Raw genomic sequence first — 67,500 nt, 5'->3', positions numbered from 1 at the left:
GGGGGCTGTGACTGGGTTACATACAGAGAGGGGAGAGGAGGCTGTGACTGGGTTACATACAGAGAGGGGAGAGGAGGCTGTGACTGGGTTACATACAGAGAGGGGAGAGGAGGCTGTGACTGGGTTACATACAGAGAGGGGAGAGGAGGAGGGCTGTGACTGGGTTACATACAGAGAGGGGAGAGGAGGCTGTGACTGGGTTACAAACAGAGAGGGGAGAGGAGGCTGTGACTGGGTTACAAACAGAGAGGGGAGAGGAGGCTGTGACTGGGTTACAAACAGAGAGGGGAGAGGAGGGGGGCTGTGACTGGGATACAAACAGAGAGGGGAGAGGAGGCTGTGACTGGGTTAAATACAGAGAGGGGAGAGGAGAGGAGGCTGTGACTGGGTTACATACAGAGAGGGGAGAGGAGGCTTTGACTGGGTTACAAACAGAGAGGGGAGAGGAGGGGGCTGTGACTGGGTTACATACAGAGAGGGGAGAGGAGGCTGTGACTGGGTTACATACAGAGAGGGGAGAGGAGGGCTGAGACTGGGTTACATACAGAGAGGGGAGAGGAGGAGGGCTGTGACTGGGTTACAAACAGAGAGGGGAGAGGAGGGGGGCTGTGACTGGGTTACATACAGAGAGGGGAGAGGAGGCTGTGACTGGGTTACAAACAGAGAGGGGAGAGGAGGAGGGCTGTGACTGGGTTACATACAGAGAGGGGAGAGGAGGCTGTGACTGGGTTACAAACAGAGAGGGGAGAGGAGGAGGGCTGTGACTGGGTTACAAACAGAGAGGGGAGAGGAGGCTGTGACTGGGTTACAAACAGAGAGGGGAGAGGAGGCTGTGACTGGGTTACATACAGAGAGGGGAGAGGAGGCTGTGACTGGGTTACATACAGAGAGGGGAGAGGAGGCTGTGACTGGGTTACATACAGAGAGGGGAGAGGAGGCTGTGACTGGGTTACAAACAGAGAGGGGAGAGGAGGCTGTGACTGGGTTACATACAGAGAGGGGAGAGGAGGCTGTGACTGGGTTACATACAGAGAGGGGAGAGGAGGCTGTGACTGGGTTACATACAGAGAGGAGAGGAGGAGGGCTGTGACTGGGTTACATACAGAGAGGGGAGAGGAGGAGGGCTGTGACTGGGTTACATACAGAGAGGGGAGAGGAGGAGGGCTGTGACTGGGTTACAAACAGAGAGGGGAGAGGAGGAGGGCTGTGACTGGGTTACATACAGAGAGGGGAGAGGAGGCTGTGACTGAGTTACAAACAGAGAGGGGAGAGGAGGCTGTGACTGGGTTACATACAGAGAGGGGAGAGGAGGCTGTGACTGGGTTACAAACAGAGAGGGGAGAGGAGGCTGTGACTGGGTTACAAACAGAGAGGAGAGAGGAGGCTGTGACTGGGTTACAAACAGAGAGGGGAGAGGAGGCTGTGACTGGGTTACAAACAGAGAGGGGAGAGGAGGGCTGTGACCGGGTTACAAACAGAGAGGGGAGAGGAGGCTGTGACTGGGTTACAAACAGAGAGGGGAGAGGAGGCTTTGACTGGGTTACATACAGAGAGGGGAGAGGAGGAGGGCTGTGACTGGGTTACATACAGAGAGGGGAGAGGGAGGGGGCTGTGACTGGGTTACATACAGAGAGGGGAGAGGAGGGGGCTGTGACTGGGTTACAAACAGAGAGGGAGAGGAGGGCTGTGACTGGGTTAAATACAGAGAGGGGAGGAGGAGGGCTGTGACTGGGTTACATACAGAGAGGGGAGAGGAGGCTGTGACTGGGTTACAAACAGAGAGGGGAGAGGAGGCTGTGACTGGGTTACAAACAGAGAGGGGAGAGGAGGCTGTGACCGGGTTACAAACAGAGAGGGGAGAGGAGGCTGTGACTGGGTTACAAACAGAGAGGGGAGGAGGCTTTGACTGGGTTACATACAGAGAGGGGAGAGGAGGAGGGCTGTGACTGGGTTACATACAGAGAGGGGAGAGGAGGGGGCTGTGACTGGGTTACATACAGAGAGGGGAGAGGAGGCTGTGACTGGGTTACATACAGAGAGGGGAGAGGAGGGCTGTGACTGGGTTACATACAGAGAGGGGAGAGGAGTGGGGCTGTGACTGGGTTACATACAGAGAGGGGAGAGGAGAGGCTGTGACTGGGTTACATACAGAGAGGGGAGAGGAGGCTGTGACTGGGTTACATACAGAGAGGGGAGAGGAGGGCTGTGACTGGGTTACAAACAGAGAGGGGAGAGGAGGCTGTGACTGGGTTACAAACAGAGAGGGAGAGGAGGAGGGCTGTGACTGGGTTACATACAGAGAGGGGAGAGGAGGCTGTGACTGGGTTACAAACAGAGAGGGGAGAGGAGGGGCTGTGACTGGGTTACATACAGAGAGGGGAGAGGAGGAGGCTGTGACTGGGTTACAAACAGAGAGGGGAGAGGAGGCTGTGACTGGGTTACATACAGAGAGGGGAGGAGGAGGGCTGTGACTGGGTTACAAACAGAGAGGGGAGAGGAGGCTGTGACTGGGTTACAAACAGAGAGGGGAGAGGAGGAGGGCTGTGACTGGGTTACAAACAGAGAGGGAGAGGAGGAGGGCTGTGACTGGGTTACAAACAGAGAGGGAGAGGAGGAGGGCTGTGACTGGGTTACAAACAGAGAGGGGAGAGGAGGCTGTGACTGGGTTACAAACAGAGAGGGGAGAGGAGGCTGTGACTGGGTTACATACAGAGAGGGGAGAGGAGGCTGTGACTGGGTTACAAACAGAGAGGGGAGAGGAGGCTGTGACTGGGTTACAAACAGAGAGGGGAGAGGAGGCTGTGACTGGGTTACAAACAGAGAGGGGAGAGGAGGCTGTGACCGGGTTACAAACAGAGAGGGAGAGGGAGGCTGTGACTGGGTTACAAACAGAGAGGGAGAGGAGGGCTGTGACTGGGTTACATACAGAGAGGGGAGAGGAGGAGGCTGTGACTGGGTTACATACAGAGAGGGGAGAGGAGGGGGGCTGTGACTGGGTTACATACAGAGAGGGGAGAGGAGGGGGGCTGTGACTGGGTTACAAACAGAGAGGGGAGAGAAGGGCTGAGACTGGGTTAAATACAGAGAGGGGAGAGGAGGAGGGCTGTGACTGGGTTACATACAGAGAGGGGAGAGGAGGCTGTGACTGGGTTACAAACAGAGAGGGGAGAGGAGGCTGTGACTGGGTTACAAACAGAGAGGGGAGAGGAGGCTGTGACCGGGTTACAAACAGAGAGGGGAGAGGAGGCTGTGACTGGGTTACAAACAGAGAGGGGAGAGGAGGCTTTGACTGGGTTACATACAGAGAGGGGAGAGGAGGAGGCTGTGACTGGGTTACATACAGAGAGGGGAGAGGAGGGGGGCTGTGACTGGGTTACATACAGAGAGGGGAGAGGAGGCTGTGACTGGGTTACATACAGAGAGGGGAGAGGAGGCTGTGACTGGGTTACATACAGAGAGGGGAGAGGAGTGGGGCTGTGACTGGGTTACAAACAGAGAGGGGAGAGGAGGCTGTGACTGGGTTACATACAGAGAGGGGAGAGGAGGCTGTGACTGGGTTACATACAGAGAGGGGAGAGGAGGCTGTGACTGGGTTACAAACAGAGAGGGGAGAGGAGGCTGTGACTGGGTTACAAACAGAGAGGGGAGAGGAGGAGGGCTGTGACTGGGTTACATACAGAGAGGGGAGAGGAGGCTGTGACTGGGTTACATACAGAGAGGGGAGAGGAGGAGGGCTGTGACTGGGTTACATACAGAGAGGGGAGAGGAGGAGGGCTGTGACTGGGTTACAAACAGAGAGGGGAGAGGAGGCTGTGACTGGGTTACATACAGAGAGGGGAGAGGAGGAGGGCTGTGACTGGGTTACAAACAGAGAGGGGAGAGGAGGGCTGTGACTGGGTTACAAACAGAGAGGGGAGAGGAGGAGGGCTGTGACTGGGTTACAAACAGAGAGGGGAGAGGAGGAGGGCTGTGACTGGGTTACAAACAGAGAGGGGAGAGGAGGCTGTGACTGGGTTACAAACAGAGAGGGGAGAGGAGGCTGTGACTGGGTTACAAACAGAGAGGGGAGAGGAGGCTTTGACTGGGTTACATACAGAGAGGGGAGAGGAGGAGGGCTGTGACTGGGTTACATACAGAGAGGGGAGAGGAGGCTGTGACTGGGTTACAAACAGAGAGGGGAAAGGAGGCAGTGACTGGGTTACAAACAGAGAGGGGAGAGGAGGAGGGCTGTGACTGGGTTACATACAGAGAGGGGAGAGGAGGAGGGCTGTGACTGGGTTACATACAGAGAGGGGAGAGGAGGCTGTGACTGGGTTACATACAGAGAGGGGAGAGGAGGCTGTGACTGGGTTACAAACAGAGAGGGGAGAGGAGGCTGTGACTGGGTTACAAACAGAGAGGGGAGAGGAGGCTGTGACTGGGTTACAAACAGAGAGGGGAGAGGAGGCTGTGACTGGGTTACAAACAGAGAGGGGAGAGGAGGGCTGTGACTGGGTTACAAACAGAGAGGGGAGAGGAGGCTGTGACTGGGTTACAAACAGAGAGGGGAGAGGAGAGGAGGCTGTGACTGGGTTACATACAGAGAGGGGAGAGGAGGCTGTGACTGGGTTACATACAGAGAGGGGAGAGGAGGCTGTGACTGGGTTACATACAGAGAGGGGAGAGGAGGGGGGCTGTGACTGGGTTACATACAGAGAGGGGAGAGGAGGAGGGCTGTGACTGGGTTACAAACAGAGAGGGGAGAGGAGGGGGGCTGTGACTGGGTTACAAACAGAGAGGGGAGAGGAGGAGGGCTGTGACTGGGTTACAAACAGAGAGGGGAGAGGAGGGGGCTGTGACTGGGTTACAAACAGAGAGGGGAGAGGAGGAGGGCTGTGACTGGGTTACAAACAGAGAGGGGAGAGGAGGGGCTGTGACTGGGTTACAAACAGAGAGGGGAGAGGAGGAGGGCTGTGACTGGGTTACAAACAGAGAGGGGAGAGGAGGTGGGCTGTGACTGGGTTACATACAGAGAGGGGAGAGGAGGCTGTGACTGGGTTACATACAGAGAGGGGAGAGGAGGCTGTGACTGGTTTACATACAGAGAGGGGAGAGGAGGCTGTGACTGGGTTACAAACAGAGAGGGGAGAGGAGGCTGTGACTGGGTTACAAACAGAGAGGGGAGAGGAGGAGGGCTGTGACTGGGTTACATACAGAGAGGGGAGAGGAGGCTGTGACTGGGTTACATACAGAGAGGGGAGAGGAGGCTGTGACTGGGTTACATACAGAGAGGGGAGAGGAGGGGGGCTGTGACTGGGTTACATACAGAGAGGGGAGAGGAGGAGGGCTGTGACTGGGTTACATACAGAGAGGGGAGAGGAGGGGGCTGTGACTGGGTTACATACAGAGAGGGGAGAGGAGGAGGGCTGTGACTGGGTTACAAACAGAGAGGGGAGAGGAGGCTGTGACTGGGTTACATACAGAGAGGGGAGAGGAGGCTGTGACTGGGTTACAAACAGAGAGGGGAGAGGAGGAGGGCTGTGACTGGGTTACAAACAGAGAGGGGAGAGGAGGGGGGCTGTGACTGGGTTACATACAGAGAGGGGAGAGGAGGGGGCTGTGACTGGGTTACATACAGAGAGGGAGAGAGGAGGGGCTGTGACTGGGTTACATACAGAGAGGGGAGAGGAGGAGGGCTGTGACTGGGTTACATACAGAGAGGGGAGAGGAGGGGGCTGAGACTGGGTTACAAACAGAGAGGGGAGAGGAGGCTGTGACTGGGTTACATACAGAGAGGGAGAGGGAGGCTGTGACTGGGTTACAAACAGAGAGGGGAGAGGAGGCTGTGACTGGGTTACATCAGAGAGGGAGAGGAGGCTGTGACTGGGTTACATACAGAGAGGGGAGAGGAGGCTGTGACTGGGTTACAAACAGAGAGGGGAGAGGAGGCTGTGACTGGGTTACAAACAGAGAGGGGAGAGGAGGAGGGGGGGGGGTGGATAACTGCCAGCGGGGAGGGCAGCTAAAGCTAAACAAGTTAAATCAGGAAAGGAATGGAAAAACACAAGCAAACATGGGATGGATGAAAGGATGCATGGAGGGAGGGATGGAACACAACATTACTCAACAAAGGAGAAGAAGAAATAAATCTGCAGGAAATCTCCATTCACATGATAGGCTCCCCTGCAGGCTGTTCTCCCTTTGTTTCTGCCCCTCTGTGCTCCCTGAGAGGCTAGATGGAGAAATGGGTCAGGTGTTACTGAGAGGAAGGAAGTTGCTACTCTGAGCACGTACAGTACAGCTTTATTTTTAGGACGTGCCTTGGAATTTCTTTCTCCCCCTCTCTTCAGCTGTGAATCTGATTCTAAAACAGCCTGCCGGGAAATTCAATCACTGAGCTGCTGGAGAGAAAGAGAGAAGGAGAGACGCATAGAGAGAGAGAGAGAACAGAGAGGGTCGGAGAGAGGGAGGAGAGAGAAATAGAGAGAGAACAGAGAGGGAAGGAGAGAGGGAGGAGAGAGAAATAGAGAGAGAACAGAGAGGGAAGGAGAGAGGGAGGAGAGAGAAATAGAGAGAGAACAGAGAGGGAAGGAGAGAGGGAGGAGAGAGAAATAGAGAGAGAACAGAGAGGGAAGGAGAGAGGGAGGAGAGAGAAATAGAGAGAGAACAGAGAGGGAAGGAGAGAGGGAGGAGAGAGAAATATAGCAGCCATTCTTAGTGCTGTTACATGTTTCATATTCCCCCAGCCAGCCTGTCTGCCCTCTCCATGACAACACACCACAGTAGTCTCTCTCTCTGCAGAGTAACCTGTCTGTCTCCCCTGGCATCATACCCAGTACTCTCCCCCTCTCTCTCTCCATCCTCCCTCTCTCTGCAGCATAACCCGTCTCCCCTGGCATCGTACCCAGTACACTCTCTCTCTCTCTCTGCAGCATAACCCGTCTCCCCTGGCATCGTACCCAGTACACTCTCTCTCTCTCTCTGCAGCATAACCCGTCTCCCCTGGCATCGTACCCAGTACACTCTCTCTCTCTGTAGCATAACCCGTCTCCCCTGGCATCGTACCCAGTACACTCTCTCTCTCTGCAGCATAACCCGTCTCCCCTGGCATCGTACCCAGTACTCTCTCTCTCTCTCTCTCTCTCTCTCTAGTGTAACCTGTCTCCCCTGGCACCATACCCACTAACTACTACCCACCCGCAGGCTGGCATTACCAACAAAACATAGTAGCTGTGACTCTCAGCATGGCATTAGGAGGAGGGAAGGAAGAAGAACAGGTTCTAATACCCTGGTGGCCTGGAGTTTGTTATCGGGTTGGTTTCTGGCAGCTACAGACAGCAGAACCGCAGGTTGGATCTATCAGCTACAGACAGCAGAACCGCAGGTTGGATCTATACTGACGGGTTGTGTGTTTAGGTGAGTGTGCCTTGCTGCTATTTAAGTCAGCCATCCTTTACTGTGTTATTACCGACCCCTACAGTGAACACACAGGGGTCTTTAATGGATGATGAGGGCTCATCTGTCAGGATTACCCCCCCAACATAATCAGAACTCCTAGGAGACCAAATAAGAACCATGAAAAACACCTCAATCACATTTCACTCCGGCACAATGTTCCTCCACACTGGTTCTCTTCTCAGTAGAACAGTGATGTTTTGAAGTCCGTCCCTTTAGTTCAGTTGCCCTTCATGGGCACTTTTAAGACTAGAGGATATAGAAGTCTACTCACTGGAACAACAGTGCCACAGCGCCCCCTATTGAAAAAGGAGAGGCGTGTCACACAACGCACAGACACCCAGATATAAACAGTCATCTCGTCTGTGTGTGGCGGGCGGCTTTTTGCAGGACTTGTTTGTGTAAATGCAAAACGTGCCAGATTTCATTTCTCAAGAAATATCTATAACAAATTCAAATAAAATCAAATGTTATTGGTCACATGCGCAGACTACGACAGGTGTAGAGTTTATAGTGATATGATGACTGACGAGCCCGAGATAAAAAGGAAGACAAATATTTGCTAAATAAAAAAGGAAATAGTAACGCAATAAAAACAATAAATGAGGCTATATACAGGAAATACCAGTACTGAGTCAATGGGCAGGGGTACTAGGTAATGACATGGCTATATACAGGAAGTACCAGTACTGAGTCAATGTGCAGGGGTACCAGGTAATAACATGGCTATATACAGGAAGTACCAGTACTGAGTCCATGTGCAGGGGTACCAGGTAATAACATGGCTATATACAGGAAGTACCAGTACTGAGTCCATGTGCAGGGGTACCAGGTAATAACATGGCTATATACAGGAAGTACCAGTACTGAGTCCATGTGCAGGGGTACCAGGTAATAACATGGCTATATACAGGAAGTACCAGTACTGAGTCCATGTGCAAGGAATCCTGAGGGGGAAGAGGCATTGTGGTGCCCTCTTCACGACTGTGTTGGTGTGTTTGGACCATGATAGTTTGTTGGTGATGTGGACACCAAGGAACTTGAAACTCTCGACCTGCTCCACTACAGCCCCGTCATTGTGAATGGGGGGCGTGTTCGGCCCTCCATTTCCTGTAGTCCACGATCAGCTCCTTTGTCTTGCTGAAGTTGAGGGAGGAGTTCAGTCCCAGGGTCCATAGTTTAGTGACGAGCTTGGAGGGCAATATGGTGTTGAACGCTGAGCTGTAGTCAATTAATAGCATTCTCACATAGCTGTTCCTTTTGTCCAGGTGGGAAAGGGCAGTGTGGAGTGCAATAGAGATTGCGTCATCTGTGGATCTGTTGGGGCAGTATGCGAAATGGAGTGGGTCCAGGGAGTCTGGGATGACGGTGTTGATGTGAGCCATGACCAGCCTTTCAAAGCACTTCATGGCTACAGATGTGAGTGCTACGGGGCGATAGTCATTTAGCCGTTCTTGGGCATAAGGACTATGGTGGTCTGCTTGAAACAAGTAGGTTTTACAGACTGGGTCAGAGAGAGGTTGAAAATGGCAGTGAAGACATTTGCCAGCTGGTCAGCGCATGCTGTCTGTCCCTTGTGAATGTTAACCTGTTAAAGTGCTACGGGTCGGTAGTCATTTAGGCAGGTTATCTTAGTGTCCTTGGGCACGGGGACTATGGTGGTCTGCTTGAAACATGTTGGTATTACAGACTCAGTCAGTGAAGACACTTGCCAGTTGGTCAGCGCATGCTCGGAGTACACGTCCTGGTAATCTGTCTGGCCCTGCGGCCTTGTGAATGTTGACCTGCTTAAAAGTCTTACTCACATCGGCTATGGAGAGCGTGATCACATAGTCATCCGGAACAGCTGATGCTCTCATGCGTGGTTCAGTGTTGCTTGCCTCGAAGCGAGCATAGAAGGCATTTATACTGAACAAAAATATAAACACAACATGCAACAATTTCAAAGATTTTGTTACAGTTCAAATAAGGAAATCAGTCAATTGAAATAAACTAATTAGGCGCTAATCTATGGATTTCACATGACTGGGCAGGGGCGCAGCAATGGGTGAGCCAGGCCCAGCAAATCAGAATGAGTTTTTCCCACATAAAAGGGCTTTATTACAGACAGAAATACTACTCCCCAGCCTACTTTAGCAGGTAGTTGAAGGTGTTATCCTGCAGTAACCCCAAATAGCAAGCAGTTGAAAGCATTATCCTGCAGTAACCCCATATAGCAGGCAGTTGAAGAATTGATCCTACAGTAACCCCAAATAGCAGGAAGTTGAAGGCATTACCCTGCAGTAACCCCATTTAGCAGGCAGTTGAAGGTGTTATCCTAAAGTAACCCCATTTAGCAGGCAGTTGCAGGCGTTATCCTGCAGTAACCCCAAATAGCAGGAAGTTGAAGGCATTGTTCTGCAGTAACCCCATTTAGCAGGCAGTAGAATGCGTTATCCTGCAGTAACCCCAAATAGCAGGAAGTTGAAGGCATTGTCCTGCAGTAACCCCTATTAGCAGGCAGTAGAATGCGTTATCCTGCAGTAACCCCAAATAGTAGGCAGTAGAAGGAGTTATCCTGCATGCTCGCTTCGTGGCAAGCAACACTGAAGCATGCATGAGAGCATCAGCTGTTCCAGATGACTATGTGATCACGCTCTCCATAGCCGATGTGAGTAAGACTTTTAAGCAGGTCAACATTCACAAGGCCGCAGGGCCAGACGGATTACCAGGATGTGCTGACCAACTGGCAAGTGTCTTCACTGACATTTTCAACATGTCCCTGACTGAGTCTGTAATACCAACATGTTTCAAGCATACCACCATAGTCCCTGTGCCTAAGGACACTAAGATAACCTGCCTAAATGACTACCGATGCGTAGCACTCACATCTGTAGCCATAAAGTGGTTTGAAAGGCTGGTCATGGCTCACATCAACACCATTATCCCAGAAACCCTAGACCCACTCCAATTTGCATACCGCTCCAACAGATCCACAGATTATGCAATCTCTATTGCACTCCACACTGCCCTTTCCCACCTGGACAAGAGGAACACCTACGTGAGAATGCTATTCATTGACTACAGCTCAGCGTTCAACACCATAGTGCCCTCAAAGCTCATCACTAAGCTAAGGATCCTGGGACTAAACACCTCCCTCTGCAACTGGATCCTGGACTTCCTGACGGGCCGCCCCCAGGTGGTAAGGGTAGGTAACAACACATCTGCCACGCTGATCCTCAACACGGGGGCCCCTCAGGGGTGCATGCTCAGTCCCCTCCTGTACTCTCTGTTCACCCATGACTGCATGGCCAGGCACGACTCCAACACCTTCATTAAGTTTGCCTACAACACAACAGTGGTAGGCCTGATCACCGACAACGATGAGACAGCCTATAGGGAGGAGGTCAGAGACCTGGCCGTGTGGTGCCAGGATAACAACCTCTCCCTCAACGTGACCAAGACAAAGGAGATGATTGTGGACTACAGGAAAAAAAAATAGGACAGCAGTCCTGTAGTGGAACAGGTTGAGAGCTTCAAGTTCCTTGGTGTCCACATCACCAACGAACTATCATGGTCCAAACACACCAAGACAGTCGTGAAGAGGGCACGACAAAGCCTATTCCCCCTCAGGAGACTGAAAACATTTGGCATGGGTCCTCAGAAAGTTCTACAGCTGCACCATCGAGAGCATCCTGACTGGTTGCATCACCGCCTTGTATGGCAACTGCTCGGCCTCAGAGGGTAGTGCATACGGCCCAGTACATCAATGGGGCCAAGCTTCCTGCCATCCAGGACCTCTATACCAGGCGGTGTCAGAGGAAGGCCCTCAAAATTGGCAAAGACTCCAGCCACCCTAGTCATAGACTGTTCTCTTTGCTACCGCACGGCAAGCGGTACCGGAGCTCCAAGTCCAAGCCATAAGACTCCTGAACAGCTAATCATGGCTACCCGGACAATTTGCACTGCACCCCCCCTGTATATAGCCTCCCTACTGTTATTACACATTGACTCTGCACCGGTACCCCCCGGTACCCCCCAGCCTCCCTACTGTTATTTTAATTTTATTGCTGCTCTTTAGTTATTTGCTTTTATTTTTTTTGCTTAACTCTTTTTTTTATTTGTTTTACTTTGCATTGTTGGTTAAGGGCTTGTAAGTAAGTATTTCACTGTAATGTCTACACCTGTTGTATTCGGCGCATGTGGCATATACAATATGATTTGATTTGATTTGATAACCCCATTTAGCAGGCAGTTGCAGGTGTTATCCTGCAGTAACCCAGTCTGAGAGAGATGTGTTTGAAGTACAGCAGCTGCTGTGTCACCCTGCCAAATGCAGTGGAGGGGAGGAGGAGGGAGGATGTTTATTTACCAGAGAAACAGGGCAGCTGCACACGGCCTACCGGGGTCTGGCGTGGGATCTGCAGCCCTTTCCAAACTGGGGGGGGGGATCTGGCATGGGGTTCTGACTAGAGCTCTGTCCAAAACACAGCACCAGGCCTGAAGTGGACCAGAGTTCCAGGCAGAGTTCCAGGCTGACCTCAAAACAGAAACACAGTTCTAATCTCCTGTCTTCCAAAGGACACTTACTTATTCTATACAAGAGTACACCCAGAGTACACCCAGAGTACACCCAGAGTACACCCAGAGTACACCCACACTGGTCGTGTCCAAATACCCATACTTGCGTCCTAAACAGTAGGCCGTTTGAGTTTACGAAAAAAACGAGTTTAATATGCGACATTTTGAAAATCTAGTACACTTTAAGTCTAGTATACTTTAAATCTTGTATACTTTAAATCTAGTATACTTTAAGTCTAGCATACTTTAAATGCCCGGATGTCATACTTTTTTCGACATTGACAACAGCTGATCAAGTAGTTATGGTGCTACCAGCATCAACAAATATTGGGAAAACACACAATCGTGCATTACGCATTCTCAGTATGTTAACATAGAATGTGAATTTGGTTTAAAAGATGTTATATTATTTCAGCACTTCATCTAGTAGAATTTGATGCACATTTTCCCACAATGCATTGGAAGAGGTGGGCTGCGAGTGGTACGCCCTAGTTTTCTTCAAGTAGCCAAACAACAAAACTAGGCTACTTACAGTGCATTCAGAAAGTATTCAGACCCCTTGACTTTTTCCACATTTTGTTACATTACAGCCTCATTCTAAAATGGATTAAATTGTTTTTTTTTTAGCAAATGTCTTAAAAATAAAAAACTGAAATATCACATTTACATAAGTATTAAGACGCTTTACTCAGTACTTTGTTGAAGCACCTTTGGCAGCGATTACAGCCTTGAGTCTTCTTGGGTATGATGCTACAAGCTTGGCACACCTGTATTTGGGGAGTTTCTCCAATTATTCTCTGCAGAACCTCTCAAGCTCTGTCAGGTTGGATGGGGAGCATCGCTGCACAGCTATTTTCAGGTCTCTCCAGAGATGTTCGATCGGGTTCAAGTCTGGGCTCTGGCTGGGCCACTCAAGGACATTCAGAGACTTGTCCCGAAGCCACTCCTGCGTTGTCTTGGCTGTGTGCTTAGGGTCGTTGTCCTGTTGGACGGTGAACCTTCGTCCCCAATCTGAGGTCCTGAGCGCTCTGGAGCAGGGTTTCATCAAGGATTTCTCCTTTGCTCCGTTCATCTTTCCCTCGATCCTGACTAGTCTCCCAGTCCCTGCCACTGAAAAACATCCCCACAGCCTGATGCTCCCACCACCATGCTTCACCGTTGGGATGGTGCCAGGTTTCACCCAGACGTGATGCTTGGCATTCAGGCCAAAGAGTTCAATCTTGGCTTCATCAGACCAGAGAACTTGTTTCTCATGGTCTGAGAGTCCTTTAGGTGCCTTTTGGCAAACTCCAAGTGGGCTGTCATGTGCCTTTTACTGAGGAGTGGCTTCCGTCTGGCCACTCTACCATAAAGGCCTGATTGGTGGAGTGCTGCAGAGATGGTTGTCCTTCTGGAAGGTTCTCCCTTCTCCACAAAGGAACTCTGGAGCTCTGTCAGAGTGACCATCGGGTTCTTGGTCACCTCCCTGACCAAGGCCTTCTCCCCCGATTGCTCAGTTTGGCCGGGCGGCCAGCTCTAGGAAGTGTCTTGGTGGTTCCAAACTTCTTCCATTTAAGAATGATGGAGGCCACTGTGTTCTTGGGGACCTTCAATGCTGCAGAAATGTTTTGGTACCCTTCCTCAGATCTGTGCCTCGACGCAATCCTGTCTTGGAGCTCTACGGACAATTCCTTCTACCTCATGGCTTGATTTTTGCTCTGACATGCACTGTCAACTGTGGGACCTTATATAGACAGGTGTGCCTTTCCAAATCATGTCCAATCAATTGAATTTACCACAGGTGGACTCCAATCAAGTTGTAGAAACATCTCAAGGATGATCAATTGAAACAGGATGCACCTGAGCTCAATTTCAAGCCTCATAGCAAAGGGTCTGAATACTTCTGTAAATAAGGTATTTCAGTTTTTTATTTTTAATACATTTGCAAAAATTTCTGAAAACCTGTTTTCGCTTTGTCATTATGGGGTATTGTGTGTAGACGGATGAGAAAAAAATAATTAATCAATTTTAGAATAAGGCTGTAACGTAACAAAATGTGGTAAAAGGGAAGGGGTCTGAATACTTTGCGAATGCGCTGTAATTGGGAAGATGCCGAATACCGAAGCTTCTGTGGTTCAAATGTAGTTTTTGTTCTCCTTAAAATGATCATGAGTATTGCATCGTAGGTTAAAATTGACTAAATATATATTTTTCTCACCCATCTACATACCCATAATGACAAAGTGGAAACATGTTTTTAGATATTTTAGCAAATGTATTGAAAATAAAATACAGAAATATCTCATTTACATTAGTATTCACACCCCTGAGTCAATACATGTTAGAATCACCATTGGCAGCGATTACAGTCTTTCTGGGTAAGTCTCTAAGAGCTTTGCACACCTGGATTGTACAATATTTGCACATTATTCTTTTTTAAATTCTTCAAGTTCTGTCAAGTTGGTTCTTGATCATCGCTAGACAACGATTTTCATGTCTTGCCATAGATTTTCAGGCCGATTTAAGTCAATACTGTAACTAGGCCACTCAGGAACATTCAATGTCGTCTTGGTAAGCAACTCCAGTGTATACACTATTTATACACATGCTTCACCATCTGGCAGTCCAACGGACGAATCGGAGTTTGGCAGATGCCAGGTGAACGCTACATCCCCGAATGCATAGTGCCAACTGTAAAGTTTGGTGGAGGAGGAATAATGGTCTGGGGCTGTTTTTCATGGTTCAGGCTAGGCCCCTTAGTTCCAGTGAAGGGAAATCTTAACGCTACAGCATACAATGACATTCTAGACAATTCTGTGCTTCCAACTTTGTGGCAACAGTTTGGGGAAGGCCCTTCCTGTTTCAGCATGACAATGCCCCTGTGCACAGAGGTCCACACAGAAATGGTTTGTCGAGATCGGTGTGGAAGAACTTGACTGACCTGCACAGAGCCCTGACCTCAACCCCATTGAACACCTTTGGGAGTGAATTGGAACGCAGACTGCGAGCCAGGCTTAATCGTCCAACATCAGTGCCCGACCTCACTAATGCTCGTGGCTGAATGGAAGCAAATCCCCTCAGCAATTTTCCAACATCTAGTGCAGGGTTCTTCAATTCCGGTCCTGGAGGGCCGACACACTTCTGTTTTTTTATTTCTACCTGGTAGTTAATTGCACTCACCTGGTGTCCCGGGTCTGAATTAGCCCCTGCTTAGGAGGAGAGGATGAAAAACAGAGGTGTTTCGGCCCTCCAGGACCGGAATTGAAGAACCCTGATCTAGTGGAAAGCCTTCTCAGTTGAGTTGAGGCTGTTATAGCAGCAAATTGGTCTCCCAGTGTCTCCTGGAAAGCAGACAACCAGGTTTTCCTCTAGGATTTTGCTCTATTCAGTTTTTTCATCCTATAAAACTCCCTAGTGCTTGCCGATGACAAGCATACCCATAACATGATGCAGAAGATATGAAGTGGTACTCAGTGATGTGTTGGATTTCCCCCAAACATAACACTTTGTATTCAGGACAAAGTTTATTTCTTTGCCACATTTTCTGCAGTTTTACTTTAGTGCCTTATTGCAAACAGGATGCATGTTTTGGAATATTTGTATTCTGTACAGGCTTCCTTCTTTTCACTTTGTCAGGGTTAGTATTGTGGAGTAACTACAATGTTGTTGATCAATCATCATTTCTCTTACCACAGCCATTAAACTCTGTTTTAAAGTCACATTGTCCTCATGGTGAAATCCCAGAGCGGTTTCCTTTCTCTACGGCAACTGAGTTAGGAAGAACGCCTGTATCTTTAGTGACTGGGTGTATTGATACACCATCCAAAGTGTAATTAATAACTTCAACATGATCAAAGGGATCATCAATGTATTTTATTTTACCCATCAACCAATAGGTGTCTTTCTTTGCGAGGCATTGAAAAACCTCCCTGGTATTTGTGGCTTGAAATTCATCGCTTGACTGAGAAACCTTACAGATAATTGTATGTTAAACACGATTATTGCACACAGAGTCCATGAAACTTATGTGACTTGTTAAGCACATTTTCACTCCTGAACGTATTTAGGCTTGCCATAACAAAGAGGTTGAATACTTATTGACTCTAGACATTTCAGCTTTTCATTTTTAATTAATTTGTACATTTCTAAAAACATAATTCCAGTTTGACATGATGGGGTATTGCGTGTAGGCCAGTGACACAAAATCAAATCAATTTATTACATTTTGAATTCAGGCTCCAACACAAAATGTTGGAAAAAGGGGTGTGAATACTTTCTGAATGCACTGTACCTTTCATAGGACATTTCTGGGCCAGCGTTTAAATTTCATTCCTCCAACCATCCTACCGTATAAGAACTATTTCCCAGTTCTAGTCTCCTGGCAGACCCAGAGACCTTCTGTGTAATAAAGAAACTAACTGACTGCGATTAAAATTATTTGACTTTAGACCAGAGCCTGGTCAACAGTAGTGCACTATATAGGGAATAGGGTGCCATTCTCTGGTCTAAAGTAGTGCACTATATAGGGAATAGGGTGCCATTCTCTGGTCTAAAGTAGTGCACTATATAGGGAATAGGGTGCCATTCTCTGGTCTAAAGTAGTGCACTACATAGGGAATAGGGTGCCAATCTCTGGTATAAAGTAGTGCACTATATAGGGAATAGGGTGCCATTCTCTGGTCTAAAGTAGCGCACTATATAGGGAATAGGGTGCCATTTGGAATGTAACCTTAGTCTTCCAACATGTATAACCAGAGAGAGAGAGCAGAGCAACTCCCTCCTACATTACTCCTCTACTCCATCCCATTTAAGAAAGTCCTTCTGTTCTGTTCACTAGTATGAACATGAGATTGCCTGTGTGCAGCCTCAACTTACAGGTGAAAAATATTTCTCTAACAAGCCTTCTGAGACTCCCTGGCTGTCAGTCTACTACCCGCTGTGCTGTGCAGGCAGAGGCTCTGTCCCCGATCTGTTAGTGCTGCCTCGCTCCAGAGGCTCTGTCCCCGACCTGTTAGTGCTGCCTCGCTCCAGAGGCTCTGTCCCCGACCTGTTAGTGCTGCCTCGCTCCAGAGGCTCTGTCCCCGACCTGTTAGTGCTGCCTCGCTCCAGAGGCTCTGTCCCCGACCTGTTAGTGCTGCCTCGCTCCAGAGGCTCTGTCCCCGACCTGTTAGTGCTGCCTCGCTCCAGAGGCTCTGTCCCCGACCTGTTAGTGCTGCCTCGCTCCAGAGCCTCTGTCCCCGACCTGTTAGTGCTGCCTCGCTCCAGAGGCTCTGTCCCCGACCTGTTAGTGCTGCCTCGCTCCAGAGGCTCTGTCCCCGATCTGTTAGTGCTGCCTCGCTCCAGAGGCTCTGTCCCCGACCTGTTAGTGCTGCCTCGCTCCAGAGGCTCTGTCCCCGACCTGTTAGTGCTGCCTCGCTCCAGAGGCTCTGTCCCCGACCTGTTAGTGCTGCCTCGCTCCAGTGGCTCTGTCCCCGACCTGTTAGTGCTGCCTCGCTCCAGTGGCTCTGTCCCCGACCTGTTAGTGCTGCCTCGCTCCAGTGGCTCTGTCCCCGACCTGTTAGTGCTGCCCCTCGCTCCAGAGGCTCTGTCCCCGACCTGTTAGTGCTGCCTCGCTCCAGAGGCTCTGTCCCCCGACCTGTTAGTGCTGCCTCGCTCCAGAGGCTCTGTCCCCGACCTGTTAGTGCTGCCTCGCTCCAGAGGCTCTGTCCCCGACCTGTTAGTGCTGCCTCGCTCCAGAGGCTCTGTCCCCGACCTGTTAGTGCTGCCTCGCTCCAGAGGCTCTGTCCCCCGACCTGTTAGTGCTGCCTCGCTCCAGAGGCTCTGTCCCCGACCTGTTAGTGCTGCCTCGCTCCAGAGGCTCTGTCCCCGACCTGTTAGTGCTGCCTCGCTCCAGAGGCTCTGTCCCCGACCTGTTAGTGCTGCCTCGCTCCAGAGGCTCTGTCCCCGACCTGTTAGTGCTGCCTCGCTCCAGAGGCTCTGTCCCCGACCTGTTAGTGCTGCCTCGCTCCAGAGGCTCTGTCCCCCGACCTGTTAGTGCTGCCTCGCTCCAGTGGCTCTGTCCCCGATCTGTTAGTGCTGCCTCGCTCCAGAGGCGCTGTCCCCGACCTGTTAGTGCTGCCTCGCTCCAGTGGCTCTGTCCCCGATCTGTTAGTGCTGCCTCGCTCCAGTGGCTCTGTCCCCGATCTGTTAGTGCTGCCTCGCTCCAGTGGCTCTGTCCCCGACCTGTTAGTGCTGCCTCGCTCCAGTGGCTCTGTCCCCGATCTGTTAGTGCTGCCTCGCTCCAGTGGCTCTGTCCCCGACCTGTTAGTGCTGCCTCGCTCCAGTGGCTCTGTCCCCGACCTGTTAGTGCTGCCTCGCTCCAGTGGCTCTGTCCCCGACCTGTTAGTGCTGCCTCGCTCCAGTGGCTCTGTCCCCGATCTGTTAGTGCTGCCTCGCTCCAGTGGCTCTGTCCCCGACCTGTTAGTGCTGCCTCGCTCCAGTGGCTCTGTCCCCGACCTGTTAGTGCTGCCTCGCTCCAGTGGCTCTGTCCCCGACCTGTTAGTGCTGCCTCGCTCCAGTGGCTCTGTCCCCGATCTGTTAGTGCTGCCTCGCTCCAGTGGCTCTGTCTCCGATCTGTTAGTGCTGCCTCGCTCCAGTGGCTCTGGCCCCGATCTGTTAGTGCTGCCTCGCTCCAGTGGCTCTGTCCCCGATCTGTTAGTGCTGCCTCGCTCCAGTGGCTCTGTCTCCGATCTGTTAGTGCTGCCTCGCTCCAGTGGCTCTGTCCCCGATCTGTTAGTGCTGCCTCGCTCCAGAGGCTCTGTCTCCGATCTGTTAGTGCTGCCTCGCTCCAGTGGCTCTGTCCCCGATCTGTTAGTGCTGCCTCGCTCCAGTGGCTCTGTCCCCGATCTGTTAGTGCTGCCTCGCTCCAGTGGCTCTGTCCCCGATCTGTTAGTGCTGCCTCGCCCCAGTGGCTCTGTCCCCGATCTGTTAGTGCTGCCTCGCTCCAGTGGCTCTGTCCCCGATCTGTTAGTGCTGCCTCGCTCCAGAGGCTCTGTCCCCGATCTGTTAGTGCTGCCTCGCTCCAGAGGCTCTGTCCCCGATCTGTTAGTGCTGCCTCGCTCCAGTGGCTCTGTCCCCGATCTGTTAGTGCTGCCTCGCCCCAGTGGCTCTGTCCCCAATCTGTTAGTGCTGCCTCGCTCCAGTGGTTGTGGGGAAATACTGATTAGTGGTCCGATGGCGTCCTACCCAACTAAACCTGACCACTCTGGCACTCATTTCTTCACGCATTGCTACTGCCATCTAGTGGCCATGCAGGCTACAGAAACAGACAATAAATACACATTCTCACATTTTTATTCCGTGACTTAAGACGAAACAGGATGATTTCAGAAATGTAGGTTTGAAATACAAAAAAAATAAAAAAATAACACATTCCACTGACACCTTAGAAAACAATCCACATAGTAAAAAGTGTCCACTCCACCTCACAGTGAATGTTTATACACGACACCCGGGACAAACTGACAGAGCCAACCTCTTTACATATTAGTGGGTTTCATGCACACCAGCGGCGTTACATCTTTTAAATTACGCGTAATCTACATAATCTAGAGTAGAACTAGAAAATAATCACTTTGTTTAGGCTAAATGGTATATGGGCTTGTCAAGATATTAGAACAGAATCTGAGATATGAGAAGGCTACTGCATAGGGAACCTGATACAGTAGACTTCAGAGGGGACAATGACGGCAAAGGGCTTCTTATATAGCACTGAGGCATGGGGGGGTACAGTCAGCCGATGTCCTGGTTGGTGAGAAAGAGATCCAATGGCAGCCATCTTGACTAGGCCAAAACAGACACAGCCAGTCAATACAGTCATACACAAACAGACACACACAGACACACCTCACCAACTCATTCACTCAATGTCGTCTTCTGCCAAACTCTGAGCGCTCACGATTCTCTGAAAAACAGGGAGAGGAAATTTCACTGAACTCCTCCAGCCACGGTCAGGCCTGAATCCTGACCGTCTAATAAGTGACATGACAATAAAACCCATCTTTAAAGAAACAACTGACAAGATTAATGTCCTAGAGCTGAAATAACCAAGAGCCCCTGGGCGTTGGATCTCTAGTTTCATCTAGCATCCTTCCTTGTTCCAGAAGCAACCAGGGGGTTTATGAGAATGCACAGTTCTAATGTTCCTCTGAAAATAACATTCAACAACAACAAAACATTGGACTGTTTCTCCATGGTACCATTATTAGCATTTTTCGTGAATCACGTTCAAGTCACGTATAAGGGTCTATGTTTGAGCTAAACGATCAATTTTAGATACTTTTGGATGATTTGGAAATCATGAGCAAAAAATGCTTTTGATGGGATTTGTGTCACAAATTCTAAAACGTTAGCATTTGGAAACAAAGGCGGTCAAGGGCAAATGAAGGACGAACGAGTAATCCGTCAGCCATTTTGGAGACGCCTCAAAAATGGCTGACAATCCAGACGCCTCAAAATGGCTGACAATCCAGATGCCTCGTCTCATCCTCATGGCTGAGGGGAAAGTCAGCCATTTTGGAGACACTCCAACCCCACTTGGCCACAGTTCCATACCACTGAAAATGCACGCCCAATACATTGCTTCATTCTAAGTGTTGGAATAGAGACTTTGCGTCTTCCGTGGGAGAGAGCCTCCTAACTCACCTGGCTGATGGTGGGCAGTTTGGTGAGCAGAATCTGGAACACTGGAGGAGGCAGAGTCTGCTGCAGCACCTGCAACAGCTGCTGGGGTTGACCACACACTGCTATGGCATTGGTTAGATGGTCTACTCCCTTCTCACAGTCTCCTGTTGGGATGGTAGACATGGTTAGATGGTCTACTCCCTTCTCACTGTCTCCTGTTGGGATGGTAGACATGATTAGATCAGGTGGTCTAATCCATTCTCATCCTTCCAAGAAAAAAAACAGACGATTATGTAATTGATGTCCTAGAGCTGAAATAACCAGAGCCCCTGGTACAGGTCCCTGGGCTTTGGATCTCCAGTTTCATCTAGCACCCTTCCTTGTTTCAGAAGCTAACATTAGCAACCAGGAGGTTTATGAGAATGCACAGTTTAACATTGGACCAGACACTATTGCCACAGCTATTCCAGAAGGGGGTCAGTCTGACTAAGTTCAAGTGACCATCCTGTTATTCAGGACCAGATATTTAGTTATAGTCTCTTAGTAGTGTTTTAGGACTGGGAGTGTATGACAGACCAGGTGGTGACAGTTCACCTTGCGCTAGCAGTTCCTCTCCCAGTTGGATCTCCTCCAGGAAGAACTTCTGTACAGCCTCCGAGTCCTTCAGGTCAGGCAGCTAAAATGGCAGACAGTCAGTACAGAGGAGATCAAACAAAGAGCTTTCCAAAAGCACTACCTCCATATCATCTTCAATCATTAGCCCCCCTGACTGACTCTGGTCTGTCCACCGCTGGGAATGTGTCTTACCCTTGTTAGTCCTGTCTTCTCTTGGGAAGACTTCTGTTTTCTTCTGCCTGTTGAAAACAATTTCATATTTGATTACTGGTATGCTAAAGAAAGGGTGACTTGCAACAGACAAAAAGTCAGTTATACGAAAGGGGTAAGAGTCTGATTGTTTAAACCATAAACATAATTATGTTGAACACTAACGTTACTAGTCCATGTGGGGAGAGGTGGTTGACTTTGCTAACTATCTACAGTAACTACACATTTATACAACACCCTAAACTTGCTTACTAACTGTTGACAAAACATCCTTAATATTGGATTGACCCGATTGATTCATCAGCAATGTTATCCAACGCTAACTAGCTACATGGCTAAACGGATATGGTGGCACTTCGCTAGTTAACTATTGACAAGCTAACCAAATTGGCTACTAGTTAGCAATAACATTATAAACCAAAACACACTGCTCAGCGTATGCTTTTAAAATGAAGTTATATCACGCTAGATAGTTAGCCAAACATTTGTAAGCTAAGCTAGCCTGTTTTGTCGCAGGTACAAAAAAACACGGTGACTTGCCAGTTTGCTAACATGACTTACGTTCTTGCAGCCTTTTCTTGAAGTTAGGATCACTCCGTCGTTTCCTGTCGAAATAAACGCAGTATCCAACGAACAGGGCTCCGGCCACCCCGGCGGCCACGGTGCTGGCTTTAGCCCCCATCATCTCCGGCGAGCAGCAGAGACGCACCGCTAACTAGCCGGCATGCTAGCTACTGAGCCTTCCCGGGAACGGATCCTATTATACGACTCACACCTGCGCAGTGACTACTGCTGATATTTATATATATATATATAACGTTTCAAATTACAATACAGCTGATAGTTGAAATAGTGAGCAGGGCCGTGACTACGTCTTGCAACGGAAACGGCTTTACCCGTTTAAGAACCACATGAAAGCAAAACGAAACTGAATTTTTGTCCCAATAGAAACTCTCGTTTTCGTTGCAAAACGTTTTCATCGTTCACCGTTGATGGTTTCTGTTGCAAAACGGACGAAACGTTTTGCAACGGAATTGTTACACCCTAGAGTCCAAGGGTTTTACTTTACAGAAGTCAAGTGGATTTGCCATTTATTTTGAGTTACTGAAATTATTTATTTTGTTATTACTGTAGTACAAGTACACTACTACTAAGTACAGTCATCAAATAATTATTTCTCAACGTTAAGAGTCGACCAGCTGGACTTGAATACATTTTGGTCATTTATCTTTAATAGACCCTCTTCTCCAGAGCCAGTGCATTCAACTAAGGTAGGTAAGGCAACCACGCTATCCACAGATTAGTCGTTCCAGGTACATCTAGAGGTGTGAGTGTTGAGCAGATATCATGGCATGTGACATTTCCACCGGACCAAAGACAATACAATGAAGTTCAAACTATGGCATTTATTTCAAACAGAGGCTTCTTTTTTTTGCTTACATTTGTACAATAAATTACACATGAATGAATGCCCATTTTCTGATGGGCCTAATAAATACTATAGAGCTTTTTATAAGCTTTATCACACTCTCTATGTCCCAGACCATTCCATAGAGGTCCATAAAACTGTACAGGGCATGTACAGGTTGGAAAATACCATAGCCATCTTTTCAAAACCACTAAACCCAATGAGCAAAATCGGTTGAAAATATATCAACCAAAAATATGTATTTTCAACATCTTGTGCTCATAGGGAATGCTTCTGATACAAGCACAAGCTAACGTGAAAACAAAAACAAATGAACAAGCCAAGACAAGAGTACAAAGCAAATAACCAGTCTAGGAAAAAAAAAAAAAAACTATCTGAAAACCTCAGAACAACAAGTAAACAAAACAACAAATGAAACCAAATAAACTTTGTATGCATCCCAAATGGCACCCTATTCCCTATATAGTGCACTACTTTAGACCAGAGCCCATAGGGTTCCATTTGGGCCAGAATGAGAAACGAACTGGGAAAAAAACAACATACATGCTTTGACCCTCCTAACTATGTACACTAACGAAACTACGAGTTAAAAACAGTCCAACTGCCTGTACAGAAAAGTACATGTTATCATTATGAACAGTGCAAGATTATTAAATAGCTTGACTCAAAACACTCTTCTTCTCAATATACAAAATGTATAACAAAAGGCATACAATTACATACAAGTGCCAAACAACAGACATAGCTTCAGGTATCATACAGTTGGGATCTATACCCGGACTATTTGCACTGCCCCCCCCCCCCCCCACCCCATCTAAAATTTGATTTGATCTATACAAACTAATGCGGCCCAAATGGCACCCTATTCCCTATAGAGTGCACTACTTTAGACCAGGGCCCACGGGGAATCCCATTGGGTTGTTGTGCACTATCAAGGCAATAGGGTGCTTTTTTTTCTCCAGATGCAACCAAAGGGAGGAAAAACACTGGAGTCTGAAATAACGGTTGTATACACATACGGCTCTTCATTTTGTCATTAATGCACGTCTACAATATTGTTTCCACCATGATCCTGGTCAGATTATAGAGAACAGAACCAAAACATGATTATTTGTTGGTAGGGGTGAGGTGGGGGGGTGAAGGGTTGATTAAAACAACATGATTATTTGTTGGTAGGGGTGAGGTGGGGGGTGAAGAGTTGATTAAAATAACATTATTTGTTGGTGGAAGGGGTGAGGGGGTGAAGAGTTGATTAAAACAACATTATTTGTTGGTGGTAGGGGTGAGGGGGTGAAGAGTTGATTAAAACAACATTATTTGTTGGTGGTAGGGGTGAGGTGGGGGGGGGGTGAAGAGTTGATTAAAATAACATTATTTGTTGGTGGAAGGGGGTGAGGGGTGAAGAGTTGATTAAAACAACATTATTTGTTGGTGGTAGGGGTGAGGGGGTGAAGAGTTGATTAAAACAACATTATTTGTTGGTGGAAGGGGTGAGGGGGGTGAAGAGTTGATTAAAACAACATGATTATTTGTTGGTGGTAGGGGTGAGGTGGGGGGGGTGAAGAGTTGATTAAAATAACATTATTTGTTGGTGGAAGGGGTGAGGGGGTGAAGAGTTGATTAAAACAACATTATTTGTTGGTGGTAGGGGTGAGGGGGGTGAAGAGTTGATTAAAACAAGAGGACTGGTGAGGACTTGGAAATACCATCAATGATCAATTTAACTTTACTGTCAAGTGTATTTCACTTTATATTTTCTATAGAATAATCTTGGAACAATCAATTACAAATCTGGGACTCATTCTTTTTAGATTTCTAAATGTCTTCTACAGCAAAATGCTGAATCTGTATAAACTCCTATAATCTGTAGGGGTGAGATTTGATGAGAACACAGGACTGATGAGGGGTTGGAAACACCATCAATGACCGTTATAGGTCTCAGTATATTTCTCTTGGGATAATCAATTACAAACTTGGGAATTACACTGAACAAAAATATAAAACGCAACATGTAAAGTGTTGGTCCCATGTTTCATGAGCTGAAATAAAAGATCCCAGAAATGTTCCATACGCACAAAAAGCTTATTTCTCTCAAATGTTGTGTACAAATGTGTTTACATCCATTAGTGAGCATTTCTCCTTTGCCAAGATAATCCATCCACCTGACAAGTGTGGCATTTCAAGGTGATTAAACAGCATGATCATTACACAGGAGCACCTTGTGCTGGGGACAATAAAAGGCCACTCTAAAATGTGCAGTTTTGTCACAAAACACAATGCCACAGATGTCTCAAGTTTTGAGGGAGCGTGCAATTGGCATGCTGACTGCAGGAATGTCCACCAGAGCTGTTGCCAGAGAATGTAATGTTCATTTCTCTACCATAAGCCTCCTCCAACGTCATTTTAGAGAATGTGGCAGTACGTCCAACCGGCCTCACAACCGCAGACCATGTGTATGTCGTCGTGTGGGCGAGTGGTTTGCTGATGTCAACCTTGTGAACAGAGTGCCCCATGGTGGCGGTGGGGTTATGGTATGGGCAGGCATAAGCTACGGACAACGAACACAATTGCATTTTATCGATGGCAATTTGAATGAACAGAGATACCGTGACGAGATCCTGAGGCCCATTGTCGTGCCATTCATCCACCACCATCATCTCATGTTTCAGAATGATAATGCACGGCCCCATGTCGCAAGGATCTGTACACAATTCCTGGAAACAGAACATTTCTTCCATGGCCTGCATACTAACCAGACATGTCACCATTTGAGCATGTTTGAGATGCTCTGGATCAACGTGTTCCAGAGGGGTGGGACAACATTCCACAGGCCGTAATCAACAGCCTGATCAACTCTATGCAAAGGTATCTGTGACCAACAGATGCATATCTGTATTACCGGTCATGTGAAATCCATAGATTAGGGCCCAATTAATGTATTTCAATTGACTGATTTCCTTATATGAACTGTAACTCAGTAAAATCTTTGAAATTGTTGCATGTTGCGTTTATAGTTTTGTTCAGTATATTTTTATGCAGAATTGGCAGTTTATAATTTAATTCTACCTTGTTATTTCTCCTCTTCAATCTGGAGCGTCTAATCTAGATAATCTGAATGGCGTGATAAAAACAAGAAGAGTCATAAACTGACAAGATCCAACGCTCCCCATTAGGCTCCATTAAACCTGCCAGACGTCTCCACCATTGCACATGTACATACTGCCATATTAACTGGTAACCTTATTCAGTAGTAGGACAAAGGGCTAAGTCCCAAATGGCACCCTATTCCCTATATAGTGCACTACTTTTGACCTGAGCCCAAAGTGCCCTGGTCTAAAAGTAGTGCACTATATAGGGAATAGGGTGCCATTTGGGACTTAACCCTATTCATTAGATCCTGGCTGCCAGAAAGAGTTCTGTTCTCTCCACATCAACCTCTACAATCATTACAGTCATATACAATATCAATATAAGCATATGAATATCCCGCTAGAAACCATCAATATCTGTCACGTACACAGTCACAGGCAGGCCTGAGCAGTCTGTCACTCATACCGTCTTTTGAAAGACGGACAGTTTTCACTTCTAAGACCATCAGGAAACAGGAGGGTGCCTTTAGGGTTAGACAACAACAACAACAACAACAACAAGGCCCTAACAGTATCCTGTCTTTACATGTTCATCGGCTTCAGTCTGGATCCCTACAGTAGACCTACATACGAAGCCCCTACGGTCACGGTACTGGGTCAAGATAAGAGTTCCATTTGATGGGGGCAGTAGCCTTAGAAATGAAGACAGACAGAGAGAGAAATGCATGGCAAGGTTTCTCTGAGTACACGCACTACAAGGTTACGTTCAGTATGCGCTTCCTCATTCCAATGTGGCTTTGACCTTGTCCCTTTGACAAGGAGTGAGCTTTACATACACAGGGTCTACATAAGACAAGACACAGGACAAGGACCTTGATTACATCGTCAACCCAGACTACACTAACTCTAGACGGAAATAATCATTATTGCTTGAAGAAAACAACTCTTATAAATGTTTATCAATCAATTTAAAAAGAAAAACACACTTTTGTACATTTTGGTTGTCGTTGTATTCTTCCCCCAATCTTCATAAAAGTGCACTTAAGTGCAATTAGCTTGCCAGGGAAACAGTTGTGGATAGAAAATAGTGTTTGTTGTCTTGTTGGTCTGGTTGTCTGTCCTGTTGGAAGGGAGTTGGGAGTAGGAGTGATGAGGCCAGGCTGTTGGGAGGGAGTTGGGAGTAGGAGTGATGAGGCCAGGCTGTTGGAAGGGAGTTGGGAGTAGGAGTGATGAGGCCAGGCTGTTGGAAGGGAGTTGGGAGTAGGAGTGATGAGGCCAGGCTGTTGGGAGGGAGTTGGGAGTAGGAGTGATGAGGCCAGGCTGTTGGAAGGGAGTTGGGAGTAGGAGTGATGAGGCCAGGCTGTTGGAAGGGAGTTGTGGGGTGAAGGGGTCTGGATGAGGGTGGAGGTTTGGGTGGGGGCATTGAGGCCTGGGTGCTCTCCGGTTTGAGGTGGGGGTGTACTGAGGCCTTGGAGTGGAGGCGTTAGTGGTAGGGACGGGGCCTTGGTGGGCGTTGGGTGCTGACAGGGCCTGGGCGTTGGGTGCTGACACGGCCTGGGCGTTGGGGGCTGACAGGGCCTGGGCGTTGGGGGCTGACAGGGCCTGGGCGTTGGGTGCTGACAGGGCCTGGGCGTTTGGTGCTGACAGGGCCTGGGCGTTTGGTGCTGACAGGGCCTGGGCGTTGGGTGCTGACAGGGCCTGGGCGTTGGGGGTGTTTTGGGATGGGACCAGGGTGGTGCTGGTTAAGTGCTCAGTGCTGTGTCCTGGGCCTCAGGAGGGGGTCACCTACACTCAACAGACACAACAGAGTTCTGAGAGGAGGAAGAGGAGGACACAGGAGTGGCTAGCGTCAACATCACCGCTGCTGTTAGAGAGCTGGAGGACGGGGACGAGGAGGAGGAGGAGGAGGAGGCCGCCACCGTACCTGGAGAGAAGCAGAAACAACATGGTGGTCAGATAGAGAAGAAACAACATGGTGGTCAGATAGAGAAGAAACAACATGGTGGTCAGATAGAGAAGAAACAACATGGTGGTCAGATAGAGAAGAAACAACATGGTGGTCAGATAGAGAAGAAACAACATGGTGGTCAGATAGAGAAGAAACAACATGGTGGTCAGATGGAGCAGAAACAACAGGTGGTCAGATGAAGCAGAACTGGGGGTTGTCTGCTGTGTCTACAGGGCCTTCAGAAAGTATTCACACCCCTTGACTTTTTCCACATGTTGTTGTGTTACAGCCTGAATCTAAAATATATTACAATAACCCATAATGTCAAAGTGGGATTTTTTTTAAATCATCTTTTTTAAATTAATAAAAAATGAAAAGCTGAAATGTCTTGCGTCAATAAGTATTCAACCCGTTTGTTATGGCAAGCCTAAATAAGTTCAGGAGTAAAAATGTGCTTAACAAGTCACATACAGTTGAAGTCGGAAGTTTACATACACTTAGGTTGGAGTCATTAAAACTTGTTTTTCAACCACTCCACAAATTTCTTGTTAACAAACTATAGTTTTGGCAAGTCGGTTAGGACATCTACTTTGTGCATGACACAAGTAATTTTTCCAACAATTGTTTACAGACAGATTATTTCACTTATAATTCACTGTATCACAATTCCAGTGGGTCAGAAGTTTTACATACACTAAGTTGACTGTGCCTTTAAACAGCTTGGAAAATTCCAGAAAATTATGTCATGGCTTTAGAAGCTTCTGATAGGCTAACTGACATCATTTGTGTCAATTGGAGGTGTACCTGTGGATGTATTTCAAGGCCTACCTTCAAACTCAGTGCCTCTTTGCTTGACATCATGGGAAAATCAAAAGAAATCAGCCAAGACCTCAGAAAAAAATGGTAGACCTCCAAAAGTCTGGTTCATCCTTGGGAGCAATTTCCAAACGACTGAAGGTACCACGTTCATCTGTACAAACAATAGTATGCAACTATAAACACCATGGGACCACGCAGCCATCATACCGCTCAGGAAGGAGACGCTTTCTGTCTCCTAGAGATGAATGTACTTTGGTGCGAAAAGTGCAAATCAATCCCAGAACAACAGCAAAGGACCTTGTGAAGATGCTGGAGGAAACAGGTACAAAAGTATCTATATCCACAGTAAAACGAGTCCTATATCGACATAACCTGAAAGGCCGCTCAGCAAGGAAGAAGCCACTGCTCCAAAACCGCCATAAAAAAAGCCAGAATACGGTTTGCAACTGCACATGGGGACAAAGATTGTACCTTTTGGAGAAATGTCCTCTGGTCTGATGAAACAAAAATATAACTGTTTGGCCATAATGACCATCGTTATGTTTGGAGGAAAAAGGGGAAGGCTTGCAAGCCGAAGAACACCATCCCAACCGTGAAGCACGGGGTTGGCAGCATCATGCTGTGGGGGTGCTTTGCTGCAGGAGGGTCTGGTACACTTCACAAAATAGATGGCATCATGAGGAAGGAAAATTATGTGTATATATTGAAGCAACATCTCAAGACATCAGTCAGGAAGTTAAAGCTTGGTCGCAAATGGGTCTTCCAAATGGACAATGACCCCAAGCATACCAACAAAGTTGTGGCAAAATGGCTTAAGGACAACTAAGTCAAGGTATTGGAGTGGCCATCACAAAGCCCTGACCTCAATCCTATAGAACATTTATGGGCAGAACTGAAAAAGCGTGTGCGAGCAAGGAGGCCTACAAACCTGACTCAGTTACACCAGCTCTGTCAGGAGGAATGGGCCAAAATTCACCTAACTTATTGTGGGAAGCTTGTGGAAGGGAACCCGAAACGTTTGACCCAAGTTAAAGAATTTAAAGGTAATGCTACCAAATACTAATTGAGTGTATGTAAACTTCTGACCCACTGGGAATGTGATGAAAGAAATAAAAGCTGAAATAAATAATTCTCTCTACTATTTATCTGACATTTCACATTCTTAAAATTTTACATTTTAGTCATTTAGCAGACGCTCTTATCCAGAGCGACTTACAGTTTAGTGAGTGCATACATTTTTCATAAAATAAAGTGGTGATCCTAACTGACCTAAGACAGGGAATTTTTACTAGGATTAAATGTCAGGAATTGTGAAAAACTGAGTTTAAATGTATTTGGCTAAGGTGTATGTAAACTGAGTTTAAATGTATTTGGCTAAGGTATATGTAAACAGAGTTTAAATGTATTTGGCTAAGGTGTATGTAAACAGAGTTTAAATGTATTTGGCTAAGGTGTATGTAAACAGAGTTTAAATGTATTTGGCTAAGGTGTATGTAAACAGAGTTTAAATGTATTTGGCTAAGGTGTATGTAAACAGAGTTTAAATGTATTTGGCTAAGGTGTATGTAAACAGAGTTTAAATGTATTTGGCTAAGGTGTATGTAAACAGAGTTTAAATGTATTTGGCTAAGGTGTATGTAAACAGAGTTTAAATGTATTTGGCTAAGGTGTATGTAAACAGAGTTTAAATGTATTTGGCTAAGGTGTATGTAAACTGAGTTTAAATGTATTTGGCTAAGGTGTATGTAAACAGAGTTTAAATGTATTTGGCTAAGGTGTATGTAAACAGAGTTTAAATGTATTTGGCTAAGGTGTATGTAAACAGAGTTTAAATGTATTTGGCTAAGGTGTATGTAAACAGAGTTTAAATGTATTTGGCTAAGGTGTATGTAAACAGAGTTTAAATGTATTTGGCTAAGGTGTATGTAAACAGAGTTTAAATGTATTTGGCTAAGGTGTATGTAAACAGAGTTTAAATGTATTTGGCTAAGGTGTATGTAAACAGAGTTTAAATGTATTTGGCTAAGGTGTATGTAAACAGAGTTTAAATGTATTTGGCTAAGGTGTATGTAAACTGAGTTTAAATGTATTTGGCTAAAGGTGTATGTAAACTGAGTTTAAATGTATTTGGCTAAGGTGTATGTAAACAGAGTTTAAATGTATTTGGCTAAGGTGTATGTAAACAGAGTTTAAATGTATTTGGCTAAGGTGTATGTAAACAGAGTTTAAATGTATTTGGCTAAGGTGTATGTAAACTGAGTTTAAATGTATTTGGCTAAAGGTGTATGTAAACTGAGTTTAAATGTATTTGGCTAAGGTGTATGTAAACAGAGTTTAAATTTATTTGGCTAAGGTGTATGTAAACAGAGTTTAAATGTATTTGGCTAAGGTGTATGTAAACAGAGTTTAAATGTATTTGGCTAAGGTGTATGTAAACTGAGTTTAAATGTATTTGGCTAAAGGTGTATGTAAACTGAGTCTAAATGTATTTGGCTAAGGTGTATGTAAACTGAGTTTAAATGTATTTGGCTAAGGTATATGTAAACTGAGTCTAAATGTATTTGGCTAAGGTGTATGTAAACTGAGTCTAAATGTATTTGGCTAAAGGTGTATGTAAACAGAGTTTAAATGTATTTGGCTAAGGTGTATGTAAACTGAGTCTAAATGTATTTGGCTAAAGGTGTATGTAAACAGAGTTTAAATGTATTTGGCTAAGGTGTATGTAAACTGAGTTTAAATGTATTTGGCTAAGGTGTATGTAAACAGAGTTTAAATGTATTTGGCTAAGGTGTATGTAAACAGAGTTTAAATGTATTTGGCTAAGGTGTATGTAAACTGAGTTTAAATGTATTTGGCTAAAGGTGTATGTAAACTGAGTCTAAATGTATTTGGCTAAGGTGTATGTAAACTGAGTTTAAATGTATTTGGCTAAGGTACAGTGGGGAAAAAAAGTATTTAGTCAGCCACCAATTGTGCAAGTTCTCCCACTTAAAAAGTTGAGAGAGGCCTGTAATTTTCATCATAGGTACACGTCAACTATGACAGACAAAATGAGGGAAAAAAATCCAGAAAATCACATTGTAGGATTTTTTATGAATTTATTTGCAAATGATGGTGGAAAATAAGTATTTGGTCAATAACAAAAGTTTCTCAATACTTTGTTATATACCCTTTGTTGGTAATGACACAGGTCAAACGTTTTCTGTAAGTCTTCACAAGGTTTTCACACACTGTTGATGGTATTTTGGCCCATTCCTCCATGCAGATCTCCTTTAGAGCAGTAATGTTTTGGGGCTGTTGCTGGGCAACACGGACTTTCAACTCCCTCCAAAGATTTTCTATGGGGTTGAGATCTGGAGACTGGCTAGGCCACTCCAGGACCTTTAAATGCTTCTTACGAAGCCACTCCTTCATTGCCCGGGCGGTGTGTTTGGGATCATTGTCATGCTGAAAGACCCAGCCACGTTTCATCTTCAATGCCCTTGCTGATGGAAGGAGGTTTTCACTCAAAATCTCACGATACATGGCCCCATTCATTCTTTCCTTTACACGGATCAGTCGTCCTGGTCCCTTTGCAGAAAAACAGCCCCAAAGCATGATGTTTCCACCCCCATGCTTCACAGTAGGTATGGTGTTCTTTGGATGCAACTCAGCATTCTTTGTCCTCCAAACACGACAAGTTGAGTTTTTACCAAAAAGTTCTATTTTGGTTTCATCTGACCATATGACATTCTCCCAATCCTCTTCTGGATCATCCAAATGCACTCTAGCAAACTTCAGACGGGCCTGGACATGTACTGGCTTAAGCAGGGGGACACGTCTCGCACTGCAGGATTTGAGTCCCTGGCGGCGTAGTGTGTTACTGATGGAAGGCTTTGTTACTTTGGTCCCAGCTCTCTGCAGGTTCTTCACTAGGTCCCCCCCGTGTGGTTCTGGGATTTCTGCTCACCGTTCTTGTGATCATTTTGACCCCACGGGGTGAGATCTTGCGTGGAGCCCAGATCGAGGGAGATTATCAGTGGTCTTGTATGTCTTCCATTTCCTAATAATTGCTCCCACAGTTGATTTCTTCAAACCAAGCTGCTTACCTATTGCAGATTCAGTCTTCCCAGCCTGGTACAGGTCTACAATTTTGTTTCTGGTGTCCTTTGACAGCTCTTTGGTCTTGGCCACAGTGGAGTTTGGAGTGTGACTGTTTGAGGTTGTGGACAGGTGTCTTTTATACTGATAACAAGTTCAAACAGGTGCCATTAATACAGGTAACGAGTGGAGGACAGAGGAGCCTCTTAAAGAAGAAGTTACAGGTCTGTGAGAGCCAGAAATCTTGCTTGTTTGTAGGTGACCAAATACTTATTTTCCACCATAATTTGCAAATAAATTCATTAAAAATCCTACAATGTGATTTTCTGGATTTTCTTTCCTCATTTTGTCTGTCATAGTTGACGTGTACCTATGATGAAAATTACAGGCCTCTCTCATCTTTTTAAGTGGGAGAACTTGCACAATTGGTGGCTGACTAAATACTTTTTTTCCCCACTGTATATGTAAACTGAGTCTAAATGTATTTGGCTAAGGTGTATGTAAACTGAGTTTAAATGTATTTGGCTAAGGTGTATGTAAACAGAGTTTAAATGTATTTGGCTGAGGTATATGTAAACAGAGTTTAAATGTATTTGGCTAAGGTGTATGTAAACAGAGTTTAAATGTATTTGGCTAAGGTGTATGTAAACAGAGTTTAAATGTATTTGGCTAAGGTGTATGTAAACTGAGTTTAAATGTATTTGGCTAAGGTGTATGTAAACTGAGTCTAAATGTATTTGGCTAAGGTGTATGTAAATTGAGTTTAAATGTATTTGGCTAAAGGTGTATGTAAACTGAGTCTAAATGTATTTGGCTAAGGTGTATGTAAACTGAGTTTAAATGTATTTGGCTAAGGTATATGTAAACTGAGTCTAAATGTATTTGGCTAAGGTGTATGTAAACTGAGTCTAAATGTATTTGGCTAAAGGTGTATGTAAACAGAGTTTAAATGTATTTGGCTAAGGTGTATGTAAACTGAGTCTAAATGTATTTGGCTAAAGGTGTATGTAAACTGAGTTTAAATGTATTTGGCTAAGGTGTATGTAAACAGAGTTTAAATGTATTTGGCTGAGGTATATGTAAACAGAGTTTAAATGTATTTGGCTAAGGTGTATGTAAACAGAGTTTAAATGTATTTGGCTAAGGTGTATGTAAACTTCCGACTTCAACTGTAATAAGTTGCATGGACTCACTCTGTGTGCAATAATAGTGTTTAACATGATTTTTGAATGACTACCTCATCTCTGTACCCCACACATACAATTATCTGTAAGGTCCCTCAGTCGAGCAGTGAATTTCAAACACAGATTCAACCACAAAGACCAGGGAGGTTTTCCAATGCCTCGCAAAGAAGGGCACCTATTGGTAGATGGGTAAAACTTAAAAAAGCAGACATTGAATATCCCTTTGAGCATGGTGAAGTTATTAATTACACTCTGGATGGTGTATCAATACACCCAGTCACTACAAGGATACAGGTGTCCTTCCTAACTCAGTTGGCGGAGAGGAAGGAAACCACTCTGGGATTTTCACCATGAGGTGACCTCTGATTGAGAGGGGGTCAAATACTTATTTCCCTCATTAAAATGCAAATCAATTTATAAAATTTTTGACATGCGTTTTTCTGGATTTTTGTTGTTGTTATTCTGTCTCTCACTGTTCAAATAAACCTGCCATTAAAATGATAGACGGATCATTTCTTTGTCAGTGGGCAAACATACAAAAAATCAGCAGGGGATCAAATACTTTTTCCCCCTCACTGTACACAGGGATATACTCAAGGGGTTAGTGGCGGTCCCCAGTACATGGGTATATTTTTTTATTGTGGAATGACTCACTCTCTCTCTCCTTCTTCTTGATGCGTTTGCGTCGTCGGTCGATGGAGGCCACCTCAGACTTGAGGGACAGGTAGTGGTTCCTGATGTCCTGCAGCTTCTCCTGGAGAAAGGAAATCCTCTCCAGGCTAGACATCTTCTCCAGATCCGCTAGGGGAGGATATGAAGACCGCTTTCAGTGGGAACAAAATGTTTTAAAGGCCCAGCGCAGTCAAACACTAGATTTTCCTGTGTTTTATATAAAACACAGGAAAATCTAGTGTTTGACTGCGCTGGGCCTTTAAAACATTTATATATTACCACACTATGGAGGTTGGAATAATACTGTGAAAATGATGATAATGGGCTTTTAGTGTAAGAGCTGTTTGAAAAGCCCGACTGAAATTTCTGCCTGTTTTGGTGGGATGGTGTTTTGGCCTGCCTGATGACATCACCATGCAATAAATGTGTTAATTGACCAATAATTAAGAGAGTTCCAAACCTCTCTGCCAATAACAGCTCTAGTTTTCCCCTCCTCAATCAGACCACTCCCAGATAGTCCTAGCTAAATTCTTGGTTGAGAAATTGCTCTATGATAACTTTTAATTGAAAACAATCAATCACAGTAAGGTATTTAATTGTTACCCAGAAATTATTTGATATTGATATGAAAACAGGTTAATTGGGCCTTTAAGGACAGGCCTTAGGAGATGTTTGAGGCTAGTAAGCAAGTCTACGTAAATGGAAAGGTAAATGAGAATCCTGTAGCTAGCTAGCGTATATCTGGAGGGGTTGGTGGGGCTGTAGCTAGCTAGCGTATATCTGGAGGGGTTGGTGGGGCTGTGTAAACTGCAGTTGGTCTGTAGCTAGCTAGCGTATATCTGGAGGGGTTGGTGGGGCTGTGTAAACTGCAGTTGGTCTGTAGCTAGCTAGCGTATATCTGGAGGGGTTGGTGGGGCTGTAGCTAGCCAGCGTATATCTGGAGGGGTTGGTGGGGCTGTGTAAACTGCAGTTGGTCTGTAGCTAGCTAGCGTATATCTGGAGGGGTTGGTGGGTCTGTAGCTAGCTAGCGTATATCTGGAGGGGTTGGTGGGGCTGTAGCTAGCTAGCGTATATCTGGAGGCGTTGGTGGGGCTGTGTAAACTGATGACACTTACGCTGGAGTTACGAAGCAACTTTCATGCAATTTTAGTTGCAGTTTGCAAGTGACATCATCGCAAACAACTTTGCTTTTACATGAAGCAACTCAAACGCAATTCAAATTGCATGCAACAGCCAATCAAATTGAAACGGCTTTTGTCATGTTGTTTGAGAATTCCAAACTCACCCAATGTTGTTCTGCAGCATTACATCGTGTTTCACTAATGATTTGTTTATCCACCCGTATGGTTATTGTAACAGCATGTATATAGACAAAATGCAGCCTGTACAATTTAGCTAGCAAGCCAAAATGACATTGCAAACACCAACACAGCTAACCAAGCTAGCAATCAAGAAGCAACTGAAAGTTGCTTTGTGTAACGCCAGCCTAAACACATCTGGAAGCTCCACTTGCAGACGCGTGGTGTTCTGCCATGGTGCTCTCTGTGGTGAGGGTGCTCTCTATGGTGAGGGTGCTCTCTGTGGTGAGGGTGCTCTCTATGGTGAGGGTGCTCTCTGTGGTGCTCTCTATGGTGAGGGTGCTCTCTGTGGTGCTCTCTATGGTGAGGGTGCTCTCTATGGTGAGGGTGCTCTCTCTGGTGAGGGTGCTCTCTATGGTGAGGGTGCTCTCTGTGGTGCTCTCTATGGTGAGGGTGCTCTCTCTGGTGAGGGTGCTCTCTATGGTGAGGGTGCTCTCTGTGGTGCTCTCTATGGTGAGGGTGCTCTCTATGGTGAGGGTGCTCTCTGTGGTGCTCTCTCTGGTGAGGGTGCTCTCTGTGGTGCTCTCTCTGGTGAGGGTGCTCTCTCTGGTGAGGGTGCTCTATGTGGTGCTCTCTGTGGTGAGGGTGCTCTATGTGGTGCTCTCTGTGGTGAGGTTGATGGTGCTCACGCTCCCGGTGATGTTCCCGATTGTGAGGATGGTGATGGTGGTCGGGGTCACCATGCTGCTTGTGGTACTTCTGGCTGGATGGAGGGGTGCGTCCCTGGATGGGCCCCTTCATGTCTGCTGCACCATGGGTCTTGGAGGCTGAAGACTTGGCTGTGCTCTCGCCCACTGACTGGTCTTCACTGTCACTGCTGTGGGCTGTAGGGAGGAGGAGGAGGAGAGGATGAGGAGACCGAACAGAAGGAATATATTAATTAGCTACAAGTGTAATTTCCATTTCAACAACTCATACAAGTGGATTAATTGCTCACAGTTGGTAATTGCTGGTGCTTGGAGAGTTGTTAGAATGAACATTTGAAGACGTGCTTCTATAAAAGCACAGCTTGTTCTACAGCTGATCTGACAGTGGCTCTGATCATTTCAGATGCCAGAGAAAGAGAGCAATAGGAGAGTGAGGCCAGAGGAAGCCAGATGCCAGAAGAGAGAGCAATAGGAGAGTGAGGCCAGAGGAAGCCAGATGCCAGATGAGAGAGCAATAGGACGGTGAGGCCAGAGGAAGCCAGATGCCAGAGAAAGAGAGAGCAATAGGAGAGTGAGGCCAGAGGAAGCCAGATGCCAGAAAGAGAGAGCAATAGGAGAGTGAGGCCAGAGAAAGCCAGATGCCAGACAGAGAGAGCAATAGGAGAGTGAGGCCAGAGGAAGCCAGATGCCAGAGGAGAGAGCAATAGGAGGGTGAGGCCAGAGGAAGCCAGATGCCAGAGGAGAGAGCAATAGGAGGGTGAGGCCAGAGGAAGCCAGATGCCAGAAGAGAGAGCAATAGGAGAGTGAGGCCAGAGGAAGCCAGATGCCAGAAAGAGAGAGCAATAGGAGAGTGAGGCCAGAGAAAGCCAGATGCCAGACAGAGAGAGCAATAGGAGAGTGAGGCCAGAGGAAGCCAGATGCCAGAGGAGAGAGCAATAGGAGGGTGAGGCCAGAGGAAGCCAGATGCCAGAGGAGAGAGCAATAGGAGGGTGAGGCCAGAGGAAGCCAGATGCCAGAAGAGAGAGCAATAGGAGAGTGAGGCCAGAGGAAGCCAGATGCCAGATGAGAGAGCAATAGGACGGTGAGGCCAGAGGAAGCCAGATGCCAGAGAAAGAGAGAGCAATAGGAGAGTGAGGCCAGAGAAAGCCAGATGCCAGAAAGAGAGAGCAATAGGAGAGTGAGGCCAGAGAAAAAGCCAGATGCCAGAAAGATAGAGCAATAGGAGAGTGAGGCCAGAGGAAGCCAGATGCCAGAAAGAGAGAGCAATAGGAGAGTGAGGCCAGAGAAAGCCAGATGCCAGAAAGAGAGAGCAATAGGAGAGTGAGGCCAGAGAAAGCCAGATGCCAGAAAGAGAGAGCAATAGGAGAGTGAGGCCAGAGGAAGCCAGATGCCAGAGGAGAGAGCAATAGGAGAGTGAGGCCAGAGGAAGCCAGATGCCAGAGGAGAGAGCAATAGGAGAGTGAGGCCAGAGGAAGCCAGATGCCAGAGAAAGAGAGCAATAGGAGAGTGAGGCCAGAGGAAGCCAGATGCCAGACAGAGAGAGCAATAGGAGAGTGAGGCCAGAGAAAGCCAGATGCCAGAAAGAGAGAGCAATAGGAGAGTGAGGCCAGAGGAAGCCAGATGCCAGAAAGAGAGAGCAATAGGAGAGTGAGGCCAGAGAAAGCCAGATGCCAGAAAGAGAGAGCAATAGGAGAGTGAGGCCAGAGGAAGCCAGATGCCAGACAGAGAGAGCAATAGGAGAGTGAGGCCAGAGGAAGCCAGATGCCAGAAAGAGAGAGCAATAGGAGAGTGAGGCCAGAGGAAGCCAGATGCCAGAAAGAGAGAGCAATAGGAGAGTGAGGCCAGAGGAAGCCAGATGCCAGAAAGAGAGCAATAGGAGAGTGAGGCCAGAGAAAGCCAGATGCCAGAAAGAGAGCAATAGGAGAGTGAGGCCAGAGAAAGCCAGATGCCAGAAAGAGAGAGCAATAGGAGAGTGAGGCCAGAGGAAGCCAGATGCCAGAGGAGAGAGCAATAGGAGAGTGAGGCCAGAGGAAGCCAGATGCCAGAGGAGAGAGCAATAGGAGAGTGAGGCCAGAGGAAGCCAGATGCCAGAGGAGAGAGCAATAGGAGAGTGAGGCCAGAGGAAGCCAGATGCCAGAGAAAGAGAGCAATAGGAGAGTGAGGCCAGAGGAAGCCAGATGCCAGACAGAGAGAGCAATAGGAGAGTGAGGCCAGAGAAAGCCAGATGCCAGAAAGAGAGCAATAGGAGAGTGAGGCCAGAGGAAGCCAGATGCCAGAAAGAGAGAGCAATAGGAGAGTGAGGCCAGAGAAAGCCAGATGCCAGAAAGAGAGAGCAATAGGAGAGTGAGGCCAGAGGAAGCCAGATGCCAGAGGAGAGAGCAATAGGAGAGTGAGGCCAGAGGAAGCCAGATGCCAGACAGAGAGAGCAATAGGAGAGTGAGGCCAGAGGAAGCCAGATGCCAGACAGAGAGAGCAATAGGAGAGTGAGGCCAGAGGAAGCCAGATGCCAGAAAGAGAGAGCAATAGGAGAGTGAGGCCAGAGGAAGCCAGATGCCAGAGAAAGAGAGCAATAGGAGAGTGAGGCCAGAGGAAGCCAGATGCCAGAAAGAGAGAGCAATAGGAGAGTGAGGCCAGAGGAAGCCAGATGCCAGAGAAAGAGAGCAATAGGAGAGTGAGGCCAGAGGAAGCCAGATGCCAGAGAGAGAGAGCAATAGGAGAGTGAGGCCAGAGAAAGCCAGATGCCAGAAAGAGAGAGCAATAGGAGAGTGAGGCCAGAGGAAGCCAGATGCCAGAAAGAGAGAGCAATAGGAGAGTGAGGCCAGAAAGAGAGAGCAATAGGAGAGTGAGGGCAGAAGTAAGCCAGATGCCAGAAAGAGAGAGCAATAGGAGAGTGAGGCCAGAAGTAAGCCAGATGCCAGAAATAGAGAGCAATAGGAGAGTGAGGCCAGAAGAAGTCAGATGCCAGAAAGAGAGAGCAATAGGAGAGTGAGGCCAGAGGAAGCCAGATGCCAGAAGAGAGAGCAATAGGAGAGTGAGGCCAGAGGAAGCCAGATGCCAGAAAGAGAGAGCAATAGGAGAGTGAGGCCAGATGCCAGAAAGAGAGAGCAATAGGAGAGTGAGGCCAGAGGAAGCCAGATGCCAGAAAGAGAGAGCAATAGGAGAGTGAGGCCAGAGGAAAGCCAGATGCCAGAAAGAGAGAGCAATAGGAGAGTGAGGCCAGAGGAAGCCAGATGCCAGAAAGAGAGAGCAATAGGAGAGTGAGGCCAGAGGAAGCCAGATGCCAGAAAGAGAGAGCAATAGGAGAGTGAGGCCAGAGGAAGCCAGATGCCAGAAAGAGAGAGCAATAGGAGAGTGAGGCCAGAGGAAGCCAGATGCCAGAAAGAGAGAGCAATAGGAGAGTGAGGCCAGAGGAAGCCAGATGCCAGAAAGAGAGAGCAATAGGAGAGTGAGGCCAGAGGAAGCCAGATGCCAGAAAGAGAGAGCAATAGGAGAGTGAGGCCAGAGGAAGCCAGATGCCAGAAAGAGAGAGCAATAGGAGAGTGAGGCCAGAGGAAGCCAGATGCCAGAAAGAGAGAGCAATAGGAGAGTGAGGCCAGAGGAAGCCAGATGCCAGAAAGAGAGAGCAATAGGAGAGTGAGGCCAGAGGAAGCCAGTTCGGGGCCGTATGTATCAAGCATCTCAGAGTGCTGATCTAGGATCAGGTCCCTCCTATCAAAATAATCTTATTAACTATGATCCAAAAGACTAAACTGACTTAACTCCTACTCTGAGATGCATGATATATACGGGCCAGATTCACCAGCCCTAGCGTAGCCCTCGGTAACTAGTGGGTGCTGTCAAAGACTCTCTTCCTTACCAGGTTTCCTGTTGTTGTTCTTCTTGGGAGGCACTGAGCTCTTTCTGTTTGGCTTGTGTCTCTTTGCTGCTCCACCTGCCTGCTGATCCTTCTGACGCTTGTGGCTGGCAGACACTGGAAGGGGAAGACAGGAGGACAGTGAGAACATAGGCTAGTTTTATCAGTGAGTGTGTGGAGAGAGAGAGAGAGAGAGAGAGAGAGAGAGAGAGAGAGAGAGAGAGAGAGAGAGAGAGAGAGAGAGAGAGAGAGAGAGAGAGAGAGAGAGAGAGAGAGAGAGAGAGACACAGAGACAGAGACAGAGACAGAGACAGAGACAGAGAGAGACAGAGACAGAGACAGAGAGAGAGAGAGAGAGAGAGAGAGAGAGAGAGAGGAGAGAGAGAGAGAGAGAGACAGAGAGAGAATCTGGCCCCAAAGTGGTGAAAGAAGTGGGATAGTCTGAGGCAGAGAGATGGTACCACTAGTAATGTGCATCTGAATCACCAAGCACTTCAGTAACTTCATGTAAAATAAAACTGGAAGGAGAAGAAGTCCTCTGTAAAGGTACCACCTGTGTTCAGTGTTAGTGGAGTTCCTTACCTTTGGCTTTGTGTTCAGTGTTAGTGGAGTTCCTTACCTTTGGCTTTGTGTTCAGTGTTAGTGGAGTTCCTTACCTTTGGCTTTGTGTTCAGTGTTAGTGGAGTTCCTTACCTTGCTTTTGTTCAGTGTTAGTGGAGTTCCTTACCTTTGGCTTTGTGTTCAGTGTTGTGAGTTCCACCTTTGGCTTTGTGTTCAGTGTTAGTGGAGTTCCTTACCTTTGGCTTTGTGTTCAGTGTTAGTGGAGTTCCTTACCTTTGGCTTTGTTTTTTAGCTTTGTGTTCAGTGTTAGTGGAGTTCCTTACCTTTGGCTTTGTGTTCAGTGTTAGTGGAGTTCCCTTACCTTTCTTTGTGTTCAGTGTTAGTGGAGTTCCTTACCTTTGGCTTTGTGTTCAGTGTTAGTGGAGTTCCTTACCTTTGGCTTTGTGTTCAGTGTTAGTGGAGTTCCTTACCTTTGGCTTTGTGTTCAGTGTTAGTGGAGTTCCTTACCTTTGGCTTTGTGTTCAGTGTTAGTGTTGTCGTGCCGACTGCTACTACTGAGTTCCAGACTGCAGGTAGAGTTGGAGTGGCTGTGAGAGGAGGACAGGCTACCTGGACCGTCCAGGAGGGAGGCTTTACTCTGCGAGGAGGGGGATCCTATTCCCCCATGGTGGTGGTGGTGCTCTCCCTGGTCCTGGTCTGGAGAATAACAACTTTATTGATCCATACGAGACAGAAATTGGTATTCTGACCAAAACCCCCCCACAATTGCTTTCCATCCAGGGGCACTGCTGCTGACTCTGTTCCTCTCAACGTGTGTGTGTGTGTGTGTGTGTGTGTGTGTGTGTGTGTGTGTGTGTGTGTGTGTGTGTGTGTGTGTGTGTGTGTGTGTGTTGGAAAGGCAGAAGACACATTTCCGTTCTAACCAATGGACAATAAAGCTGTATTGTATTGATCCATACGAGATGGAAGTTGGGTCTTCTGCTGTGCCCAACTCCTCCAATATCCACACACACACACACACACACACATTTGGTGACATCCAGTGCCTTCAGAAAGTGTTCCCACCCCTTGACTTTTTCCACATTTTGTTGTGTTACGGCCTGCATTTAAAATGGATGAAATTGAGATTTTGTCACTGGCCTAAACACACAATACACTATAATTTCAAAGTGGAATTATGAATATCCCTTTGAGCATGGTGAAGTTATCAATTACACTCTGGATGGTGTATCAATACACCCAGTCACTACAAAGATACAGGCGTCCTTCCTGACTCAGTTGGCGGAGAGGAAGGAAACCACTCAGGGATTTCACCATGAGGCCAATGGTGACTTTAAAACAGTTACAGAGTTTAATGGCTTTGATAGGAGAAAACTGAGGATGGATCAACAACATTGTAGTTACTCCACAATACTAACCTAATTCACAGAGTGAAAAGAAGGAAGCCTGTACAGAATAAAGATATTCCAAAACATGCATCCTGTTTGCAATAAGGCACTAAAGTAAAACTGCATAAAATGTGGCAAAGAAATAAACGTTATGTCCTGAATACAAAGTGTTATGTTTGGGGCAAATCCAATACAACACATCACTGAGTACCACTCTCCATATTTACAAGCATGGTGGTGGCTGCATCATGTTATGGGTATGCTTGTCATCGTTAAGGACTGGGGAGTTTTTCAGGATAAAAAAGTAACGGAATAGAGCTAAGCACAGACAAAATCCTAGAGGAAAACCTGGTTCAGTCTGCTTTCCACCAGACACTGGGAGATTAATTCACCTTTCAGCAGGACAATAACCTAAAACACAAGGCCAAATCTACACTGTAGTTGCTTACCAAGAAGACAGTGAATGTTCCTGAGTGGCCGAGTTACAGTTTTGACTTAAATCTGCTTGAAAATCTATGGCAAGACCTGCAAATGGTTCTCTAGCAATGATCAACAACCAATTTCATTAAATTTAATGAGGATCTATTTTAGTCCTCATTTGGACTAATCTTTCAAGAGTCCTTAAACATTCAAATCAAATCACATTTACACATAACACACTGTTACAAACAACAGACATAATACACTGCCATATTGACAAGATAAATACTCTGAAAAGATAGATTGATTCCTTCATCTACCATAGTCCTGCACAACCTTCCAATTTATTATATTTAAATGGTTCTAAAGTACTGTTTGAATTGATATATTGAAAGGTTTCTGGTTTGCTCAGATAAATTATTACATTTCTCTATTACTCTGAATCAAAATGTCATTTAGCCTATTTATCTGTTCTGTCTGGATAACACATAGAAAGAAATGAGCTTTATGTCCACATTACTGAGTACCACTCTCCATATAATACATAGATGGGTGGACAATCTATTCCTAGTATTGACTGAACGTCTGTCTCTTACCAACTGAATACTGTTGTGAATGGAGTTTGGCCGTTTTAAAATGGTGTACATTGTGAGATAAAATAAGCATGTTTTTTTTTCAATTATCTTGTTGATTAATGACCACCCAAGAGCATTGTGCATGACTACAACAGAATAATCATATCTCCACCTTAAAACAATCCCTGCTGCTTTATTCTGTGCAATCTGCAGCCTCCTAATTTCACTTGCTAATGCATTTCCCCAGACCACAGAACAGTAGTTCACCTGACTCCCAATTAATGCTTGGGTTGTTTGCTTAAGAATCTTTCCTGGTAAATATTTAGCTATCCTTCTGATCATGCATGCATTATTTTTTTTTTTTTTACATAGATGAGTTATTTGAGACGACCATGATAAGCAGTTGTCTAGCTGCACCCTTAGTAGTTTGGTTTCTGACACTTCCTCAATTTCTACTCCCATGTTGTGTTGGCCTTTTCCTGGTGGAACAGACCAACATAACCTTGGCGTTCAAAACAAGTTTGTTCCGGCAAACCCACTCCTTGATATTGACCCAGATCTACCTGTAGAGCTTGCTGTACCTGTTGAACCGATTGTCTTGCTGTATAAATTGTAGTATCATCTGCAAATATAGTAGCTTGAGTTTCAGATAAGGCATAAGGAAGGTGGTTGGTATATATGAAAAAAATAAGTGGCCCAAGGCAGCTGCCCTGCGGTATTCCACAGTGGCCCAAGGCAGCTGCCCTGCGGTATTCCACAGTCTAAAGCATGAGGGGAAGAAAATGACCCATTGATATAGGTGGACTGTTTCCTGTCGGTTAGATATGACTGTACCCAATTCAATGCTGCCTCCTTAAACCCATAATGCAATAAATTTGTCAAAATTATTTCATGATCCACTAAATCAAATGCTGCACTGAAATCTAAAAATAGTACACCCACAAATCTGCCATTATCCATAGCATTGAGCCACTGGTGAGTCATGTCAACCAATGCGGTGGTAGCGATAAGCATGCTGATTAGCTGTGATCAGATAATTATTTTCCATATACTCCCATATTTGTCTACTCAAAATACCTTCCAATATCTTACTGAGTGAAGGGTGTAGACTGATTGGTCGACTATTGGCAGGAATAATGGGTTCTTTGCTCTCTTTCGGGATTGGACAGAGCTTAGCATTTGGAAATATCCCCTTTTCTTGTGACCAATTAAATATGCATTTCAGTGGAGTCTGGGGAGCAGCATAGTGAAGAAAAGCATTGTCCATAAGATCTTAACCTGTAGATGTACCATTGGGTAATGACTTCAATAGGTTTAACACCTCCTATCATAGCCTGTAGATGTTCCATTGGGTAATGACTTCAATAGGTTTAACACCTCCTATCATAGCCTGTAGATGTTCCATTGGGTAATGACTTCAATAGGTTTAACACCTCCTATCATAACCTGTAGATGTTCCATTGGGTAATGACTTCAATAGGTTTAACACCTCCTATCATAACCTGTAGATGTACAATTGGGTAATGACTTCAATAGGTTTAACACCTCCTATCATAACCTGTAGATGTACCATTGGGTAATGACTTCAATAGGTTTAACACCTATCATAACCTGTAGATGTTCCATTGGGTAATGACTTCAATAGGTTTAACACCTATCATAACCTGTAGATGTACCATTGGGTAATGACTTCAACAGGTTTAACACCTATCATAACCTGTAGATGTACCATTGGGTAATGACTTAACAGGTTTAACACCTCCTATCATAACCTGTAGATGTTCCATTGGGTAATGACTTCAATAGGTTTAACACCTCATATCATAACCTGTAGATTTACCATTGGGTAATGACCAACAGGTTTAACACCTCCTATCATAACCTGTAGATGTTCCATTGGGTAATGACTTCAATAGGTTTCACACCTCCTATCATAACCTGTAGATGTTCCATTGGGTAATGACTTCAATAGGTTTAACACCTCCTATCATAACCTGTAGATGTTCCATTGGGTAATGACTTCAACAGGTTTAACACCTCCTATCATAACCTGTAGATGTACCATTGGGTAATGACCAACAGGTTTAACACCTCATATCATAACCTGTAGATGTTCCATTGGGTAATGACTTCAATAGGTTTAACACCTCCTATCATAACCTGTAGATGTTCCATTGGGTAATGACTTCAACAGGTTTAACACCTCCTATCATAACCTGTAGATGTTCCATTGGGTAATGACTTCAATAGGTTCTGTACCTACAGCGTAAACGAACACTAACATCTGCCCCGTTCCTAAGGTCCCCAGTCCTGGAGAGAAAAGTGATTGGAGACCAATCTCTATGACATCAAGTCCAGGAAAGGCTCATAGCCAAGAAGTTCATACCATATGCTCTTGAAGACTGCAAAAACCAGTATGCATACTAAACACAGCACAACACATGAGCTGGTCAGATCCACACTCAACTGGCTTACAGAGACAGACTCAACCCACCATGGTCCGGGTTCTGCTGGCGGAAATGTCAAAGACTTTTGATTGTGTCGACCATGCTGAACTCCTCCAGCATATGGCCAGTCTGGGTCTATGTCCAAGGCTACTCACCTGGCTTCACAGCTATACAACAGGGAGAACACAGAGGGTGATGGGGACATGGACATGTACAGCTCATGGACAGAGGTAACATCTGGGGTCCCCCAGGGTGGGGTCGTCTCGCCTCACCTCTTCCTGCTTCACATGTCCACTCGGATAGTCATCTTTGAGGACACACTGGACACTGGCTACGCCGACGACATTGGTCTGTCCCGGGCATTGGTCTGTCCCGGGCATTGGTCTGTCCCGGGCATTGGTCTGTCCCGGGCATTGGTCTGTCCCGGGCATTGGTCTGTCCCGGGCATTGGTCTGTCCCGGGCATTGGTCTGTCCCGGGCATTGGTCTGTCCCGGGCATTGGTCTGTCCCGGGCATTGGTCTGTCCCGGGCATTGGTCTGTCCCGGGCATTGGTCTGTCCCGGGCATTGGTCTGTCCCGGGCATTGGTCTGTCCCGTGCTTTAAGGCTAGCAAACATTGAAAATGACCTCAGTGGAAGAGGTAAAGGAACTGGAGGAATGGGCAGCAGAGAACAACATGCTTCTCAAATGGAAAGGCTGTCCAACTAAGAATCTGCTTCTCCCAAAATCCTCCCCTAACCACTAATACCGGGTGGTCAGGCTGTTCCAGTTGGAACCAGCTCCACTAATACCGGGTGGATCAGGCTGTTCCAGTTGGAACCAGCTCCACTAATACCGGGTGGACAGGCTGTTCCAGTTGGAACCAGCTCCACTAATACCGGGTGGACAGGCTGTTCCAGTTGGAACCAGCTCCACTAATACCTTGGCTTCCACTTGGACAACTAACTCAGTGGGGGCCAACACATTAACCAGGCAATGAAAAATACTTCCAAGGCGTCTCCACTTCCTGACTGTGATGGCAAGAAACGGCCTTCCCACCGATGACGTCTGCACTACCCTGATCCGACCATGCCTGGTGCATGCCAGTGTGTTGCTGGTGGGCTGCACAAAGAAGCAGGACGCTGCAGTGGACCGGGTACAGACTAAAGGCAAGCAAGATAATAACTAACAAACAAGAGACAGTCACGGAGAGAGAGAGCAAGCAGCAGTACGATTGGTCACTGACATGATGCACCAACCTGACTCTCCTCTACATGATGTACTACCACAGAGAAGAGGAGAGAGTACTGGACCCTCTACATGATGTACTACCACAGAGAAGAGGAGACAGTACTGGACCCTCTACATGATGTACTACCACAGAGAAGAGGAGACAGTACTGGACCCTCTACATGATGTACTACCACAGAGAAGAGGAGACAGTACTGGACCCCCTACATGATGTACTACCACAGAGAAGAGGAGACAGTACTGGACCCCCTACATGATGTACTACCACAGAGAAGAGGAGACAGTACTGGACCCCCTACATGATGTACTACCACAGAGAAGAGGAGACAGTACTGGACCCCCTACATGATGTACTACCACAGAGAAGAGGAGACAGTACTGGACCCTCTACATGATGTACTACCACAGAGAAGAGGAGACAGTACTGGACCCCCTACATGATGTACTACCACAGAGAAGAGGAGACAGTACTGGACCCTCTACATGATGTACTACCACAGAGAAGAGGAGACAGTACTGGACCCTCTACATGATGTACTACCACAGAGAAGAGGAGACAGTACTGGACCCCCTACATGATGTACTACCACAGAGAAGAGGAGACAGTACTGGACCCCCTACATGATGTACTACCACAGAGAAGAGGAGACAGTACTGGACCCCCTACATGATGTACTACCACAGAGAAGAGGAGACAGTACTGGACCCTCTACATGATGTACTACCACAGAGAAGAGGAGACAGTACTGGACCCTCTACATGATGTACTACCACAGAGAAGAGGAGACAGTACTGGACCCTCCTCTACATGATGTACTACCACAGAGAAGAGGAGACAGTACTGGACCCTCTACATGATGTACTACCACAGAGAAGAGGAGACAGTACTGGACCCCCTACATGATGTACTACCACAGAGAAGAGGAGACAGTACTGGACCCTCTACATGATGTACTACCACAGAGAAGAGGAGACAGTACTGGACCCTCTACATGATGTACTACCACAGAGAAGAGGAGACAGTACTGGACCCCCTACATGATGTACTACCACAGAGAAGAGGAGATAGTACTGGACCCTCTACATGATGTACTACCACAGAGAAGAGGAGACAGTACTGGACCCTCTACATGATGTACTACCACAGAGAAGAGGAGACAGTACTGGACCCTCTACATGATGTACTACCACAGAGAAGAGGAGATAGTACTGGACCCTCCGCAACCAGAGCCAACTGTCCAGCATCCGACCACTGCCATCAGACTTTTTAATAATCAAATATACTTTTTTACTGTAATCGGTTAGGATTTTTTGTTTGTTTGTATTTTACCCCCTTTTTCGATCTTGTCTCATCGCTGCAACTCCCCAACGGGCTCGGGAGGCGAAGGTCGAGTCATGCGTCCTCTGAAACATGACCCGCCAAACCGTGCTTCTTAACACCCGCCCACTTAACCCGGAAGCCAGCCGCACCAATGGAGGAAACACCGTTCGCCTGACGACCGAGATCAGTTGAACAGTTTTTTGCTAGAGTGCGATGAGCCAGGTAAAGCCCCCCCGGCCAAACCCTCCCCTAACCCGGCCAAACCCTCCCCTAACCCGGCCAAACCCTCCCCTAACCCGGCCAAACCCTCCCCTAACCCGGCCAAACCCTCCCCTAACCCGGACCACGCTGGGCCAATTGTGCGCCGCCCTATGGGACTCCCAATCACGGCCGGTTGTGATACAGCCTGGAATCGAACCAGGGGGTCTGTAGTGACGCCTCAAGCACTGAGATGCAGTGCCTTAGACCGCTGCGCCACTCAGGAGGCCGGTTAGGACTTGCTTAATTGAATGTAGTATCCTGTGTTTTTTAAGCATTTGTCTAAATGTAACTGTGCATTCTGCATAATTCAGTCTCGTCAACTGCAAGCATGAATGAAATAAATCAAATAAAACAAGAAAATCAATACTTTCTGCAGGCACTGTATACACAAATACACATTTTGGTAGGAGAGGCTGGAGCAGTGGGCAGCTACCAGTGTAGTGCCCGGTGAACAGGTTAAGTGCCTCGCTCAAGGGCACAACGGCAGGTGACGTATCTAGGACACTGGCCCCGCTTCTCCGACCGCTAGGCAACCCTTACCTGGCGGTAGATCCTGGTCCTGCTGTTCCCCTCCCAGACTCTCCACCTCCACCGTACTGCCGTCTGTCTCACTGCGACCCCCGCCGCCGCCTTCCTCTGCCAGGGGGTTGGGGTGCCCCAGAGCCAGGGGATCAGAGGAGGGCGTTGTACCAAGAGCAGGGGTTACAGAGAGGGGAGGACAGGAGGGCTGAGTCCGGTTAGAGCCAGTTCCAGACCCCTGCTCCATGGTCCCACTACCACTACCCCCCATGGAGGGGGACTCTGGGGTGGTGGGGGGGGTGTTGAGGACTGAGTTCGATCCGCTGGAGGGGAACTCCTCCTGCTCACTCCTCCTCTTCTCCTGCTCCTGGTTCTCCTCTGAGGGGTCATGGTCCTCCGTCTCCAGGCCTCCTCCTCCTGCCTCGTCTCCCTCCCCCCTGCTCTCCCTCTCCTCCAGGCCTGATGAGGAGGACTGGGCCGGTCCTGGGGGAGGAGGGGAGTTAGCAGCCTCTGTGTCTGAGTCAGAGAACAGCTCCTTCAGGGTCTTCTTGGGCCACTGGGCCTGAATAGTGGACCACACATCCTTCTGGCCCTTGGATCGACTGCCACCTGTCGGTCTCTCTCTCTCCCTCTCCCTCTCCTCCGAGCTGCTGGCTGCCATCTTAGCTCTCTTCTCAGGGATCTCCCAGAATCCCGCAGGGCGGGCGCCGCCACCCTTGGCCGCCTTGTCCTTCATGCCGTTGTACTTCTTGGAGGGGGAAGGTTTGGGACGGGAGCTGGGTCGGTCTCCGTCTCGGTCGGCCTGGTGGGGCTCAGTGGGAGGGGCACCTCCATCGTCTGAGCTGCTGCTAGAGGATCCTCCTCCTCTGTCCTCCCCCCCTGCTCTCTCCTGGGTCCTCCTGGTGGAGCCTCCCGGCAGCCAGTCTGCGCTCCTGGTGCTCCTGGTTGGGAGCTTGGTTTTGGACGGCGGTCCTTTATGGGTCTGTTGCTCCCCTGCCGCTCCCTCCGACTTCCTCTTCCTGGAGGCGGAGCTACCTGGCCCTTCCCTCTCAGCCTCAAACTCTGGTTGGCTACGCCGCTTCCCAGCCTCCGGGGTCTCGACGCTGATTAGTTCTTGGCTCTCCCCTGTGACCAATGGTGGTTTGGGGTCATCGGAAGGGGCGGTACCCTCCCAGCGGTCTGAGGCGTGAAGGGGTTTGGGGGGACCCCCCTTTCTGAGACCCCCTGGACCTGGATGGTCATCTTCGTCCTCACGCCCACCATCCTGATCAGACTCGTCTGTTGAACTCTCTGAGGCTGAAGGAAGCAAAGAAAAACAACATCTATTTTAGTACCTCGACAATGATTTTTGGCACCACAAACTTCCACTACAATGGCTTAGGCAACACAACAGCACTACCAATCAATGTAGAATAGTGATATGGAGTGAAATACAATCCTAATCTATTGAAGAGTCAATAAACTCAAACTACCGAAACTAAAAAAGTTAATTGTTAAACACTCAAAAGGCATAACATTGAGAAAAACCCTTGGCCTTGAAATTCGCTAACTTGTGCAAGAATCAAAGTAATGAAACTAAATGTGATTTGAATGACATATCCTGTTATATCTTGTTAGAGTTCACCACGACACTAACACCACAGTATACAGGTAGTCTCTACTCTATCTGGCTGTGTACAGTGAGGGGAAAAAGTATTTGATCCCCTGCTAATTTTGTACGTTTGCCCACTGATAAAGACATAATCAGTCTATAATTTTAATGGTAGGTTTATTTGAACAGTGAGAGACAGAAAAACAACAAAATAATCCAGAAGAAAACATGTAAAAAAATATATAAATTGATTTGCATTTTATTGCATGACATAAGTATTTGACCCCCTCTCAATCAGAAAGATTTCTGGCTCCCAGGTATCTTTTATACAGGTAACAAGCTGAGATTAGGAGAACACTCTTAAAGGGAGTGCTCCTAATCTCAGCTTGTTACCTGTATAAAAGACACCTGTCCACAGAAGCAATCAATCAATCAGATTCCAAACTCTCCACCATGGCCAAGACCAAAGAGCTCTCCAAGGATGTCAGGGACAAGATTGTAGACCTACACAAGGCTGGAATGGGCTACAAGACCATCGCAAAGCAGCTTGGTGAGAAGGTGACAACAGTTGGTGCGATTATTCGCAAATGGAAGAAACACAAAATAACTGTCAATCTCCCTCGGCCTGGGGCTCCATGCAAGATCTCACCTCGTGGAGTTGCAATGATCATGAGAACGGTGAGAATCAGCCCAGAACTACACGGGAGGATCTTGTCAATGATCTCAAGGCAGCTGGGACCATAGTCACCAAGAAAACAATTGGTAACACACTACGCCGTGAAGGACTGAAATCCTGCAGCGCCCGCAAGGTCCCCCTGCTCAAGAAAGCACATATACAGGCCCGTCTGAAGTTTGCCAATGAACATCTGAATGATTCAGAGGAGAACTGGGTGAAAGTGTTGTGGTCAGATGAGACCAAAATCGAGCTCTTTGGCATCAACTCAACTCGCCGTGTTTGGAGGAGGAGGAATGCTACCTATGACCCCAAGAACACCATCCCCACCATCAAACATGGAGGTGGAAACAATATGCTTTGGGGGTGTTTTTCTGCTAAGGGGACAGGACAACTTCACCGCATCAAAGGGACGATGGACGGGGCCATGTACCGTCAAATCTTGGGTGAGAATCTCCTTCCCTCAGCCAGGGCATTGAAAATGGGTCGTGGATGGGTATTCCAGCATGACAATGACCCAAAACACACGGCCAAGGCAACAAAGGAGTGGATCAAGAAGAAGCACATTAAGGTCCTGGAGTGGCCTAGCCAGTCTCCAGACCTTAATCCCATAGAAAATATGTGGAGGGAGCTGAAGGTTCGAGTTGCCAAACGTCAGCCTCAAAACCTTAATGACTTGGAGAAGATCTGCAAAGAGGAGTGGGACAAAATCCCTCCTGAGATGTGTGCAAACCTGGTGGCCAACTACAAGAAACGTCTGACCTCTGTGATTACCAACAAGGGTTTTGCCACCAAGTACTAAGTCATGTTTTGCAGAGGGGTCAAATACTTATTTCCCTCATTATAATGCAAATCAATTTATAACATTTTTGACATGTGTTTTTCTGGATTTTGTTGTTGTTATTCTGCCTCTCACTGTTCAAATAAACCTACCATTAAAATTATAGACTGATCAAGTCTTTGTCAGTGGGCAAACGTACAAAATCAGCAGGAGATCAAATACTTTTTTCCCCTCACTGTATCTAACAGTATACAGGTAGTCTCTACTGTTAGATACCACCTGTATACTGTTAGATACTACCTGTATACTGTTAAATACTACCTGTATACTGTTAGATACCACCTGTATACTGTTAGATACCACCTGTATACTGTTAGATACCACCTGTATACTGTTAGATACCACCTGTATACTGTTAGATACCACCTGTATACTGTTAGATACCACCTGTATACTGTTAGATACCACCTGTATACTGTTAGATACCACCTATATACTGTTAGATACTACCTGTATACTGTTAGATACCACCTGTATACTGCTAGATACTACCTGTATACTGTTAAATACTACCTGTATACTGTTAGATACTACCTGTATACTGTTAGATACTACCTGTATACTGTTAGATACCACCTGTATACGGTTAGATACCACCTGTATACGGTTAGATACCACCTGTATACGGTTAGATACCACCTGTATACGGTTAGATACCACCTGTATACTGTTAGATACCACCTGTATACTGTTAGATACCACCTGTATACTGTTAGATACCACCTGTATACTGTTAGATACCACCTGTATACTGTTAGATACCACCTGTATACTGTTAGATACCCCACCTGTATACTGTTAGATACTACCTGTATACTGTTAGATACCACCTGTATACTGTTAGAGACCACCTGTATACTGTTAGATACCACCTGTATACTGTTAGATACCACCTGTATACTGTTAGATACCACCTGTATACTGTTAGATACTACCTGTATACTGTTAGATACTACCTGTATACTGTTAGATACCACCTGTATACTGTTAGATACCACCTGTATACTGTTAGATACCACCTGTATACTGTTAGATACTACCTGTATACTGTTAGATACCACCTGTATACTGTTAGATACCACCTGTATACTGTTAGATACCACCTGTATATGGTTAGATACTACCTGTATACTGTTAGATACTACCTGTATACTGTTAGATACTACCTGTATACTGTTAGATACCACCTGTATACTGTTAGATACCACCTGTATACTGTTAGATACCACCTGTATACTGTTAGATACCACCTGTATACTGTTAGATACTACCTGTATACTGTTAGATACTACCTGTATACTGTTAGATACCACCTGTATACTGTTAGATACCACCTGTATACTGTTAGATACTACCTGTATACTGTTAGATACTACCTGTATACTGTTAGATACTACCTGTATACTGTTAGATACCACCTGTATACTGTTAGATACCACCGGTATACTGTTAGATACCACCTGTATACTGTTAGATACCACCTGTATACTGTTAGATACCACCTGTATACTGTTAGATACCACCTGTATACTGTTAGATACTACCTGTATACTGTTAGATACTACCTGTATACTGTTAGATACCACCTGTATACTGTTAGATACTACCTGTATACTGTATACTGTTAGATACCACCTGTATACTGTTAGATACCACCTGTATACTGTTAGATACATAGCCAGGTAGAGTAGTGACTACCTGGCAGGCCATTGAGGATAGAAGGGATTTCACTAGACTTGACTGGAGACTGCAGAGTCAGAGTCCTTTGGTTCTCACCGTCCTCCATCTTGGAGAAGACATGGCGCTCATGGGCTGAGCAGGGGCCGGAGCCAGAGCAGGGGCCGGGGGGTTTGGAGGAGGGGCGGGGGACACGCAGTCTGTTGGGAGACGGACTCCCCAGGTCCTCGTTCAGTCGTTCCAGGCGGTTGTGCTCTCTCTCCACTTTGTTCTGGGAGGGGAGGAACACCATGTTTAGGCCTCCAGAGTGTTGTGCTAACCTCATGTCATCTTCATAGACACAAACAACTGTATATTCATTCGAAATATATGCAAAATATAATAAAAAAATAAAACATTTTATTTCTCCTACCTTTATTTTCTTGCGGTGCTTAATCTTCTGAACATTCTTATTGGCCGGACGTACGATCTTGTCAGCTTTGACCCACTCATCATATCTAAATGGGAGAGACGGAGACAGAGAGTCAATCACAGGTCAAAGGTCAGTGATAAAGCCTACGTCACAAATGGTACCCTATTCCCTATGTAGTGCACTACTTTAGACCAGAGAATGGCACCCTATTCCCTATGTAGTGCACTACTTTAGACCAGAGAATGGCACCCTATTCCCTATGTTGTGCACTACTTTAGACCAGAGCACTGTGGGATTCCCTATTGGTCCTGGTCAAAAGTAGTGCACTATATAGGGAATAGGGTGCCATTCTCTGGTCTAAAGTAGTGCACTACATAGGGAATAGGGCGCCATTCTCTGGTCTAAAGTAGTGCACTACATAGGGAATAGGGCGCCATTCTCTGGTCTAAAGTAGTGCACTACATAGGGAATAGGGTGCCATTCTCTGGTCTAAAGTAGTGCACTATATAGGGAATAGGGTGCCATTCTCTGGTCTAAAGTAGTGCACTATATAGGGAATAGGGTGCCATTCTCTGGTCTAAAGTAGTGCACTATATAGGGAATAGGGTGCCATTTGGGACGCAAGCTAAGAGTTTGATCACATTCTCTCTCAGACAGCCAGCCACCCCTCTATCGTCGGTCTGACCCCAACTTTACTCAACATGACTTTCTAACCACAAGGATCAAGAAAGATCTCACAGAAAGATCTCACAGAAAGATCTCACAGAAAGAGACAACATTATATTGTGGAATAAGACAACCTTAATCAAGATAAATCAACATTATTATATGGATAAGACAACCTTAATATACAGCACCAGTCCAAAGTTTGGACACACCTACTCATTCAAGGGTTTTTCTTTATTTTTACTATTTTCTACATTGTAGAATAATAGTGAAGTCATCAAAACTATGAAATAACACATATGGAATCATGTAGTAACTAAAAAAGTGTTAAACAAATCAAAATATATTTTATATTTGAGATTCTTCAAAGTAATGACAAAGATGACAGCTTTGCACACTCTTGGCATTCTCTCAACCAGCTTCACCTGGAATGCTTTATCAACAGTCTTGAAGGAGTTCCCACATATGCTGAGCACTTGTTGGCTGCTTTTCCTTCACTCTGCGGTCCGACTCATCCCAAACCATCTCAATTGGGTTGAGGTCGGGGGATTGTGGAGGCCAGGTCATCTGATGCAGCACTCCATCACTCTCCTTCTTGGTAAAATAGCCCTTACACAGCCTGGAGGTGTGTTGGGTCATTGTCCTGTTGAAAAACAAATTATTTTCCCACTAAGCCCAAACCAGATGGGATGGTGTATCACTGCAGAATGCTGTTGTAGCCATGCTGGGTCACTTTGGATCTTCCGTTCCTGTGGCGGTCCTCATGAGAGCCAGTTTCATCATAGCGATTGATGGTTTATGCGACTGCACTTGAAGAAACTTTCAAAGTTCTTCACATTGACTGACATTCATGTCTTAAAGTAATGATGGACTGTCGTTTCTCTTTGATTATTTGAGCTGTTCTTGCCATAATATGGACTTGGTCTTTTACCAAATAGGGCTATCTTCTGTATACCGCCCCTACCTTGTCACAACACAACTGATTGGCTCAAACGCATTAAGAAAGAAAGAAATTCCACAAATTAACTTTTAAGAAGGCACACCTGTTAATTGAAATGCATTCCAGGTGACCGGCTCATGAAGCTGGTTGAGAGAATGCCAAGAGTGTGCAAAGCTGTCATCAAGGCAAAGGGTGGCTATTTTGAAGAATCTCAAATATATTTTGATTTGTTTAACACCTTTTTTGGTTACTATATGATTCCATATGTGTTATTTCATAGTTTTGATGTCTTCACTATTATTATACAATGTAGAAAATAGTAAAAATTAAGAAAAACTCTTGAATGAGTAGGTGTGTCCGAACTTTTGACTGGTATTGTATATATCACATACAGTGGGGAAAAAAAGTATTTAGTCAGCCACCAATTGTGCAAGTTCTCCCACTTAAAAAGATGAGAGAGGCCTGTAATTTTCATCATAGGTACACGTCAACTGTGACAGACAAATTGAGGAAAAAAAAATCCTGAAAATCACATTGTAGGATTTTTAATGAATTTATTTGCAAATTATGGTGGAAAATAAGTATTTGGTCACCTACAAACAATCAAGATTTCTGGCTCTCACAGACCTGTAACTTCTTCTTTAAGAGTCTCCTCTGTCCTCCACTCGTTACCTGTATTAATGGCACCTGTTTGAACATGTTATCAGTATAAAGACACCTGTCCACAACCTCAAACAGTCACACTCCAAACTCCACTATGGCCAAGACCAAAAAGAGCTGTCAAAGGACACCAGAAACAAAATTGTAGACCTGCACCAGGCTGGGAAGACTGAATCTGCAATGGGTAATCAGCTTGGTTTGAAGAAATCAACTGTGGGAGCAATTATTAGAAAATGGAAGACATACAAGACCACTGATAATCTCCCCTCATCTGGGGCTCCACGCAAGATCTCACCCGTGGGTCAAAATGATCACAAGAACGGTGAGCAAAAATCCCAGAACCACACGGGGGGACCTAGTGAATGACCTGCAGAGAGCTGGGACCAAAATAACAAAGCCTACCATCAGTAACACTACGCTAGGACTCAAATCCTGCAGTGCCAGACGTGTCCCCCCTGCTTAAGCCAGTACATGTCCAGGCCCGTCTGAAGTTTGCTAGAGTGCATTTGGATGATCCAGAAGAGGATTGGGAGAATGTCATATGGTCAGATGAAACCAAAATAGAACATTTTGGTAAAAACTCAACTTCGTCGTGTTTGGAGGACAAAGAATGCTGAGTTGCATCCAAAGAACACCATACTACTGTGAAGCATGGGGGTGGAAACATCATGCTTTGGGGCTGTTTTTTCTGCAAAGGGACCAGGACGACTGATCCGTGTAAAGGAAAGAATGAATGGGGCCATGTATCGTGAGATTTTGAGCTGAAAACCTCCTTCCATCAGCAAGGGCATTGAAGATGAAATGTGGCTGGGTCTTTCCAGCATGACAATGATCCCAAACACCCGCCCGAACAACGAAGGAGTGGCTTCGTAAGAAGCATTTCAAGGTCCTGGAGTGGCCTAGCCAGTCTCCAGATCTCAACCCCATAGAAAATCTTTGGAGGGAGTTGAAAGTCCGTGTTGCCCAGCGACAGACCCAAAACATCACTGCTCTAGAGGAGATCTGCATGGAGGAATGGGCCAAAATACCAGCAACAGTGTGTGAAAACCTTGTGAAGACTTACAGAAAACGTTTGACCTGTGTCATTGCCAACAAAGGGTATATAACAAATTATTGAGAAACTTTTGTTATTGACCAAATACTTATTTTCCACCATAATTTGCAAATAAATTCATAAAAAATCCTACAATGTGATTTTCTGGATTTTTTTTCACTCATTTTGTCTGTCATAGTTGACGTGTACCTATGATGAAAATTACAGGCCTCTCTCATCTTCTTAAGTGGGAGAACTTGCACAATTGGTGGCTGACTACATACTTATTTTCCCCACTGTATTATGGAATAAGACAACCTTAACATATATCAACATTATATTATGGATAAGACAACCTTAATTAAGATAAAAATCTACATTATGATAATATCAACAACCACAGAAATGAATTACAGAAAGTTAAAAAGGTAAACCACGTTAACCACCAAAAGGTCTACTTGGATCTACAGAAAGTTAACCACCCAAAGGTCTACTTGGATCTACAGAAAGTTAACCACCCAAAGGTCTACTTGGATCTACAGAAGGTTAACCACCCAAACGTCTACTTGGATGTACAGAAAGTTAACCACCCAAAGGTCTACTTGGATCTACAGAAAGTTAACCACCAAAAGGTGTACTTGGATCTACAGAAAGTTAACCACCAAAAGGTCTACTTGGATCTACAGAACGTTAACCACCCAAAGGGCTACTTGGATCTACAGAAAGTTAACCACCAAAAGGTCTACTTGGATCTACAGAAAGTTAACCACCAAAAGGTCTACTTGGATCTACAGAAAGTTAACCACCAAAATGTCTACTTGGATCTACAGAAAGTTAACCACCAAAAGTTATACTTGGATCTACAGAAAGTTAACCACCCAAAGGTCTACTTGGATCTACAGAAAGTTAACCACCCAAAAGTCTACTTGGATCTACAGAAAGTTAACCACCCAAAGGTCTACTTGGATCTACAGAAAGTTAACCACCCAAAAGTCTACTTGGATCTACAGAAAGTTAACCACCAAAAGGTCTACTTGGATCTACAGAAAGTTAACCACCCAAATGTCTACTTGGATCTACAGAAAGTTAACCACCCAAAGGTCTACATGGATCTACAGAAAGTTAACCACCAAAAGGTCTACTTGGATCTACAGAAAGTTAACCACCCAAATGTCTACTTGGATCTACAGAAAGTTAACCACCCAAAGGTCTACTTGGATCTACAGAAAGTTAACCACCCAAAGGTCTACTTGGATCTACAGAAAGTTAACCACCCAAATGTCTACTTGGATCTACAGAAAGTTAACCACCCAAAGGTCTACTTGGATCTACAGAAAGTTAACCACCCAAAGGTCTACTTGGATCTACAGAAAGTTAACCACCCAAAGGTCTACTTGGATCTAAAGAAAGGAATGAAAGTCTTCCAACGTCACAACACAAGAGAGAAATTCCTCTGATCAACCACTTATGGAATTCAACCACAAAACAACAATACTGACATCCCTCCATTACTCCCTGTATCTTCTCTATTCTCTTCTCTATACACTCCACTTCTACATATAAACCTTTCTGTCTCTGTGTCCGGGGGGGGGGGAGGGTGGGTGAGTCTAGCAACATTTTATAACCACATTCACACTATAGGGACCATCCCAACCGTACCCTTTATAACCACACTATAGGGACCACCCCAATTACCCTTTTTCACCACCTATGGGACCATCCCCAACCGTACCCTTTATACCACTTAACCACCCCCAACTTACCCTTTATAACCACCTATACCACCCCACTCCCTTTATAACCACACTATACCACCCTTTTATACCACACTATAGGGACCACCCCAATTACCCTTTATAACCACACTAGGGACCATCCCAACGTACCCTTTATAACCACCTATAGACCATCCCCCCTTTTCCTTTTAACCACACTATAGGACCCCCTACCTTTATAACCACCTATAGGACCATCCCTCTTTATCCCACTATACCCCCCCCTACCTTTATACACTATAACCCCCCTACTTTATACCCCTATACCTACCCTTTATCTCACTAACCACCCCAACCTTCCCTTTATACCACACTATACCCCCCATTTCCCCTTTATAACCACACTATAACCACCCCAACCGTACCCTTTATAACCCCACTATAGGGACCACCCCATACCCTTTATAACCACACTATACCACCCCAACCGTATCCCTTTATAACCACACTATACGGGACCACCCCACCCTACCCTTTCTCGCCACACTATAGACCACCCCAATTTTATAACCACATATGGGTCCACCCCCTCTTTATAACCACCTACCTTTGGGACCACCCCTTTTTTCACCACACTATAGGGACCACCCCACTCTTTATACCACACTATAGGACCACCCCCAATACCTTTATAACCCCACTATAGGGACCACCCCAACGTACCCTTTCTAACCACACTATGGGACCACCCCATACCCTTTACTAACCACACTATAGGGACCCCCCACCCTTTATACCCCACTATCCTTCTTTATAACACACTATTACCACCCCAACCTACCCTTTATACACACTATAGGACCACCCCAACTATTTACCACATATTCCATCACCTACCCTTTATAACCACACTATAACCACCCACTCTTCCACACTATCCCCTCCCTTTATAACCCCACTATAGACCTCCCCTTTATAACCACACTATACCACCCCAACGTACCCTTTATAACCCCACTATAGACCACCCACCTTATACACCTTACCCCCCATTCACTACTCCACACTACTAGCCCCCCATCCCCTTTATCCCACTTAACCACCCCACTACCCTTTATAACCCCACTATAGGACCACCCCAACTACCTTTATAACCCACACTATAGGACCACCCCAACCGTCACCCTTTATAACCCCACTATAGGGCCACCCCACCTTATCCCTTTATAACCACCCCACTATAGGGACCACCCCAATACCCTTTATACCACACTATAGACCACCCCCAACACGTACCCTTTATAACCACACTATACACCCCTTTTATAACACACTCTAGGGACCCCCCAACTACCCTTTTATAACCACACTATAACCCCCCAACTACCTTTATAACACACTATGACTCACCCCCTCTTTATAACCACACTATGGACCCCCCCCTACCCTTTATAACCACACTATAGGACCACCCCCTCCCTTTATAACCCCACTATAGGACCACCCCAACTACCCTTTATAACCCCACTATGGACCACCCCTTTTATAACCACACTATGCGGGGACCACCCCAACCTACCCTTTATAACCACACTATAGGGACCACCCCAACTACCCTTTATAACCCCACTACTGGGGACCCTTTAACCCACTATACCTTTTATAACCACATATCCCCCCACCTACCCTTTACTAACCACACTATAACCACCCCAACCTACCTTTATAACCACACTATAACCACCCCACCGTACCCTTTATACCCACTATAGGACCCCCCCATACCTACCCTTTATAACCACACTACTAGACCACACCTCAGCCTTACCCTTTATAGCCACACCTATGGGACCACCCCAACCTACTTTATAACCACTCTATAGGACCACCCCAACCTACCCTTTATAACCCCACTATCACCCCCAACTTTTATACCTATACCCCCTTTTGCCACCCCAACTACTTTATAACCCCACTCTTCCCTTTATAACCACCTTACCATTCCTTTTTAACTCCACACTATAGGCTCCACCCCAACCTACCCTTTATAACCACACTATAGGACCACCCCAATACCCTTTATAACCCCACTATAGGGACCACCAACATGCCCTTTAATAACCCCACTATAGGACCACCCCAACTACCCTTTATAACCCACTATAGCCCCCCCACGTACCTTTATAACCCCACTATAGGGACCCCCCACTACCCTTTATACCAACTTACCCCCCCTCTTTTAACCCCTATGGGACCACCCCACTTACCTTTATAACCACACTATCCCCCATTTTTACTATACCCCCCCTTTTAACCCACTATACCAACTCCCCTTTATAACCACACATCCTCCCCACTATCCCTTTTATACCCCCCTATAACCATCCCCCCTTTTACCCCACTATACCACCCCAACTCTTTATACCCCACTATAGGACCACCCCTCCTTTATAACCACCTTAACCCCCCTTTTATCTACCACCCCTTTTATAACCTACACTATAGACCACCCTACTTTATACCCACTATAGACCACCCCAACCTACCCTTTATACCACACTATACCACCCCAACCTACCTTTATAACCCCACTTAGGGACCACCCCATACCCTTTATAGCCACACTATAGGGAGCCACCCCAACCGTGCCCTTTTATAACCACACTATAGGCCACCCCACCTCCTTTATCCACACTATAGACCACCCCCACCCGTACCTTTATAGCCACACTCATAGGGACCACCCCCTACCCTTTATAACCCCATCTATGACCACCCCAACACTACCCTTTATAACCACACTTGACCACCCCAACCTACCCTTTATAACCACACTATGGGGACCACCCCAACCTACCCTTTATAACCACACTATAGGACCACCCAACCGTTATCCCTTTATAACCACACATGGGCCCCTCCTTCCCTTTATACCTCACTATAGGACCCCCCCTCCCTTTATAACCACACTATAGACCACCCCAACACCTACCTTTATAACCACACTATAGCATCCCCACCCATACCCTTTTATAACCACACTATAGACCACCCCAACCTCTCCTTTATAGCTTCCCCACTATAGGACCACCCCAACCTACCCTTTTATACCACACTATAACCACCCTACCCTTTATAACCACACTATCCCCTACCTTCCGCCTTACCCCCCAACTACCCTTTATAACCACTATAGACCACCCACCCTCCCTTTATACCCTATAGGCCCCCCCTACCTTTATCCACCTATACGACCACCCCACCGTCTTATAACCACACACTATAGGGACCACCCCAACCTACCCTTTATAACCACACTATAGGGACCACCCCAACCTACCCTTTATAACCACACTATCGGGACCACCCCAACTACTTTATAACCACACTATAACCTCCCCACCTATTACTAACCCCACTATAGGGACCACCCCCCGTCCATTTATCACCCACTATAACCACCCCAATCCCTTTATAACCACACTATAGGACCCCCCCCGTCCCTTTATACCACACTATGACCACCCCAACCGTTACCCTTTATAACCACACTATGGACCACCCCCTACCCTTTATAACCCACACTATAGGGACCACCCCAACCTACCCTTTATAACCACACTATAGGGACCACCCCCAACCGTACTTTATAACCCCACTACTAGGGACACCCCAACTACCCTTTATAACCACTATAGACCACCCCAACCCATACCCTTTATAACCCCCTATAGACCACCCCACTTACATACCCTTTATAACCACTACTTAGCACCATCCCAACCTACCCTTTATAACCCCACTATAGGACCACCCCAACCTACCCTTTATAACCACACTATAACCACCCCACTCTTTACAACCACCATAGGACCATCCCAACCTACTTTATACCCACTATAGACCACCCCCCTATTATAACCACTATACCCCCCCTCCCTTTATAACCCCACTATAGGGACCCCCCCCCCCCTTTATACCCACTTAGACCACACCCACACTTATAACCCCACTACTACCCCCACCTACCCTTTATAACCACCTATACCGACCACCCCAACCATACCCTTTATCACCCCACTATGGGGATCACCCCAACTTCCCTTTTATAACCACACTTGCACCACCCCCTCCTTTATAACCACACAATAGGACCTTTTTATACACTGACCCTCCATTATAATCCACCCTGACCCCCCATACCCTTTATAACCACACTATAGACCACCCCAACCTCCTTTATAACCACACTATAGACCACCCCAACCTAACCCTTTATAACCCCACTGCATAAAGGGACCACCCCAACCTACCCTATCTCAACCACGCTATAGGGACCACCCCACCGTACCCTTTATAACCACACTACTAGGGACCACCCCAGCACGTCACCCTCTTACTAACCACACTATAGGGACCACCCCACTACCCTTTTTACCACTATAGACACCCCATACTTTATAACCCACTTAACCACCCCTTCCCTTCTAACCCCACTATAGGACCACAGCCCAACCGTACCCTTTATAACCACACTATAGGACCACCCCAGCCAATACCCTTTATAACCACACTATAGGGACATCCCAACCTAACCCTTTATAACCACACTATAGACCACCCCACTTTATCACCCCACTATACCCCCCTTACCCTTTTTCACCACACTATAGACCACCCCACCTCTTTATAACCCCACTATAGGACCACCCCAACTCTCCCTTTACAAACCACACTATAGGACCACCCCAACCTACCTTTAAACCCTATAGGACCCCCCCAACCACCCTTTATAACCACACTACTAGAGACCACCACCTATCCCTTCCTATAACCCCACTTAGACCCCCCAGTACCTTTATAACCCCACTAATAAGGGACCACCCTTTACCCACCTTTATAACCCACTTAGACCCCCCAACTACCCTTTATAACCCCACTATAGGCACCACCCCACCTACCCTTTATAACCCACTAGGACCACCCCAATTACCCTTTATAACCACACTATAGGGACCACCCCAACTGCAGCCCTTTTTCCACACCTTTACCCTCCACTCCCTATTACTAACCGCACTATAGGGACCACCCCAACCTACCCTTTATAACCCCACTATAGGACCACCCCAACCTCCTTTCTAACCACTAAACCACCCCACTACCCTTCTCTAACCACACTCTAGGACCACCACCCCACTCTTTATAACCCCACTATAGACCCCCCAACCTATACCCTTTATAAACCACACTATAGGACCACCCCAACCTACCCTTTATAACCACCTACTAGAGACCCCCCCCAACCGTACCCTTTATAACCACACTATAGGACCCCCCCACCTACCTTTATACCCACACTATCCCCCCGTTTCCCTTTATACCCGACCACCCCCCTCCTTTATAACCTACACTAACCACCCCAACCTACCCTTCTATCCCACACCACCATAAACCACCCCACCTCACCCTTTATAACTCCACACTATAGACCACCCCAACCTACCCTTTATAACCTCACTACAGGACCACCCCAACCATACCCTTTATAACCACACTATAGGGACCACCCCACCCCCTTTATAACCACACTATAGGACCACCCCAACTACCCTTTATAACCCCACTATAGGGACCACCCCAACTACCTTATAACCCCTATAACCACCCCACATTATCCTTTATACCACACTATACCCCCTACCCTTTCATAACCCACCATAACCCCCACTACTTATACCACACTATAACCACCCCATACCCTTTATAACCCCAACTATGGCACCACCCCAACCTACTTTACTAACCCCCACCATGACCACCCCAACCTTCTTTTACCACACTATAGACCACCCCAACCTTACCCTTTATAACCCCCACTATAGACCACCCCAACCCATTTACCCTTTATAACCCCACTATAGGAACCACCCCCAACGTACCCTTTATAACCCTGCACTATAGGGACCACCCCCAACCGTACCTTTACTAACCACACTATGGTTTTTAACTGTTGCCCTTTAAACTATAGGACCACCCCCTACCCTTTATAACCACACTATAGGGTTACACCCCACCTACCTATCTTCATTACCTACCCTTTATAACCACACTATAGGGACCATCTAACCGTACCCTTTACTAACCACACTATGAACCATCCCAACCGTACCCTTTATAACCACACTATAGGGGACCACCCCGCATTTGCTTTATACTTACTATAGGACCATCCCCCCGTACTCATAACCACACTATAGACCACCCCCGTACCCTTTATGCGCCACCACACTATAGGACCACTACATCCGTTTATAACCGCACTATAGACCACCCCATGCTGTACTAACCCTATAGACCATCCCCTACCCTTTATAACCACCTATAGGGACCACCCCAACACGTGCGCTGTACACCCACACTATAGGACCATGCTAGCATTGCCCTTTATAACCACACTATAGGACCACCCCAACCCGTGCCGCCCCACAGCACCTGCAGGATCCCCCAAGCGCTGTACCAACACACGCCAGACCATCCCAACCGTACCCTTTATAACCCCTGTAGACCACCCCCCCTACGCCCCAACCCTGCGGGACCATCAGCAATGCCATACAACAACACACTATAGGACCACCCCAAACTTTTATAACCCCACTATAGACCCTAACCCTACCCTTTATAGCCACACTATGGACCACCCCAACCGTCCCTTATATGCCTTACCACCACTATACCCTCTATTCCCTATAGGACCACCCATGTCTCCTGCTTACTATAGGACCTAACCCTACCCTTTATAACCACACTATGGGGACCACCCCCTAGGTGCCTTTCATAACCACACTATAGGGCCCCCAGCATTACCCTTACTAACCCTTCTATAGGACCACCCCAACAGTACCCCTTTATAACCCCACTATAGGGACCACCCCCGCATTTGCCTTTATAGCCACACTGTGGGGACCACCCCACATCCTTAAACCTATAGACCATGCTAACCTACACTTTATAACCCTGGACCACACACCATACCCTTTCATAACCACACTATGGGACACCCCCAACCGTGCCATACATAACCACACTATAGGGACCACCTGATCATTCCTTACAGCACACCTTGGACCATCCCAACATTGCCCCTTTATAACCACACTACCTAAGACCACCCCGCATGCCCTTTATAACCACACTATAGGATACTAACCATGCCCTTTATGTACACTACAAGGACCATCCCAACTGTACCCACTTTATACTTATACTACGACCATCACCGTTGCACTTTATAACCACACTATAGGGACCACCCCAACCGTGCACCCTTTATAACCCCACTGCGGGACCATTCAACCGTACCCTTTGCAACCACATTATAACCCCCATCCTAGCATGCCTTTATAACCACACTATAGGACCACCCCAACCTACCTTTATAGCCTGCAAGACCACCCCAACCTACCCTTTATAACTGCACTATGGACCCCACAACCGTGCCCTTACTATAACCCTATGAGTTCACCCCGTGCCTTTATAACCACACTATACAGGACCACCCCAACCGTCTTTATAACCACACTATAGGGACCATCCCAACTGTACCTTTCCAACCACCACTAGGGACCATCCCACTTTATAACCACACCCTAGACCATCCCAACCGTACCCTTTATAACCCCACTATAGGACCACCCCAACCTACCCTTTATAACCACACTATAGGACCACCCCAACGTGCCCTTTACTAGCCACACTACAAGACCTCCTTACCATATTACACAACCGTACCCTTTATAACCACACTATAGGGACCACCCCCAACATTGCCCTTACTACTCAGCTATAGACCCACTAGCATGCCCTTTATAACCACACTATAGGAACCACCCCTTGCCCTTTATAACCCACACTATGAGGACCCCCCTCCTTTATAGCACACTATAGGACCACCCCAACCGTATCCTTTATAACCACACTATAAAGAACCATCCCAACCATACCCTTTATAACCACACTATAGGACCATCCCCCG

The 67,500-nt window shown here is 46.6% G+C and overlaps 2 protein-coding genes and 1 long non-coding RNA gene across 4 annotated transcripts; 1 reads left to right on the top strand and 2 right to left on the bottom strand.

Annotated features, from left to right (window-relative positions):
• Positions 1-19,289: 19,289 nt before the first annotated feature.
• Positions 19,290-22,343, bottom strand: LOC121580606 (mitochondrial import receptor subunit TOM20 homolog B). Of its 2 annotated transcripts, none has more exons than XM_045219608.1 (5): positions 22,021-22,343; positions 21,442-21,488; positions 21,229-21,310; positions 20,656-20,849; positions 19,290-19,915 (listed from the first exon to the last, which is right to left on the bottom strand). In XM_045219608.1, the coding sequence occupies exons 1-5, from the start codon at positions 22,142-22,144 to the stop codon at positions 19,871-19,873; spliced, it is 492 nt and encodes a 163-aa protein (XP_045075543.1). In that variant the 5' UTR covers positions 22,145-22,343; the 3' UTR covers positions 19,290-19,870. The 2 variants fall into 2 exon arrangements, with proteins under 2 accessions (XP_045075543.1, XP_045075544.1); XM_045219609.1 differs by having other exon boundaries at positions 20,656-20,798; positions 22,021-22,335.
• A 285-nt stretch (positions 22,344-22,628) lies between these two features.
• On the top strand, positions 22,629-24,886 carry LOC123488872. The gene is made up of 2 exons (XR_006660317.1): positions 22,629-24,225; positions 24,494-24,886. It is a non-coding gene; the product is annotated as an uncharacterized LOC123488872 (long non-coding RNA).
• A 2,843-nt stretch (positions 24,887-27,729) lies between these two features.
• Positions 27,730-54,571, bottom strand: LOC123488873 (AT-rich interactive domain-containing protein 4B-like; the record flags this gene model as incomplete). Its single annotated transcript, XM_045219607.1, has 8 exons — positions 27,730-27,901; positions 34,663-34,809; positions 36,668-36,862; positions 40,542-40,655; positions 41,607-41,795; positions 49,282-50,556; positions 54,064-54,313; positions 54,455-54,571. Coding segments are annotated over 8 exons (2,430 nt in total), but the record flags the coding sequence as incomplete, so codon positions are not given.
• Between the last annotated feature and the right edge of the window lie 12,929 nt (positions 54,572-67,500).

Source organism: Coregonus clupeaformis, unplaced genomic scaffold, assembly GCF_020615455.1.
Source record: "Coregonus clupeaformis isolate EN_2021a unplaced genomic scaffold, ASM2061545v1 scaf2532, whole genome shotgun sequence".
NCBI lineage: Eukaryota > Metazoa > Chordata > Actinopteri > Salmoniformes > Salmonidae > Coregonus > Coregonus clupeaformis.
This window is presented reverse-complemented; position numbering and strand designations above follow the sequence as displayed.

Excerpts from the sequence above, each read along its gene's own strand:
- LOC121580606 (XM_045219608.1), bottom strand. The coding sequence starts at position 22,144 with ATGATGGGGGCTAAAGCCAGCACCGTGGCCGCCGGGGTGGCCGGAGCC. Across the intron at positions 21,489-22,020 it reads CAAGAAAAGGCTGCAAGAAC|GCAGAAGAAAACAGAAGTCT; the intron begins GTAAGTCATGTT and ends TGTTTTCAACAG. Across the intron at positions 20,850-21,228 it reads AGAGGAACTGCTAGCGCAAG|GAGACAGTGAGAAGGGAGTA; the intron begins GTGAACTGTCAC and ends CCATCCCAACAG.